Genomic DNA, 72,089 nt, shown 5'->3' with positions numbered 1-72,089 from the left:
ATAAAGACACAGACCTACTAGAGAATGGACTTGAGGACATGGGGAGGGGGAGGGGTTAGCTGGGACGAAGTGAGAGAGAGGCACGGACATATATGCACTACCAAACATAAAAGAAATAGCTAGTGGGAAGCAGCCGCATAGCACAGGGAGATCAGCTCGTGCTTTGTGACCACCTAGAGGGGTGGGATGGGGAGGGTGGGAGGGAGGCTCAAGAGGGAGGGGATATGGGGATATAAGTATACATATAGCTGATTTACTTTGTTATAAAGCAGAAACTAACACACCATTGTAAAGCAATTATACTCCAATAAAGATGTTAAAAAAAAAAAGAATGAGACAAAGAAAATCAGAGCGAGCAGATGTAGACAACTCTTTAAGGAGCTTTGCTTGGCAGGGGAGCAAAGACATAGGACAGTAGTAAGCAGGGCAAACATGGTCCGGAGGACTTTTTGTTTTTCTTTTAAACGAGAGCAAGAATCGCGTGTGTTTGCACGTGGTTGAGGCCCATAAAGTAGAGGGAGAAATTGATGATGTAGAGGAGGGAAGGGGGTCTAGCTGAAACAGTGTCCTCGAGTGGGCAAGGGGGCTGGAGCTGGTATCCTGGTGAAGGGGTGGCGTCAGACAGGAGCAGGGAAATCTTGAAGGGTGATAACAGACAAGCCGGCAAAGTGTGTGGGTGTAGAGGCCTGTGGGAGAGTGCTGGGGTTACTAGGTGTCTGTTAATTTCATTTCCTGTTGCTTCCATTTTTCCTATTAGGGAGAAAGCAGGCAGAGTGAGGAGGGAGCGGGTAAGGAGTGTAGGAGGTTAAAGGCGAGGAAAGGTGTCACAGTGGCAAAGTGCGAGGACAGCGAGGTTCCCTGAGATCGACTGCCAGCAGGAAGAGCTCACCTGAGGCTCCTGACATAGCCCTTAATGGGAAGAAGAGCCTCGGCTTGGGGTTGGCAGGGGTTGAGTCAGGTAGGGTTTGGTAAAGCTGGGTAGAGAGTTTAGAGTTTACTCCAAATGAATCCTTAGGAAAGTTATTTCAACTCTGCACCTTTGTATTCCACTTCTGACAAAATGAAGTAAGAATACATAACCTTTCACTTCTAAAATTCTTGACTCCGTGTAAAAGAGAGAATTAATGCTTAAGTGTTCATTAAGCTAACAACTCAAATCTCCTGATAATTAAGCGTTTGTTGAAAAGGAAAATTTCTCATCCATGTATTTTCCCTTTTTATTCTTTGAATAACTTGCAACTTTGCTTCAAAATCTTGATCTTCACGTTCCTTCTGGAATCCCTATTGTGTTATGGATTCAACTCTAAAATTTTTCATGAAGAAAACAAAGAAGGGTTATTCATTCAGTGTGTATTTCTTTTTTTTTAAATATTTTTCTAATTTTAATTATGCTTTATTATTTGACCTACATGCTATTTATGATTGTATTGATTAATTTTAAGTTCTTTTCTTTTTTTTTTAAACCCCACATTTGTTTATTTATTTATTTTTCTGGCTGTGTTGGGTCTTCATTTCTGTGCGAGGGCTGTCTCTAGTTGTGGCAAGCAGGGGCCACTCTTCATCGCGGTGCGCGGGCCTCTCACTATCGCGGCCTCTCTTGTTGCGGAGCACAGCCTCCAGACGCGCAGGCTCAGTAGTTGTGGCTCACGGGCACAGTTGCTCCGCGGCATGTGGGATCTTCCCAGACCAGGGCTCGAACCCGTGTCCCCTGCATTAGCAGGCAGATTCTCAACCACTGCGCCACCAGGGAAGCCCCAGTATGTATTTCTTGAGCAGAGATGGTGATCCTGGCACTGTGAACTTATTTTCAGCATATTTTTAATACTTTGCAGGCATATGAAGGTTAAAAGATTAGATGTGAACTTACTAAAATTTGATGGGCAAGTCTGAAAACAGAAATAAATATTCCTTGGGCTTCTAGGTTGGTATCAAGGCAGGAACTTCTCTTGTGTGGGCATTTTTTTTTCCTTCCTGTTTCTTCATGTTTTCAGGTAAAGCCCATTTTGCCTTCTTGTGAGGATACTGACCACAGTCATTTGTAATAGAAAAAAGCATCGTCTATTTCCAAAATTCTTGGAAGCATAAAATAAATGACCCATGTGATGGAAAATCCACACCCATTTAAAAGTTCTCTTTTTTTTTTGCCTGCGGTACACGGGCCTCTCACTGCCGTGGCCTCTCCCGTTGCGGAGCACAGGCTCCGGACGCGCAGGCTCAGCGGCCATGGCTCACGGGCCCAGCCGCTCCGCGGCATGTGGGATCTTCCCGGACCGGGGCACGAACCCGTGTCCCCGGCATCGGCAGGCGGACTCTCAACCACTGCGCCACCAGGGAAGCCCTAAAAATTCTCATTTTGAAGACTATTGAATAACACGAAGGAATGTTCATGATGTAAATGAAGAACATGGTAGAATAAAATATTTACTATAGGCTCAATTTCTAAGTGAATACATTTTAAATTTATAACCTGGGATGTAATATATCATAATGTTTTTACAAAATAGCGATTCTCTCAGTGTAGTATGATTAAGGGTGTTTTATTTCCCAAGAACAGTTTTATTTTAAAATATTTTTATAATGAATGTGTATTCTTTTTATGATGAAGCTAAAATTAAATTTACTAAGACAATAATTTTTCTTGTTTCTGGAGAGAATTGGTGATTGAAAAAACAAAACAAACAAACAAACAAAAAACAGTGTTCTTCTCTTTTGCTAGAGATGCTCCCCGTCCCCCATCCAGAGGAGGCATAGAACAGACAAACTAAGGTCCACCCGTATCAGAGCTCATAGCTTCTTGAGCCCCTTTGGAGGTGAAAAAACAAATGCCCTAGATTTAAACGTATGTAAAAGTAATATGCAGGAAGCAAAGAATGGATTGAGGTTTGGGGACAACATGTAAAACTCTATACCAGGACTCTGATCTTGTAAAATGGTCAGTGCCTTTCTCATTCTCTTCTCTGTGTAAATTGTTGAACAATGGCTTAATAAATCTTTGAGGGTCTGTTATGTAACAAACACTTATAAGCACTTACTGTGTGCCAGCACAGTTTCGAAGTGCTTCTTATGTAACTCATTTCAGTCCTCCTAGCATCTTTATGACACAGGCAGTATCTCTGTTATTCGGATGAGATACTTAAACACAGGGAGGTTACATAGTTGGTCCAAGGTCCCACAGCTGGCACCTGGCAAGGCTGAGATTTAAACCCTTGGCCTCCGCAGTTCCTACCCCGAAACTAAGTTGCCAGGCCCTACACTAGCCTCTTGGTTTTACTTGCTCCTCAACAGCAGGATGTATGAAGTCCCTGTCCTCGGGCAACATACAGTCTTGTGGGAAGACAGACATCAATCCAATAATCACGTAAAACAAATGCATAAGTACCCAAATCTAAAAACCTACGAAGGGAAATGCAGAAAGTGTGTGCGTGCGTGTGCGTGGGTGTAAAATGAGACCCTTGGATGTTAGTAAATCACAGGATGTCTCTCCAGGTGCATTTCTCTGCCTCATCACGGCCGTTACATAGAATCAAGGTGTAACTCACTGAATAATGTGCAAGAGAAGAGCCAAAAGGAAAATCTCACCGCCCTCAATGATCGTTACAGACCAAAGCCAATGATCTTTCAGTGGAAGATCAGCCTATGTATAGGCGTAGGAATTCATTTCTTTCTTCGAAAAGAGTCAAGAAGAAATCAAGTATTTGGGCAAAAGTGTCTGTCACTCTTGTTGCTCTTTAGTAAACTGCCAATATCTCCCACCAGTATATACCCTCATTAAGCTCCTCATGTCCCCTTTGGGTGAGGAAAGGATGAAATCACAACATAAGGAAGAAATGTAATTTAAATTTTTGATTCATTTTTATTGGTACAGGTGTATGAATTTTGATAACGTAGTCTAGAGAGTTTTATTTTTTTTTAAATTTGCTCTTCTTTTCTAGCAGAGAAAGGAAAGATGTCTAATTGGGAACCCAGCCTTGTATGGGTGGGCCAATGTGAACTGTAAATCCAAATCTTTTTTTTTTTTTTTTGCGGTACGCGGGCCTCTCACTGTCGTGGCCTCTCCCGTTGCGGAGCACAGGCTCCGGACGCGCAGGCTCTGCAGCCATGGCTCACGGGCCCAGCCGCTCCGCGGCATGTGGGATCTTCCCGGACCGGGGCACGAACCCGTGTCCCCTGCATCGGCAGGCGGACTCTCAACCACTGCGCCACCAGGGAAGCCCTTTTTTTTTTTTAAGTTTCTATTTGTATATGATTTTTTGGACACACTGACGTGTGAAATTTTTCATTATGAACTCTCCTTTGAGGTATCAGATGCAACTCCAGTTTCTGGAGTAAATCGAGTGTCCTGAGTACAGTATCTCCTCAGCTGGAGGAATACCAAGTTGGCATCTTAGATCTGGGCAGAATTTAATCCCAATACAACAGAGCATCGAAACCAGGGATATACTGACCAGATACCGCCTTCTGAGAAGAACTAGGAAGTATTTCAGGCACCAGCAATTGTTTGGCTAAACATCTCATGATGGCAGCTGAGTTATTCTTGAAGCTCACAAGACTCTGTGCCCTCAGGTGCCAGTGGGAGTGTCACTCACCTCCACCTTACTACTCTGTCATGTGAATAATTTGTTCTGTCCTCATCGTAGTGACAGGGAAACGTTTTAGAGTAACTACCAAACTCTCAGCAAACGCTCTTAACTGCCACCTTAACCCACCCCTCTGGGCCTCTTATGCTGCGTCCCTAATCTCTCAGCCACAGTGGTCTAGACAACTAGGCTGTAAGGAATGGGAATGCGTACCAACTTTGCCTCCCATCAGATGCCTTTCCTAGGAATTTGGAAGTGGGAAGAAGAACAAGTTCATTTCTCCATGAGAAAGTAACTGTTACCTGTAAAATTGGGAGCTGTTGGGGATCGTCTTCTGTCTGCGACATAGAGCGGATAAAGCTCTTCTGACAGAGGGAAGAAAGTGAAATAGAAAGAGCCAGTCATACATGAGAGTGGGAGACAGCGCTCCATGGGTTCCAGGCTGCCTTTGGGGCCCTGGGTCCAGTGCTTCCTGCAGTCCAACAGATTTCCTACCCAGGAGTCCATGGGACATCTCTGTATCATTACCATGCATTGTCCTTTCATTGCTTTTCATTTGGTTTGTTGGTTGGTTGGTTTTGCTTAAACCAAGCTTGATTGCTGTTACCTGGAATGGAAGAGTCTTAACTAATGGAGTGGCTTTAATAGTTCTAGGAATATACTTAGCATATTGACATAACTCACCAACCTCCTTAGAATTAGCTGCATCAAGTCTCGGGCTCAAATGCCTAGTTACAGACGTGCGCGTGGATCACCCATTCTCATGTTAAAGTAACAAAGACATCAAGCCGGAAAAAGAAAAATGCAGAGAAGTTTTAGTTTGAGAAAAAGTAGCAGGCATTTCCTAGAAATAGCTCTGACCCAAACCCAGCCAGAGCAGATTCAACCGGAGGGATATAAACAGAAATCACACCCAGACTGCTATAATTAAACTAAACTAGATTTTAGAGGAAATTCTCCTTTGTGAAAAGCAAAGAATGTCTATAGTGGTTCAGTCCTAAGCACTTAGGAAAGCAATTATCAAATTTTTGGTTTGCAGGCAGGAATCTTTTTCAAAACAAGTTGATCAAAATGTCAAAATAAAATTTCCAAAATCCTTTTTATGCATGCTGAAATCATACTCATGCAGAGGTCTTGGGGGTTTAGTAGTATATTAGATGTTTCCTGTAGACTGGAATCTCTCTACCCAACACATCTTAGATAATCATCAAGTTGCGTACAGCTTTTGTCATTATGTTTTTGTCTCACCTTTATATGTGAATAATCCCTTTATCCATGTTTTATCTTCCTACTTTATGGCTGACTGTACTATTCATATGTATGGGTGTGAGTCCCTGATAACTCTGAGGATTAATATAAAGAAAAATGGCTTTATTAGTTTGGCTTTGTTTTATTAGCATTCTACAGTTTGATTAGAATGAGAAAGTCGAGAGAGCGTTATTTGCCAAGCAGAGTAAAAACAACATAAAATGAAATAAACTGAACCTCAGTGTATTATTGATAGAACACGGAGACATTTTTCACAGCATTATCCTAAGTACAAAGGTCCTTGTGTGAGACAGAAAAGAACAAAGACTTTTTTCCCTCCAGACTGTTTTTTCGTTTTTTTTTGCAGATACCTTTAGTTAAGTGAAGGGCATACTTTTTCTTTAAAAGGAATTTAGAGGAGAAGATACCAAAATATACCAGACAACTATATTGAAATATTTACCATTTGTTGATTTGGGACATAGAGTGAATGACAGATCTCAGCACAATTTTTTGCAGAGGGAAAAGCAGAATTTTCCATGAGCGTCTAGAATGTTGTTTTGCTTGGGTTTATGCAGAAAATATATCTGAGAAAAATTAAAATTAATCTTGGGGAGGGGATGAATTCCTCTGAGAATATAACCATATAATGTCAACAGAACTTTTCAAGTGATTAGCAGTAAAGTAATAAGAGTTGTTGATGGATTTTGTTTTTTCCATCTCACTTTTACAAAAATAAGTTGAGTTCCTTTGTAGAATGGCCACATGATACATGGGTATGGTCCTAGATAAGCCATTAAAATATATATGTTCCTGGGTGCATGTTTGCATATGTTTTTCTTCTACTTTCATCTTCTCCACCACCCCTCTATGGTTTGATAAATTCAGTAGCTGGTTATAGATTTGGAGATTTTCCCTGTAAAAGCCATTTTGAGTAAAGACATATGATTAGCTAAAATTGTTGGCTGGCCAAAGAACAATAAGTGGAAAGAAACTGATTGGAAGTTTTCACTTTTTTTTTCTTTTCTTTCTTTCTTCCTTTCTTTTTGTTCTTTTTTTTTTTTTTTTTTTTTTTAATTTAGAGTTTGAGAGTTCTAGCCTATGGAACAAGGAACTGATTCATTGTTTAAATGGCAAATGTAAAAACAGAGAGTCAACCAGTACAGAAGCTATTCTCCTTGCTTAGTAAGAGAAGCTCTCCCATACAAGAGAACTATCTTAAGAATGGAGGAAAGTGAAATAATACCCCAAGTGCCTTAAAAGTCTATTTCTTTGATAGAAGGAGTTCAGATAATATGAAACCCAGAAATACCTCTTCTAAGGAGACCAGGACTAGGTACTCTGGACATGAAAACACACCTATTACTCACAAGGTTTCTGCGATCTTGTGGAATAATGAAAGAACAGCCATTTGTAAATGAATGCAGGCTCTGCTGCTCAACAGCTGGGTAATCATGGACAGATGGGTCTCAGTTTTCTCATCTGCATAATGGACATTAAAATATTATCTGTGAATTAAAAATGCAAGTCACCTAGCCTCCTGCCTGGCACAGAAATGTTCTCTGAAAGGAAGTTGGCATTTCCAAACTTTGTATCATAAGAGCCTCTTCATCTGTGCCAGAACTTCAGCTTTTATCATGCATCATTCTCAAATGTCCTGGCTTCATTCTTGGGGATAATGCAAAATTGGATTTTATATTCTGGGTAATTTCGAGGAGTCAGATCATATTTTGTCACCCTCAAGTCTCAGTTTACCTGCCATTTGCTCCTCCTTTCATTACTTACACTGTACGTACAAAACTCTGGGTCAAACTATTAAATTCAGTTTGGGAATATATACAAATTGTCAGCCTAGCCTAATCTCCAAACGCAAGAACAATTTCTATCAATTAACTCTTCCTGAAATACCTGTGAGATAGGATAGGTAAAAAAACTTTCCTTTTTAATGTTAAATTCCTAGTTTCAATTTTTTAAAAAATTTCTAAAATAGTAATAATTTATTTGCAAAATATTTCAAATGTTCAGAAAGGTATGCTCGGGAATTCCTGGGCGGTCTAGTGGTTAGGACTCGGCACTTCCACTGCAGAGGGCATGGGTTCAATCCCTGGTCGGGGAACTAAGATCCCGCGTTGTGCATGGTGAGGCGAAAAAAAAAATTTAAAAAAGGTATGCTCATATAGGTAGTACTGTCTTTTATCAAGTCATAATATTTTGCCATATGTATTTCAATTTTTTGAGGAAATATAACTATTCAGACTTATTTGGAGCCTAATCCCAACATCTTCCAGAATAACCACTCTTTGGAATTTTATAGTTATCATTCTCAAGCAGATATTTATTCCATAATCACATGCATAAGTGTCCATAAATTTAATGTATGGTTCTTAAGTTTGGAAGTTCTATAGAAGTAATATTTTACTTTCTATACTATTATACAAATTGCTATTTTTCAACATTTTTGAGATTTAGCCATTTTGATACATGTAATATCATTCATTTTCACCACTGTGTAAATTTCTTTAATATGAATCTAGTGAAATTTATTGGCCCATTCTTCTGTCAATGGTATTTAACTTACTGCAGTTTTTTACTGTACCAGTGATATGAACACTCTTGTAGCTATCTCCTTGGGCACATACACAACAATCTCTCTAATATATATTCCTAGAAGCAGAATTGATGGGATGGAGGGAAAACAGAATGCACAGTTTCAACTGTATTATGTTGGAAAGTTGTTCTGCAGAATGGCTATGACAATTTACACTCCCACCAGTGACGAATGGAAATTCTTAATCCTCTTCATCTGTCTTAAAACTTGATACTGTCAGATTTCTGAATTGTTTGGAAATCTGGAGATCATAAAATGGAAATTTAATTTGTGTAATCCTGACCACCAGTAAGATCAGCCCTCTTTAATACATTTATTGGCCTTTCACGTTTTCTTTTCTCAGAACTGTATATTCCTTTCTGTGCCCTTCTTCCTATATACTTTTCTTACTGTTGATTTTAGGAGTTCTTCATATATTCTGAATGATAATCATTTGCTATATGTGTTAAAGATATCTTTTCTGGCCAGTATGTATGTTAACACTGTTCATGAAGTTTTTTGTTGTTTTTTTTTAATTTTTAATCTGAGGGGTTTTTTTTGTTTTTTTTAATTTAATTTAATTTATTTTTTTATACAGAAGGTTCTTATTAGTTATCCATTTTATACACATCATTGTATACATTCAATCCCAATCTCCCAATTCATCACACCCCCACCCCCACCCCCACCGCTTTCCCCCCTTGCTGTCCATACGTTTGTTCTCTACATCTGTGTCTCATTTCTACCCTGCAGCCCAGTTCATCTGTACCATTTTTCTAGCTTCCACATATATGCGTTAATATACGATATTTGTTTTTCACTTTCTGACTTACTTCACTCTGTATGACATTCTGTAGATTCATCCACGTCTCTACAAATGACTCAGTTTCGTTCCTTTTTATGGCTGAGTAATATTCCATTGTATATATGTACCACATCTTCTTTAAACATTCTTCTGTTGATGGGCATTTAGGTTGCTTCCATGACCTGGCTATTGTAAATAGTGCTGCACTGAACACTGGGGTGCATGTGTCTTTTTGAATTATGGTTTTCTCTGGGTATATGCCCAGTAGTGGGATTCCTGGGTCATATGGTAACTCTATTCTTAGTTTTTTAAGGAACCTCCATACTGTTCTCCATAGTGGCTGTATCAATTTACATTCCCACCAACAGTGCAAGAGGATTCCCCTTTCTCCACACCCTCTCCAGCATTTGTAGTTTGTAGATTTTCTGATGATACAGATTCTAACTGGTGTGAGGTGATACCTCATTGCAGTTTTGATTTGCATTTCTCTAATGATTAGTGATGTTGAGCAGCTTTTCATGTGCTTCTTGGCCACCTGTATGTCTTCTCTGGAGAAATGTCTATTTAGGTCTTCTGCCCATTTTTGATTGGGTTCTTTGTTTTTTTAATATTGAGCTGCATGAACTGTTTATATATTTTGGAGATTAATCCTTTGTCCGTTGATTCGTTTGCAAATATTTTCTCCCATTCTGAGGGTTCTCTTTTCGTCTTGTTTATGGTTTCCTTTGCTGTGCAAAAGCTTTTAAGTTTCATTAGGTCCCACTTGTTTATTTTTGTTTTTATTTCCATTACTCTAGGAGGTGGATCAAAAAAGATCTTGCTGTGATTAATGTCAAAGAGTGTTCTTCCTGTGTTTTCCTCTAAGAGTTTTATAGTGTCCGGTCTTACATTTAGGTCTCTAATCCATTTTGAGTTTCTTTTTGTGTATGGTGTTAAGGAGTGTTCTAATTTCATTCTTTTACATGTAGCTGTCCAGTTTTCCCAGCACCACTTATTGAAGAGACTGTTTTTTCTCCATTGTATATCCTTGCCTCCTTTGTCATAGATTAGTTGACCGTAAGTGCGTGGGTTTATCTCTGGGCTTTCTATCCCATTCCATTGATCTATGTTTCTGTTTTTGTGCCAGTACCATATTGTCTTGATTTCTGTAGCTTTGTAGTATATTCTGAAGTCAGGGAGTCTGATTCCTCCAGTTCCATTTTTTTCTCTCAAGACGGCTTTGGCTATTCGGGGTATTTTGTGTCTCCATATAAATTTTAAGATTTTTTGTTCTAGTTCTGTAAAAAATGCCATTGGTAATTTGATAGGGATTGCATTGAATCTGTAGATTGCTTTGGGTAATATAGTCATTTTCACAATATTGATTCTTCCAATCCAAGAACATGGTATATCTCTCCATTTCTTTGTATCATCTTTAATTTCTTTCCTCAGTCTCTTATAGTTTTCTGCATACAGACCTTTTGTCTCCCTCGGTAGGTTTATTCCTAGGTATTTTATTCTTTTTGTTGCAGTGATAAATGGGAGTGTTTCCTTAATTTCTCTTTCAGATTTTTCATCATTAGTGTATAGGAATGCAAGAGATTTCTGTGCATTAATTTTGTATCCTGAAACTTTACCACATTCATAGATTAGCTCTAGTAGTTTTCTGGTGACATTGTTAGGATTCTCTATGTATAGTGTCATGTCACCTGCAAACAGTGACAGTTTTACTTCTTCTTTTCCAATTTGTATTCCTTTTATTTCTTTTTCTTCTCTGCTGTGGCTAGGACTTCCAAAACTATCTTGAATATAGTGGCGAGAGTAGACATCCTTGTCTTCCTGATCTTAGAGGAAATGCTTTCAGTTTTTCACTATTGAGAACGATGTTGGCTGTGGGTTTGTCATATATGGCCTTTATTATGTTGAGGTAAGTTCCTTCTATGCCTACTTTCTGGAGAGTTTTTATCATAAATGGGTGTTGAATTTTGTCACAAGCTTTCTCTGCATCTATTGAGATGATCATATGGTTTTTATTCTTCAGTTTGTTAATATGGTGTATCACATGATTGATTTGCATATATTGAAGAATCCTTGCATCCCTGGGATAAATCCCACTTGATCATGGTGTATGATCCTTTTACTGTGTTGTTGGATTCTGTTTACTAGTATTTTGCTGAGGATTTTTGCATCTATATTCATCAGTGATATTGCTCTGTAATTTTCTTTTTTTGTAGTATCTTTGTCTGGTTTTGGTATCTGGTTTTGGTATCTGGTTTTGGTATCTGGTTTTGGCCTCGTAGAATGAGTTTGAGAGTGTTCCTTCCTCTGCAAGTTTTGGAAGAGTTTGAGAAGGATGGGTGTTAGCTCTTCTCTAAATGTTTGATAGAATTCATCTGTGAAGGCATCTGGTCCTGAGCTTTTGTTTGTTGGAAGATTTTTCATCACAGTTTCAATTTCATTACTTGTGATTGGTCTGTTCATATTTTCTATTTCTTCCTGGTTCAGTCTTGGAAGTTTAAAGTTTTCTAAGAATTTATCCATTTCTTCCACGTTGTCCATTTTATTGGCATAGAGTTGCTTGTAGTAGTCTCTTAGGATGCTTTGTATTTCTGTGGTGTCTGTTGTAACTTCTCCTTTTTCATTTCTAATTTTAATGATTTGAGTCCTCTCCCTCTTTTTCTTGATGAGTCTGGCTAATAGTTTATCAATTTTGTTTATCTTCTCAGAGAACCAGCTTTTAGTTTAATTGATCTTTGCTATTGTTTTCTTTGTTTCTATTTCATTTATTTTCTCTGATCTTTATGATTTCTTTCCTTCTGCTAACTTTGGGTTTTGTTTGCTCTTCTTTCTCTAGTTCCTTTAGGTGTAAGGTTAAAATGTTTATTTGAGATTTTTCTTGTTTCTTGATGTAGGCTTGTATTGCTATAAAATTCCCCCTTAGAACTGCTTTTGCTGCATCCCATAGGTTTTGGATTGGCGTGTTTTCATTGTCATTTGTCTCTAAGTATTTTTTGATTTCCTCTTTAATTTATTCAGTGATCTCTTGGTTATTTATTTAGTAGTGTATTGTTTAGCCTCCATGTGTTTGTGTTTTTTACATTTTTTTCCCCTGTAACTGATTTCTAATCTCATAGTGTTGTGCTCAGAAAAGATGCTTAATATGATTTCAATTTTCTTAAATTTCCTGAGTCTTGATTTGTGACCCAATATGTGATCTATCCTGGGGAATGTTCCATGTGCACTTGAGAAGAAAGTGCTGTTTTTGGATGGAATGTCCTATAAATATCAGTTAAATCTATCTGGTTTATTGTGTCATTTAAAGCTTGTGTTTCCTTATTAATTTTCTGTTTAGATGATCTGTCCATTGGTGTAAGTGAGGTTTTAAATTCCCCCACTATTCTTGTGTTACTGTCGATTTTCTCTCTTATAGCTGTTAGCAGTTGCCTTATGTATTGAGGTGCTCCTATGTTGGGTGCATATATATTTATAATTGTTATATCTTCTTCTTGGATTGATCCCTTGATCATTATGTAATGTCCTTCCTTGTCTTTTGTAACTTTCTTTACTTTAAAGTCTATTTTATCTGATATGAGTATTCCTACTCCAACTTTCTTTTGATTTCCATTTACATGGAATATCTTTTCCCATCCCCTCACTTGCAGTCTGTATGTGTCCCTAGCTCTGAAGTTGGTCTCTTGTAGACAGCATGTAGATGGGTCTTGTTTTTGTATCCATTCAGCGAGCCTGTTTCTTTTGGTTGGAGCATTTAATCCATTCATGTTTAAGGTAATGATTGATATGTATGTTCCTATGACCATTTTCTTAATTGTTTTGTGTTTGTTTTTGTAGGTCGTTTTCTTCTCTTGTGTTTCCCACTTAGAGAAGTTCCTTTAGCATTTGTTGTAGGGCTGGTTTGGTGGTGCTGAATTCTCTTAGCTTTTGCTTGTCTGTAAAGCTTTTGATTTCTCTATCGAATCTGAATGAGATCCTTACCGGGTAGAGTAATCTTGGTTGTAGGTTCTTCTGTTTCATCACTTTAAATATTTCATGGCACTCCCTTCTGGATTGTAGAGTTTCTGCTGAGAAATCAGCTGTTAACCTTAGGAGAGTTCCCCTGTATGTTATTTGTCGTTTTTCCTTTGCTGCTTTCAATAATTTTTCTTTGTCTTTAATTTTTGCCAATTTGATTACCATGTGTCTCGGCATGTTTCTCCTTGGGTTTATCCTGTATGGGACTCTCTGCACTTCCTGGACTTAGGTGGCTGTTTCCTTTCCCATGTTAGGGAAGTTTTCGACTATAATCTCTTCAAATATTTTCTCAGGTCCTTTCTCTCTCTCTTCTCCTTCTGGGACCCCTATAATGCGAATATTGTTGCGTTTAATGTTGTTCCATAGGTCTCTTAGGCTGTCTTCATTTCCTTTCCTTCTTTTTTCTGTATTCTGTTCCTCAGCAGTGAATTCCACCATTGTATCTTCCAGGTCACTTATCCATTCTTCTGCCTCAGTTATTCTGCTATAGATTCCTTCTAGTGTAGTTTTCATTTCAGTTATTGTATTGTTCATCTCTGTTTGTTTGTTCTTTAATTCTTCTAGGTCTTTGTTAAACATTTCTTGCATCTTCTCGATCTTTGCCTCCATTCTTGTTCTGAGGTCTTGGATCATCTTCACTATCATTATTCTGAATTCTTTTTCTGGAAGGTTGCCTAGCTCCACTTCATTTAGTTGTTTTTCTGGGGTTCTGTCTTGTCCCTTCATCTGGTACATAGCTCTCTGCCTTTTCATCTTGTCTATCTTTCTGTGAACATGGTTTTTGTTTCACAGGCTGCAAGATTGTAGTTCTTCTTGCTTCTGCTGTCTGCTCTCTGGTGGATGAGGCTATCTAAGAGGCTTGTGCAAGCTTCCTGATGGGAGGGACTGGTGTTGGGTAGAGCTGGGTGTTGCTCTGGTGGGCAGAGCTCAGTAAAACTTTAATCTGCTTGTCTGCTGATGGGTGGGGCTGGCTTCCCTCCCTGTTGGTTGTTTGGCCTGAGGTGGCCCAACACTGGAGCCTTTGGTGGGGCTAATGGCAGACTCTGGGAGGGCTCACACCAAGCTGTACTTCCCAGAATTTCTGCTGCCCGTGTCCTTGTCCTCACAGTGAGACACAGCCACCCCCCGCCTCTGCAGGAGACCCTCCAACACTAGCAGGTAGCTCTGGTTCAGTCTTGTATGAGGTCACTGTTCCTTCCCCTGGGTCCCGATGCACACAGTACTCTTTGTGTGCCCTCCAAGGGTGGAGTCTCTGTTTCCCCCAGTCCTGTTGAAGTCCTGTAATCAAATCCCGCTAGCCTTCAAACTCTGATTCTCGAGGAACTTCTCCTCCCGTTGCCAGACCCCCAGGTTGGGAAGCCTGACGTGGAGCTCAGAACCTTCACTCCAGTGGTGGACTTCTGTGGTATAAGTGTTCTTCAGTTTGTGAGTCACCCACCCAGCAGTTATGGGATTTGATTTTATTGTGATTGTGCCCCTCCTACCGTCTCACTGTGGCTTCTCCTTTGTCTTTGGTTGTGGGGTATCTTTTTTTGTTGAGTTCCAGTGTCTTCCTGTTGATGATTGTTCAGCAGTTAGTTTCGATTCCGGTGTTCTCACAAGAGGGAGTGAGAGCATGTCCTTCTACTCCGCCATCTTGAACCAGTCTCCTAATCTGAGGTTTTTGATTATTGTGTTTTATTTTTTAAATTCTTCTCTACTCTGAGGTCATAAAAATCATTCTTTCCATATTTAAGTATTTGATCCAACTGGAATTTGTGTGTGATGCTGTGATGTGAGGTAGGGATTTGATCTTCATTATTTACTTATGAGTAACCATTTCCCCCAGGATAGTTTGAGTAGCCCATCTTTCCCCTCATATTAATAAAGACACCCTCTATTTATTTCCATTGTTTTATGCCATAGCCCTGCACTAAAAACTTATTTACAAGACTATATTATTATAGCTTTACAATCATTCTACATACCCTGTATGGTATTCTCCTCCACCATCAATATTGTCTTCAAAATTACTTAGATATCCATGCTGATTTGTTCATCCAAATTAATTATAGGTTCATATTGTTCAATTCCATGAATAGCTGTGGAGATTTTGCTTGAAGTTCAAAGATTTCATGATTTGGGGAGAATTGACAACATTATATCATTGAAACTATCCATGTTATTGAATATCTCTCATTTTGTTCAAGTCTTTTTTTACATCCTTTATAATTGTATTAGTTGAGATTAGTTCAACTATGTAAAACAGAAAACCTAAAATAACAGAAGCTTGAACAAGAGAGTTTATTTCTCTCTCACATAAATTAAGCATGGAGGTAGGTACTTCGGGGTTAATAGGGCAGCTCCATTGTCACCAGGAACCCAGGCATCTTCTAGTTTTCTACTTGATAATTTAGCCCATGGCTTTGTCTTCAAAGTTACCTAATCATCCCTGTGGGTCCCATGGCATCCACTCAGTCAGAAAGGAGGGAAGGCAACAAGGGTTTGGTCTATCCATCACCCTTTTAAGAAACCTTTCCAGAGGCACACCCAGTAACTTACCTTACGTCTTACTAAGCCAGAACATAATCTTATGTCCCTACTTACGTGCAAGGGAGACTGGCAGATGTGATCTTTCATTAGACCCATTGCTGCCCCCAATAATATAGGGGGCTTTGTTAGTAAGTAAAACAGAACAAACAGATATTAATGGTCTCTGTCACATAATGCTCTGGATTCAGACTGCCAGGGTTTGCTGCTTTCTAGCTGTGTCCTTCTGGTGGTTACTTAACCTCTCTAAGCTCCAGTTTCCCCACCAGGCAAATGGAGATAACTATGACACTTCAGAGACGATAGTGTGAGATAATGTGGAGTGCCTTGAGCTTGCTAAGCAATCATAGATCATAACTGCCATTATAGTGCTCACACTGTTTAAACTCAAGCAGGGAAATGACTTGACCAGTGCCACACGGTTCTGGAATCTAGTGCCCCACTGATCTTTCCACTATCATGCTTTAAGTGTTGTGAAACTTGTTGCATATGTAGTTTAAGCAAAATTAAAGATGAAAAGATTGACTCTAAAATAAGTAGTTATTATTATTTGTTGCATTTTGTACATGCTGATGATAAACTTTTTTTATTGTTGCTAGATTGCCACATTGGTTACTGTTTGTTCACAGTTGATTTGAGTGTTGGTCAGAAATATTTATTTATTATGTCTGCCTATAGTTTTCTTTGATTCAGATTTTCAGTAATCCGGCATCATCATTCATTGAACTGGTCTATGTTTAGATGGTCCGTTATATATTAAGAAACTTTAAACAGATGAGTTTGTTTTCTTCCAAGTGCACCTCTGATTCTGCCTGCAAGTTGGCTTTAATTTTAAGTGCTGTTTTACTTTACACGAGCTCTTGCCAAAAAGGTTGGTGTGAGCCACTTATCTTTTAAAAATTGTTTGGCTTCATTGCATAGGAAGTGATCTCTTTTGTCTCATCTGGGATGTGATTTATGTACTAAATACAACTGTGTTGGGTTGTATACTGTTGTCCTATCACATAACGAAGTAGAACTCTACAGCCTGAGAGCTCACTTTGTATTTTTTTAATTTATTTTATTGAAATAGAGTTGATTTACAATGTTGTGTTAATTTCTACTGTACCGTGAATTAGTGATTCAGTTATGCATATATATATATACACACACATTCTTTTTCATATTCTTTTCCATTGTGGTTTATCACAGGATATTGAATATAGTTCCCTGTGCTGTACAGCGGGCCCTTGTTGTTTATCCATTCTCTATATACTAGTTCGCATCTGCTAATCCCACACTCCCAATCCATCCCTCCCCCACCACCCCTCTCCCTTGGCAACCAGAAGTCTGTTCTCCATGTCTGTGAGTCTGTTTCTGTTTCGTAGCTAAGTTCATTTGCGTCATATTTTAGATTCCACATATGTGATATCATATGGTATTTGTCTTTCTCTTTATGAGTAACTTCACTTAGTATGATAATCTCTAGGTCCATCCATGTTGCTGCAAGTGGCATTATGTCATTCTTTTTTATGACTGAGTAACATTCCATTGTATACATGTACTACATCTTCTTTATCCATTCATCTGTCAATGTATATTAAGTTGCTACCATGTCTTAGCTATTGTAGATAGTGCTGCAACGAACATTGGGGTGCATGTATCTTTTCACATTATGGTTTTCCCTGGAACTATGCCCAGCAGTGGGATTGCTGGATCATATGGTAGCTTTGTTTTTAGTTTTCTAAGGAACCTCCATACTGTTCACCATAGTGGTTGTACCAATTTACATTCCCACCAACAGTGTAGGGGGGGTTCCCTTTTCCCCACACCCTCTCTGGCATTTTTTGTGGACTTTTTAACAATGGTCATTCTGACCAGTGTGAGGTGTAACTCTGTATTTATTGTTGTGTTGTTTGACATTTTGTCATCGTAGGCCATAAGTAGTGAAGCACGTGGCAGAAAGTAGCAATATTGAGCTAAATGAGCTAATGCGTGAAAACCATGCTTTGTGCCTCTCCTGCAGTTCCCCACTATCTCTTTCACATTTGCAGATGTTGACAAAGCTGCAATCTACAGGTGCAGTAACTGATCTCCCAGGAATTTATACTTATTGAGAAGAATATGTGCCAGTCACTGATATGACTCTTTGATACAGCCCTGTGAGCAAAACTGATCCGTGAAAACACGCTACTCTACAGTTTCATATATATTTGACAGAGTCCCTTTAGGTTAAGGGACTAGAGCTCAGAAGATAACCCACAGTGAGAAATTTATCACTTCTTTGTGTTCCACAGTTTGGTGAATGGACAATATTACCTTAAAGAGATCATCTTTAAAAAAGAATTGATTTAATATATGTTAAGATTAAAGGGCACATATAGACCATTTTTTCTTCCCCATTTGAATTTTACCTTCATCCTTGAAGTTCCTATATTCACTCATGCAGTCAATCATACATTTAAGAAAAACATTTTAGATTCTGCCCTGTGCCAAACACAGTGTTATGTGTTATTGATGCGACAGTGCACAAAACAGACATGGCATGGACTGTATTCATGAAATTTATAATCCAGTTTTTAAAAGGGTTGCAAAGTCTGCACAGAAAGAGACCATGTAATGCTGTGCTGTCCAATGCAGAGACGTGGGATTATTTAAGTTAAAAGTAATTAAAATTAAATAAATTCAAATTTTTAGTTCTCCAGTGCACTAGCATTTTAAGTGCTTGAGAGCCTCCTGTAGCTGGTGGCTACCATATTGGACAACGGAGATGTGGAACATTTGCATCATCATGAAGGCTTTATTAGAAGGTGCTGCTCTAGAGTTTGAGATGCAGAATTAGCCAAGCAGATGGGTGAGAAGGGTCAATCCTGGAGGCCTCTCTGGAAAGCTGCTCAAGCAGGCAAAAATCAAGAGTAGAAGGAAAAACTAAGGAGCTTCTCCTGAGGTAAAAGATAAAGGCTTAGCTAAAAACTAAAGGGAGCCACTAATGTCTTGCTCATTTGTTGGATGAGAAATGTTCAGTGCTATTCTGTGGCAGACGAGGGAGCTCCAGGAAATTTCCAAAAATGAAGGATTTGGCCGGGAACATCTCCAACAGAGAAAAGTTCAATAATTGTGTGAAATCACTTGATGCTGACTTGGCCAAATTTCTGTGGCAATTTTGATCCTCACAAAATGTCAGTTATTTCACACACACACACAAATATTTATAATGCATAATTTCAGCTACTCTGAACAATTTGCCAGCATTTCCCGTATTTTACCTTTGAATTTTGTAAAATTTCAAGATATTTTGTGGTTACATCCAAGAGAAATTTTAGGTTATTTTCTTCTTCTTTTTTTGTTTAAACCATAAGCTCTCATGAATTTGTAGTCTTCCATCCATTTTTCAAAATAAAAATGCCAAATCCATCAACTTTTCTATCAAACAAGTATTTGTCCCAAATGTAATTACATGATTAATAAAAATAAGAATTGCTCATTTCTGTTCACGGTTAATAACAGTTGAAATGGTACGTACATTATTGGGAAGAAGTAGATGACTGGTAAGTGAAATACACTTTAAAATGAATCAGCAGAGAGAGTCAAAATAAAAGTCCTGAAATACATAAATCTCCCAGACGTTAGTAATATGAGTTTTCCTTCTGACAGATTTGGTCATGATGGGCAACAAATAATAAATATTACAGTTTTCCCAAAAATATGTCCAATATTCTCGTCATTTAAGAATACTTTAAATTGGGAATTGGGGACGAACAGATACACACTACTATGTATAAAATAGCTTAACAATGAGGATTTACTGTATAGCACAAGAAAATATATTCAATATCTTGTCATAACCTATAATGGAAAAGATTCTGAAAAAGAATACACACACACACACACACACATATAACTGGGTCACCTTGCTGTATACATGAAACATTAGATATCAGCTATACTTCAATAAATAAAATAAAAATTTAAAAAATTTAAAAGTATACTTTATATACAGAAAAACAAAATCCTGAACAGCTATAACTATGGTCCCTCAATAGAAACATTAGCAAACCTGGTTTTGCCCTAAGAGATCTAAAATTTGGGCTTCCTTTTGAATAAAAAAAATCAATTCTATCTTTCTTCCATCAGAAGTGTCCAATCCAAAAATGAAAACAAAAGAAGCAAACTCTCCCTCATCTATCTGGGCCATGAGAAATCAATACCAGGAGGTATGAGATTTAAAAGTAAATTTAAAGATTTACTTAATGTTATGAAGAGAAATAGAAATTTAACTTGAGTTTCCTGATCCCTGATCCTCATTACTTGGCTCATTCACTAGACTAGATGAACTTGTCATAGCAAGAATTTATTCACGGTTCTATTTGGAAATGAGGACTTCGCAATAGTAATTGGAGGCAGCAATGATACAGAAATGAGCAAAAGACTTATCTTTACTACTTTTATTAAAATTAGAGTGATGGGTTTGGTTTCCACTAACAAGGCAAGTCACACTCATAGAAATATATGACTATATATATTCATAGTTATCTAGAGAAATATTTATATATTCCTAGTTATGAATGAGAAAATAATCAAACTCATGACAAGCATTTGTTGAAATTCCAAAGCAGAGTTCAAAGGGAACAATTCAGTGCAGATCAGGTAGGGAATTTTCCCTGGGTCGCAAGTTTGCATCCATTCCCATAATATAGTTGGAGCTTCCGCAAAACAAAAAGTCAGTGTGGCTTTGTTGATCACATTCTCATTTGAATACCTTAGACAATCCATTGAATATTGCCAGTGTGAACTAGGGAATTCTGAATTGCAACATATCTTGAGAAGAAATAGTTTACTCTGGACACTTTCTCTAAAGGCTTACACTGTAAATATGGTGGAGTTGAACTAGAATATCTACTAGACGTTCTTCGGAAACTTACTTTGTTTGTTGTGATGGTTGTAGTTCACCAGCATTTTTCTCACTGTGTCTGACACTGAGTTATTCATTTTAGTAAGTGGTGGAGTTCTAACTTATGACCTCCAGTACGGCTCTTTGTCAAGAAATTTTGAAGCCAGGAGTTGGAGTACCACGTGAATAAGAGGCTTTGCTTTTGGCAGTGAGGACCACCTGGCTGTAAGTTTGAGAATAAATAACCTAAGCATAGAAGCATCTGTTTACACATGAAAAGAGATCTTACCTTTGTCTCTTCTAGTAAACTACACGTAAAGAATCCTCTTTACCTAAGCAGGATCTCTTTGGTTTGAAAACATGTTTTTCCCTACTCTTGACTGTTTATTAGGTGAATTTTTGTTTTTCTCTCTTCAGGTCCAGCTGTTTTTTGGTACCCGCCCCTGTAAAATGAATACAAACACTAGAATGATTTGTAACTTTGTTACTGATTTTTCAACACTAAATTATATGCGGTTTGAATGCGTTTAAACACGGATTGGCAAACTTTTTTGGTAAAGGACCAGAGAGTTAATATTTTAGGCTTGGCAGGACATACGGTGTCTGTCACAATTCAGCTCTGCTTCTGTAACACAAAAGCAGCCATAGACAACATCCAAATGAATTAACATGGTAGTTTTCCAATAAAACTTTATGTATGGACACTGAAACTTGAATTCCCTGCAATTCTCACATCATGAAATATCCTTCTTTTGATTCTTGTCAAACATTTATTAATGTAAAAGCCATTCTTAGTTTGCATGTTGTCCAACAACAAGCAGGCTAGATTCAGCCCACAGGCTGCAGTATGCCTGCCTCTTCTTTAAAAGTTTCCCCTGAAGAATTTAATGATTTTTCTTGAAATTTCTTTTACTGTGTCATTAATTACTCTGGCAAATAGTTTTCGGTGGGAAACGAAAAACTTCTACTTACTGTCTCAAGTTACATAGAGGGATCAGGTTGAAGCGTCTTACTATAGGATGATTCCTACAGGAGACAGGACAATATGGTCCCTGTTAGTGTGACAGTATTCTCACTGATCCTCTTCTTCTTGGGAACACACTTCCAAACCTCCTTTGTAGTTGGTTTAGGGCTGCTTAACTAATTTTGGCCAATAGATTGTGATGGAATTACGTACACTACTGCTGTCTTCTGTGAGATTCTTAGCGCTTTCTCTCTTCCCTTGTCAACTGGCTGGATGTAAGAGTTCCAGTAGAGGACTCAAAGCCCTTGGAGGGTGTCAGAGCCAACAGATGGAATAAGCCTGGATCCCTGCACCATCTCAGAAAGAACTGCCCACTCAGTGCCCAGTTTGGGTGTGAAATGATCATGAGATAAATCTTCATGTTGTTAAACCACTGAAATGTGGAGATTGGTTGCCGCAGCAGAGCCTAGCCTAGCCTGACTAAGGCAATCTGTTTTCTCGGCCTGAATGCTTAATAGAGTGTGTAGCACGTAGCGAGCGCTGCATAGGCATTTGTCGATGGCTGATAGCTATCCAAATAATTATAAGTTTTACAATGTCATGTTGTATATTACTAAAATGTAACAGTATGTTATTAAAATATGTGTTTTAGGTGACAAGGTTTCACTTACTGTACGCATGAATTCAGAAGAAAGATAAGGTAGAAATCCTGTTCTAGTGCGTTGAACGCAACCACACGTACTACAGTATTGTGTTCATTCTGGTACAATGGCAAACATTTGTTGTGGTGATACTATGTGCCAGGAACTGAGGCTAGAGATACAGATATGAATCATTTATGACAGATCCTAAGCTCAGTTTTCTGAGCTTCAAACCTCACAATTAAGCTGGGCAAACCTGGGGGCTTCCCTGGTGGCGCAGTGGTTGGGAGTCCGCCTGCCGATGCAGGGGACACGGGTTCGTGCCCTGGTCCGGGAAGATCCCACATGCCGCGGAGCGGCTGGGCCTGTGAGCCATGGCCGCTGAGCTTGCGCGTCCGGAGCCTGTGCTCCACAACAGTGAGAGGCCCGCGTACCGCAAAAAAAAAAAAAAAAAAAAAAAAAAGATGGGCAAACCAGAACTAACCAAAGAAGAGAAACCAGAGTATTCAGGAAAGGGACATATATTAAAAGTACCTGTCACCTATTTAAAAACAAAACAAAACAAAACTTATTTTGTGCATGAATCAGTGTGAGTGGTGAGAATACTCAGATGAATAAATCATTTTCCCATGCATTAGGGATAGGAAATTTGTGGGAGATGGAGGAGGGTCTGTATATACCAAAGACATATACTTCCAGCTCTGTGCGTACAGGATCTAGGAAATGTGGGAGAGCATATTCGTATTTGCTGAGGAGTAAAATCTCCTGTCAACCTTATTAGTCAAGATTTAGTCAGGAAAACAGAAACCGCTCTAGGTATTTCAAGTAGGAAGGGATTTAATACAGGATTTTAAAAGGCATATATAACCATGTGAAGGACACAGAATGTGAAGGTTAGGCAAGACACTGCTAGAGTTTAAGAAATCATTTTGCTCACTTATTGACGTCTATTTGCTCCAGCGCCACTTATTGAGAAGCCTCTCTTTCCTCCATTGGATTGTTCTTGTACGTTTGTCAAAAATCAGAACATAATTACCGTGACTAGAAGCTCCAGTACAATGCTGAACAGAAGTAACAAGAGCAGTCATCCTTGTCTTCTTTCTGGTCTTAGTCTTAGGGCAAAGAGGTCAGCCTTTCACTGTTAAGTGTGGTGTTAGCTTAAGGCTTTTTGTAAGTGCTGTTTATCAAGTTAGGGAAGATCTCTATCCCAATTTTTCTGAGAGTTTGTATCATGAATGGGTGTTGAAATTGTCAAATGCTTTTTCTGTATCAGTTGATGTAATCATGTGAATTTTCTTCTTTAGCCTGTGAATATGGTGGAGTACATTGATTTTTTCCAAACAGTGAATCACTCTCATATTCCTGGAATAAACCCTACTTCACATTCTGTAATTCTTTTTACATACTGCTGAATACTATTGATGTTTGTTATTAATATGATAAGGATTTTTGCATCTATATTCATGAGAATATTGTTCTCTAGTTTTTGCTTTGTTTTGTTTAACACTGACTTTGGTTTCATTATCAGAATAATATTAGCTTTATAAAGTGAATTGGGAAGTTTTCCTGATGAGATTGTTTAAAATTGATATTAATTCTTCTTTAAACATTTGGTAAATTCTCCAGTGAAACCATCTGGGACCAGAAATTTCTTTTGGAGGAGCTTCGCAATTACGAATTCAACTTTGTTAATAGTTATAGGGGTATTCAAATGATCTGTTTCATATTGGTTCATTGTGGTAGTTGGTGTTTTTCAAGGAATTAGTCATTTTCTTCTAGGTTGTCAAATTTATGTGTGTAGAGTTGTTTGTAGTATTCTCTTTCACTTTTGATGTCTGCAATGTCTGTAGTAGTATCCTCTGTTTTATTTCTGATATTGATAGTGTCTTTCAGTTTTTTCTTTCTTTCTTGTTGTAAGTTTGTCAACAATTGATTCCATGAAGCAGATATTATTCTTATTTTCTGTTCCAAATTCATTGATTTCTGTTCTTTATTATTTCGTTTCTTCTCCTTGCCTTGGGCTTATTTTGTTCTTCTTTTTCTAAGCTCTTGAGGTGAGAGCTTATGTTATTGATTTGAGTTTTTCCTCTTTTCTAATGTTAAACATTTAGGGCTATAAATTTCCCTCTCCATACTGCTTTAGCTGCTTTCTACAAATTTTGGTATGTTGTATTTTCATTTTCATTCAAGCTAATGTGTTTTTTTTTAATCTCCCTTGATGTTTCCTCTTCGACTCCTGAGTTATTTAGAAAGTGTGTTGTTTAGTTTCCAAGTGTTTGGAGCTTTTCTTGCTATCTTTCTGTTAATTGATTTCTAGTTTGATTTCATTATGGCCAGAAGACACACTCTGTATGATTTCACTTCTTTTCAGTTTGTTGAGGTGTTTTATGGCCTAGGATATGGTCATTTTGGTATTTGAAAGGAGTATGCATTGTGCTATGATTTGATGCAGAGTTCTACAACATCAATCAGACCTTGGAGGATGTTGTCGAGACCTTATTTATTTTTGCTGATTTTCTTCTAGTTGTTCTAGCAATTGTGAAAATAAGGATATATATATATAGATAGATATATATATAAACATGTATAATTGGGATTTATATATCTATAAAATTTTGGATTTTCCTTTCAGTTCTTTCAGTTTTTGCTTCACATATTTTATAGCTCCATTGTTTGGTTTTTACAGCTTCTTGGTGAATTGGCCCTTATATCATTAAAATATAATGCCTCTTTCTGTTCTTGGTAATATTTTTGGATCTGAAGTCTATTTTGTCTGTTTATATTACTATGGCCATTTCTGTTTTCCTTTGATTAATGTTTGCATGATGTATCTATTTCCACCCTTTTACTTGCAATCTGATTCTATCACTGTATTTGAAGTAAGTTTTTTTAAGTTATTCTATCTAACTCTGTCTTTGAATTCATATAGCTAAACCATTTACATTTAAGTAATTATTTACCTGTTAGGACTTAAGTCTGTCATTTTATTGTTTGTTTTCTATTTGTTCTGTTTTTCATTTCTCTGTTTTCTTTTTCCTGCCTTCTTGTGGGTTACATGAACGTTTTTCAGCTCCCATATTGTTTATCTGTAGTGTTTTTAAGTGTATCTCTTTGTTTACCTTTTTAAGTGGTTCCTCTAGATACTATATTATGCATATATAAATCATCACAGTCTACTGATGTTCACATTTTACCAGTTTGAGTAATGTATAGAAACTTTACCTCTCTTTATATCTCTTTAACCTACTCTGTTTATAATATAATTGTATTAAATATTTCTTCTACATGCATTTAGAGCCAAATAATTGGTTTTAAAAATAATGTAATTTTTGCTTCAACCATCAAACATAACTTAGAAAATTCAAGAGCACAAGGAAAGTCTCTTGTATTTACAAGTAGTTCATGTTCTTTTTCCTTCCTAATGTTCCAAGTTTTCTTGTTTCATCATTTATTTTTTCTGTTAAGAGAATTTCCTTTAATCAGTCTTTTAAAGAAAATCTGCTGACAACACACTGTAGTTTTCCTTCATCTATAGTTGTCTTGATTTTTTCCTTTATTCATAAAGAATGTTTTCATTGGGCATAGGATTCTACATTTCATTTCTTTTCTTTCAGCACCTGCAAAATACTGTGTCACTTCTTTTGGGCCTCCATGATTTCTGATGAGAGATCCTCTGTCATTTGAATTGTTTTTCCCCTATAGGTAAGGTGTTGTTTTTTTCAGTTGCTTTCAAGATTACTTCTTTGTCTTTAGTTTTTAGAAGCTTAATTAGGGTGTGTCTCAGTACAGATTTATTTATGTTTATTCTATTTGAGTTCACTCAGCTTCTTGATTCTCTAGTTTTATGTACCTTGGCAAATTTAGGAGGTTTCATTGGTTGTTTTTTTAGGTGCTTTTAACTCACTCTCTTTTTCCTCTCCTTCTGGGACTCCAATAACACAGATGTTACATCTTTTGTTATGTCCCAGCAGGTCCCTGAGACTCTCAAATTTTTTCAGTATATTTTATTTCTGTTGTTCAGATGTGATAATTTCTGTTGCTCTGTGTTACCATTCATTGATTTTTTCTCTGTCCTTTCTATTCTGCTCTTGTCCCCATTCACTGATATTTTGTTGTTAGTTGTATATTTTAGTTCTAAAATTTCCACTTTGTTCTTTTTTACAACCTTCTATATCTTCACTGATACTTTCTATTTATTTTCTAACACATTATATGTTTTTCATTTGTTTCATGCATATTTTAATTGCCCATTGAAGCATTTTTATCATGGCTCCTTTAAAATCTTTGATAATTCTAACATCTCTACCATCTTGGTGTTAGAATCTATTGTCTTCTTTCATTCTGACTTAGATCTTCCTGGTTTGTGGTATTATCAGTGATTTTTCACTTGAAATCTAGATATTTTCGTATTGCGTTATGACATTCTGAATATTATTTCAACTTCTGTTTTTGCTTACTTTTCCTTGTATGGCTCCAACAAGAGAAGGGAGGAAGCATTGACTCCTTACTGTCAACTGGTTATAGAAATACAGGCTCCCCACTCAGCTTTTGTTGACACCAGAGGTGGTGATGGGGTCCACATTATTGCTGGGTAGGGATGGAAGTCCAGGCTCCACTTGTGGTCTCCACTGACACCACTGGAGATAAGGGTGGGGAGGGATGTCTCATTACCAGTTGGTGGGGATGAAAGTCTCAGCTCCCTACTTGAGCTTCTCTAATACCATCCAAGTAATGGTGCTGGGGAGCGTTGTTACAATCCAACAAGGGTGTACATCTGTGCTCCCCTCTTGTCTTTTGCTGGTGTGGATGGAGTGCAACCACATTTTTTTCTGTTGTGTTTGACCTGAGTAGAGTCGTTATTTTCTAAAAACTTTCTATCTGTTAGGCTGCCCCTTTCCAGATTGATTGGTCGAATCATCAATTGGCTGCGTCGGGTCTTAGTTGCAGCACACGAGATCTTCGTTAAGGCATGTGGGATCTTTCTTTGCAAAATGTGGGCTTCTCTCTAGGCATGCGGGTTTTCTCTTCTCTAGTTGTGACGTGCAAACTCCAGGGCATGTGGACTCTGTAGTTGTGGCGTGTGGGGTCCAGAGCACATGGGCTCTGTAGTTTGCAGCACACAGGCTCTAGTTGAGGCGTGCGAGCTCAGTAGTTGTGGCACGTGGGCTTAGTTGCCCCACGGCATGTGGGATCTTAGTTCCCTGACCAGGGATTGAACCTGGGTCCTCTGCATTGTAAGACAGATTCTTTACCACTGGACCACCAGGGAAGTCCCTTTCCTGATTCTTTGATTAGAGAGAGTAGGCTTTTGTTCAGTGCTGCTGTTTTTTCATTTGTTTTGTTGTTGTTGTCTTTTTTTCTTTTTTCCTTTGGTCTGTACAGATTAGTGTTTCTGGGTTGCTGGCTTCTTCAGCTCCAGGTCTGAGATATATGAGGCAAAGAGAAAACCCAGAAAACTGACCTCTACCTTGTTCCTTGAGTACTGTGATCCCCTAGCTGGTCTGCCTTCTTTTCTCTGTCTTTTAGAGGTGTAACTTACACATTACATATACTATTCCAGGGCTTTTAGGTGTACTTAAGTGAGAAAATTGGGGAAAACCATGTCTTTTCAGAAGTGGAAGTCCATAATTCTTTTTTGTAAAGGTAATATAAAGCTCTAAAATAAAGATCTTATTTTTGAGGGTCAGGCTTCCACAGTTCATATCATTTAGTAAGTAACCAATCCTACTCACCATACTCAAAATCATTGGTAACTAATAAGTAAATAATTCATGTCTACTTACGCATGGCACCTTCTGCAATCTTCTACTTACCACAAGCTCCCAACGGGGAATCTATATTTTTGATACTACCTATTTAACTAAGACATCCGTCTCTAATAAAGGAGGACATGTCTTTGGTCATGGAACTGTATATCCCTGATGGACACCTCTAATATTCTTAGAGGGTATTGTTTAGCCCTGATGATGTGTGTACTGTTAATTTGCCTGTCAGGATTAGCACATTCTTATTTACCACTTCAGTTAAATACCTCCAAACTCTGCTTTGGAAGTTCATTTGGAAGAAACACTCAAAATAGCTTCATGCATTCTCAAGTCTTTGACTAATTGACCTTCACAAATATCACCCAAATGATGGCTCCAGCTTAAAGTTATTTTCTGAGCTCCAGAGCTTTGGATACAACTAGCCACCTGACCATGTAGTCTATGTGTCCCTTTTTAAAAAAATTTTTTTTAATTGAAATATAGTTGATTTACAATGTTGTGTTGGTTTCTGGTGTACAGTAAAGTGATTCAGTGGTATAATATATACATATATATATTATTTTCAGGTTCTTTTCCATTATAGTTTATTACAAGATATTGGATATAGTTCCCTGTGCTATACAGTGGGACCTTGTTGTTTATTTTATATATTGTAGTTTGTATCTGTTAATCCCAACCTCCTAATTTATCCCTCCCCCACACCTTTCCCCTTTGGTAACCATAAGTTTGTTTTCTATATCTATGAATCTGTTTCTGTTTTATAAATAAGTTCATTCATAGCTTTTATTAGATTCCACATAGAAGTGATATCATATGATATTTGTTTTTTTCTGTCTGACTTGCTTCACTTAGTATGATCATCTCGAGGTCTATCCATGTTGCTGATATCTATCTCTTCAAACTCAGTATCACCCCACCTAATCCATAACACTGCCTTCCCTATCCCAGTCCATCAAACTTAGTCCTTTTCTAATGTTCCCTGTGTAAAGGTATGGGTATCATCATTTAGGCAGTTGAACAAGATAGAAACTTGCAGCATTTTTGATGATTCTTTCTCTCTGGGTATATAAGGGTGTCTTTGACCCATAAGTATCCAGCAGTATGCTATTTAACAACCTAGTTCTCCAGAAAGAAAATGTAGACGTATATATTTAAATTTATCATAGATATTATTAGCGTAAAGAATGTGTTGGGACTTCCCTGGAGGTCCAGTGGTTGGAACTCCATGCTTCCACTGCAGGGGGAACGGGTTCGATGGGGGAACTAGGATCCCATGTGTGCTGTGTGGCACGACCAAAAAAAAAAAAAAGTTAAAAAAGAATGTGTTACACAGTTTACAATGGTGATAAAATATACGATACTCTTTGTAAATTTCATATAGACAATTGATTCTCATAAAATATTTTGTTTTCTGAAAAACTCTTGGGTCCATAGCCAACTTATGGCTGCAACTAACAAGCGACTATATCTGATATGTGTGTTGATTGATAGTTTGCTTTATACATTAAAGAGTAAGACAAGAGTGAAACAACATAGATGTATGTCAGAATTTCATCCTTTTATCAATGATGTGAGTGACTTCTTTGCTGAATCAGATCATTGTTTTCACATCTTGGAGAAATATTTCTTCAATTTTGTGTGATATTAACAGTGAAATCTCTGCAGACATGACATACTTTTAAAATTAATGGGTATTATTAACGTTTTCTCCATCACTTTCTTAAGTCTACAAAATCAACAAGATACTAAAGCAAGCTCTGATTTATAGCCTTTGACAATTACCAAGGAATAAATACTCCCTCTCTGACTGATTTCATGCTACCAGCGTGACCTAATTGAATGTGGAGTTGAAAAAATTTGCACAGTAACACACCATCAGACATTTCCCATAGAAACACAATAGACATAAATAACCTCAAGAGCCTAGGTAATAGTAAGATAATCAGGAATTAATTACTTTTGAATATTTATTAACTTTGTTTTAATATAATTAATTGCCAGTTTATATAATTTAATTTTTAATAACATCTGTGCCTAACAACCAACTAACAAAATTCCTTAAAGTTTAATTATCGGCTCTTTTAAACCAGTCCATGCCTATTCCAGCACACTACCGTAAGCAGGCCCTGATGATTCTGCTAAAAAATCCCCTAAGCTACTTTACTTTTCTCTACTTCTAGCATCTTCACCCTAGCCTGAATTGCCATTGTTTTTTTATTAGGCCCTCAAAATAGCCTCTTGGTTTTCTACATGTACACTTAACTCTTCCCAACTTATTCTTCAAGTTTCAACCAGAGGAATTTTCTTAACACGCTAATATGATCGTGTTATCCAGCACATTCGTTAATTTATCTATTCAGCAAATGATTATTGAGTTGTGTATCCCAGGCACTAATTTAGTTTTTAGTTGACTAGGATAAATGTGAACAAAAGACAAAAACTCCTGCTTCATGAAGAAAACCTTCTCCTGGGGGGATATAGACAATACTGGCAGACCTCAGACATATTGCAGTTTTGGTTCCAGACCACTGCAATAATGGGGATACCACAATAAAGTGAGTCATACGAATTTGTTTGTTTCCCAGTGTGTACAAAAGTTACGTTTACACTGTATTGTAGTCTATTGCACATAATGTGCAATAGCATTATGTCTTAAAAAACAATGTACATACCTTAATTTTAAAATAATGCTTTTGGAAAAATGATGGAAATAGACTTGCTTGACACAAGGTTGCCACAAACCTTCAATTTGCTTCTTTTTTTTTTTTTTTTTTTTTTTTTTTTACAATCTGTGAAGTGCAGTGAAGCAAGGCGCAGTAAAACGAGAACGAGGTAGGTCTGCATAGTCGTCCCTCAGTAGCTGGGGCGGATTGTTTCCAGGAGCCCCTGCAGATTCCAAGTCCCTTACATGAAATGGTGTAGCCTTTGCATATAACCTAGGCACATCCTTCTGTATACTTTAAGTCACCTCTAGGTTAACTTGTAATACCTAATTCTATGTAAATAGTTATAACTACAATGTAAAGTGCTGTGTAAATAGTTGTAAATACTGTGTGTAACTAGTTGCTGGCAAATTCAAGTTTTGCTTTTCAGAACTTTCTCGACTTTTTTCCCCAAATATTTTCAATCTGCAGTTGGTTGAATCCACAGATGCAGAACCCAAGGATACAAAGGGTTAACTGTATGTAAAACATAACAAATAAATAAAGTGTACTGTACATCAGAAGGCAATGAATGCTACAAGGGGGGGCGTGGGATGCAAAACAGGCTAAGAGTAAAGATGGCAGGGAAGTCACAGTATTAAGTCTGGTCCTCAGGTGATGCCCCACAGACAAGGGGAAATTTGAGCAAGGGCTTGACGAAGGTAAGGGTGCCTCCATTTGGAGTGGGCAGGGGAGGAGATAGCCAGTGGGCACAAGGAGCCCAGTGTAGCTGGAGTACAGAGTAGGGGAGGGTGGTGAAAAAACTTAAGTCAGGGGCTGACAGAGGACAGAATATAGAGGGTCTTGCAGGTCGTTGTATGGACTTCAACTTTCACTCCAGTTGAAGTAGGGGACCATTGCTGAGTTTTGAACAGAAGCGTGTCAGACTTTTTAAGTAGATCACGCTTGCTAAAAGCCTTCAGCTGCTTCCCTTGCTCTTGAGATGAAGTCTAGTGTTTTCATTTCTTAAATAATGTGATCTTTGTGTCCTTGCCGCATCTTCACCTCCTGCTTCTCTCCCCGCTTTATTCCTTTAGGTCTGTTAATAGGGTACTGTTTTCTGCCTCAGACAGGGCACTCAGAGCTGCCTGGACTTGTCCTTCATAATATCTGTCATACTAGATGATTGCTTTTGATCTTGTGATTAATTGCTTGGCGTATAGGTTGCCTACCTCCGCTGCTACTCTCTGCTGGAAAAGGAAGTTGATTCGAGCAGGGCTGTTATCTCTGCTCTTCACTGATCTATCTCAAAGGATTAGACCAGGCCTTGGCACAAGGTAGACTCTCACATATTTGTGGACTGACTGAATGAATGTTTTATGTATTAATATATTCCAAGTGTTTAGCCTAGGGTCTGTCTCATGATACACATTCTGTAATTTTTTTGGTGGAATGAATAGATAAGCAAACACATGTTGGGTGGATGAATTGATGACTGAATGAGTGAAAAGAAAGAATAAATGAATGATTGGCTTATGCCATTCTCTATTCCAGTACTGAACCCAAAGTCTGGTTCATGGTAGGCATTCTGTATTTCTTTTTTTTTTTTTTTTTTTTTGGTACGCGGGCCTCTCACTCTTGTGGCCTCTCCTGCTGCAGAGCACAGGCTCCGGATGCGCAGGCTCAGCGGCCGTGGCTCACGGGCCCAGCCGCTCCGCGGCATGTGGGATCTTCCCGGACCGGGGCACGAACCCGTGTCCCCTGCATCGGCAGGCGGACTCTCAACCACTGCGCCACCAGGGAAGCCCTGTATTTTTTTTAATAAATAGATGATCAGATGGATGGATGGATGGATAATTGAATGAGTGAATTAATGTGAAGGTATGAATGAATGAATCATCTTTAGTAAAGTCACAAGGGTTTCCATCCTTCAGGAAGAATATCTATTTTGCCCAGAGTGGGTCACTTGATCAGCCCATTAGTTCTCTACTTGGTTTTCTGCCATGGATCTATTTTGAAGAACATTTTTATTAGCTTTGGAGTCAGTTGCAAGGGACTTTTGAATTCTTTTGTGGCTCGCCTGCATTCTTGTTCACACCTGACCTGCCATAGTTTGTGGATCTCCCTGGTTTCCTTACTTGGGACACATTTCCAGTGTCCCTTTGATCTCTGGCACATACTTTTGCTATGCTTCCAGTAAGGTGTTTTGAAACAGTCTCCAGATTTCCTGTGGCTTATTGACTTTTTAAATTATTCCTTTCATTTCTTTTTCCTACCCAGTGCCTACACTTGTTCTTAGGTTCCCTTTATAAAATTGAGTAACCACGTGATATATAAATTTTCTCTCCCAGCCCAGAATGGTCGCAGTGTTGTGATCACTCAGAGACACTTTTTCTTCCACGTCTTGTCCATCACTCAGTCCAAGTCTAAAATATTCTCCTTCCTTAATAATTCTGAAAGGTATTTTTCTAAGAAGAGGTCATTTATCTTATTCAATAAGCTTATATTCCATTTCTGATCTATATGTGAACTGTGAATAAATTAGTCTCTGAGAAAGTATAGAGAATGCTGTGTCTGTGTGCTATAGAATGAATGTATCTGTGTGTGTGTGTGTGTGTACACTGTATAATGAACAGTCACTTTAAAAACCATCTCTAATCATGATCACTTTCTGGCAGAAACAAAAATCTATTGAAATAAATGTCATAAGATGCTTTGGGTTCCCATCTATGGAGATGAAATGCTAGTTTGTTTCTTTTTTGTCGTATTTTCACCTTCCAAGTCCTATTTGGAGATAGAATTCAACAACCCAGTGGAAATAGGAATCATTTAACATAACGAAAAACTAGCTTTCACTTTTTTTTGACCAAGCATTTCATCAGTCAGGATTTTTCCTACCAAAGATGTTTATTTTCAACCATTTCTTGCTTTATTTGGCTAAAAGGTACGTTCTTTGCTACATTGAATAGCCACATGTATGCTACCCAAAGTAGAGATCACGGAGTTTTCATCTGCAGATTTTTACCAGACTACAGTGAACCAAAGAATATGTTAGAAATTTGACCCTATGGTGTATATATACTTCTTGCAAATATTTTAGCAGACTGGCTGGTCTTCAAAACTTTTATACGATAAAACACTTACATAGTCAATGTTTATTCAGATTATAGGTTGTGGTGTGAATGTAATAGATTGTGTTTTAAATAGCGAAAACTGAAAGCGTGCCTTTTTTCCACTTCAAACTTTTGACTTGTTCAAGTTATATTGAAGAAGCTTTAAAAATTTGGTGATATGTTTCCCCCCCATGATACTGACATAGGCACACAGTTACCTTTTGTTTCTTTTTGATTCAATTTCATTATTTGTCGTGCTGGCCGTGGTGCACCAATAAAGCCAAAATATCATATTAGAATTCATGACAGTTTTCACATTGTATTATCAATATGTGGAAATAATTGTCTGCTCTGAGATTAAATTACATTATTGTGTATCTTTTTCATGCCTAATAAATAATGATGGATGGCTTTTATTTTCATCCCCACCTGCAACCGTTTAGTCACCCCTTGATTGTTGAAGATAAAATAATAAAAGGCAAGTGTTATGTTGCAAGCAGAAGAATGTAGTCAAAACAGTTGTATGTTCCTTGTTTCCATTTGCATTATTTTAGTCCCTAAAGAGCAATGCATGGTGGTCTATAAAAGAGATCAACCTGGGGGAAACCTAGAAAACAGTTGCCATAAATGAGGGGAGAAGGATGTGGGAAAAAATTTTTTTTTCTGGTAGAACAATAATTATTTCTTGGTGCACGATTCTTAATCTGAAAATGAGTTTTTTGTTCTGCTCTGCAAATCAGTTACATACAATTAGAATGCAAAGCAGAGGCACGTCGTACTGTTTAGCCTTTTTAAAATAGAAATGAAAACAGCCCAGAAATTTTAGCAAAGGTGAACATGCATGCTAGGTAATTTTGAAATCTGAAGACATAAAACCATGCATAATAAAAAGGCTACTCTAAACTCATTACATTTTTTGAAACTGGCAATTGGGAAGCTTAATTTTAAAATTCGAACTTGCATGTTTGGGAACTTATTAACTATATTTTGAACGGTCAGTTGCATTGCCAGTGTTTAGGTGTGTTTTCTTTGTTCTCCTGTGTATAATTCCATTGCCTCATAATTCAGTTTTATCTATGTTTGACCTGTTCAGGTTTTTCTTTTAATTGTCCGGTATTCTGCTTAAGCAAAATTGATTCATCCTTTTTGGTGAAACTTTGGAATTGAAATTAAAATCAGCAAATGTTCTGAGTCTTCAGGGGAAAAGAATTGCCTCTGAGTTTTATGATGCTCTTATATTTCATCTCTGAAGAATGTCAGACTTTTTTTTTATAAAATGAATAGATGCTGTTTATAATGGAAACTAGTCATTTGATCATTTCAGTTACAACAGTGAGGTAAGAAAGCAAACTGTAGACAAAATCTTTCTTGATATTTGGTTATGAGTCACAGGCTGAGTCTACAGAACCTTTTCACGTGATCGGCTCTGTTATCTTTAAATCAAAAGATGACAGTCTTCTCAGGCACAGCAGAGACTCAGACCAAAATCCAGAGGTAATCCTATCAAATGTCAAGTTACTGCAGAGAAATGGCTTGAAAAATAGGCCAGTGGTCCATTATTTGACGAACCCCAAGTGAACACTTAGGATTGTGGAGTCTGTCTTTCGCCGGGCATTCTATTAACGCTCTTCCCAATTGTTTGAGAGTATCGATTTAAAAAGAGCAAAGGGGCCTTTCCCTTGTTTATGGCTGTTGTGTTGTCTGACTAGCCATCTCCCTCTATAATTAAATGCCATGAATAAAGTAATAATAAACATAATTTTATTTGTACCATCACTCACTGCAGAAATTACATCTTTACATCTCCTACGAGAATCGAAAAGCAGCCGAGAGCTTGTTTCCTTCACATTTGAGAGAGCCGTGCTGAAGTCGCAGGCTTTTCTAGATTCTCTGCGCCTGCAAGGAATTTTGTGTGTTAGCAGCCTGTGAGACAAATTCACATGCAGTGGGTACATATGTATTTATCTTCTTTTGACGCTCAGGATTTTCCTTGGCCCAGGAAAACACCTTAGAAGACTAGTCCTGCAAAGCAGACTTGCATAAAAATCACCCAGAAGTTATAACTGGGACATCCGTCTGCAGGCACAGAGCTACACACTGTAAAGAAAGTAAGATTCAGTACATGCCGTGTAAGTCTTCTAATGAGAAGCCCCTGCTGGTCTTTTGCCCCTACTGTGTTCTGCGGAAGTCCTGAGAACCCAAGGCTTTATCCAAATGTACCTAGCCCCAAACATTATGGTCTCACTCCCTGGCATACAGAAAGTTCTAGAATGACAACTCCATGGGATAGTTTTATTTTTCTTTTGCATCATCTCTTGTCTGTTCTAAGTTTCTTCAGCCAAAGTCTTCCTGACGTGACCTATCAAAAAACAAGAAAGAAAACATGTGGGAGGAACTGTACCATAAATATCGAAAATGGAAATGCTGAACTAGCTCCATCAAAATAAACCATTCTTAGTGCTGTAATCATTCTTCTTTTTTCTTTTTTTTTTACTTTTACACTTTTTATCCTCCTAGTGGCTTGCTAGTTCTAGTAATGCTTCCTGCGTCTGTGCTATATATATGAAGGCATTCAGAAGTTTTTAATTCACATCAAAATTATTAACTTTCTTGGCTTACATATTTGCAAGAGGGAGAGGTATGAGCAACATACTTACATCTAAACATGCACTAAAATATTGGAACCTGAAAACTCCCCCGCTGTTAACAGTTAATAGTTCAATGCTCTGGGCTTACAGCAGTGATTCTACGCTTCTCACAAGAACATTTGGGGAAAAAATACTTCCAACTAATAAAATTAGTGTTAAAATGACACCAAACGTCAGCATCTTTGAAGCTCTTTTGACATTTAGAAAAGTGTGTACACAATTTTAGATTTTTTAGGCAGTGTACCTATTTACAACTGTAATTTTTAACATCGGGGGGAAAATCAGTTTGTCTGAAATATAGGCAGTGTTCACAGCATTACCACCAGCAGTCATTTTGGATTAAGATTCTTAAAATAAACTTACTCACCGAGCAGTAAATCCTTGTCCAAGTGGATATTCTGAATGTTGAAATTTGTTAGTCATTTTGGTTGAACTCATGCAACACAATGAGATTGCTTTCACTTTTCCAGCAGCCATCATAAGTCACATTAGGGTTTAACAACTAGTCCTGGGTTCCAGAAGATATTGTGAGAGAAGGAAAAACAGCCTCTTTGGCTGGAGTTGTGGAAGGAGGGTGGGACCTTATGAATTAGATGACTACATAAGATGTAGGCAGTTTTTTTGTTTTGTTTTGTTTTTTTAGGCAGTTTTATTTTGGCAACAAATCCAGGCTTTTGCATTGGGTTTGGGTTTTTTTTTTTTTTTCGTCCTCTTAATTCAAGTACACGTCTACAAGTCACCTAGAAAAAGAAAGCTTCTTACCCATCTGCAGAGCACAGGTTAACTAATAAGTAATATTACCATTTTATCTTTCAGGTTACAGTATCGTGAGTTTAGGAACTCTGCGAGCTGTAAGATGATCTGCCCTAAGGTAAGTGACTAGGATCACAGAGTAATAACTCAAAGGTGAGCTCAGATCATGTCCAAATTCATCTGAAAAGAGGCACATGTTTGATGAATAGTTGAGATGGTGTCATAGATCAGCTTTCATCCTTTGGTGGAATGTCTGGTGTTCTCAGTCGTCCTCAAAATATTATATAAAACACCTAGAAAATAGCACCTTGAGGGTGATGATTTCTAGGTGAAATAGTGCCCTGAAGTTATCAAAAAGTTTTATTAGCTAGGCGTTTATTTGGAAACTGTGGAACAACAGGAATGGCTGGTGAAATTTATGTCATCTTCCATTGGACCAGTTGACTTCCCTTAGCAACAACAGGCATCCTAATAACAGGCTCTAATCCGCCTGTCCAGACCAAGGACAATTTGATATAGCTCCATGGTAGCATATTTTAAGCTTTTCTTGAAGTTCAGGAATACATCTTTCAGAATCCGCCAGTACTTTAGAAGCATGGCTCGCCAAACCAATCAATCTAGTACAAAGTTTGTTTTTAGATTCCGAGTTCCTTGTTACTGCTTTGTAAGCAGATGTCTTCAAAGATATAATATGATGAAGAGATTATGTGATTTTTGGGTGTAGCGATTCTGCCAGTTATAATTAAAAGGGCCAACATCCAAGTTTTGTTTTCTTTATAAACACTGCGGAGTGTGTCAGTGGCCAATCTAAAATTACCCACAGAAGAGTGTGTGCTCTCTTCTTTAGCACAAGATAATGAAGATGGTGTGTGAAATGCGCCATGGTTATAATAAGCTGGTGGACTTGCGGTCCTACGCGCAAACTTGTCCAAATGTAATTATAAGAGTTTTAAGAGAATTGTTGCTTCCTAAACTGACTACTCAAGTGACTCAAAAGTTAATATCACCAAATTAACACCCTGACTTTGAAGGTCTACAGTTGTACCTTAGAAAATAGCTACTTGGAATTAATCATCCTTTCTTACAGGGAAACAACATCTTTTAGATGCATATCAATGCAGGGGGGCCTATTTAGCATTCCTTGTAGACATTGCTTCTGGAAAGGTGTAGTGTATCTAAAAATGAAGAGCAACAAGGAGCTGGGCACCCAGATCTTTTTCCCATGTATGGAGGAGAGAGGGCCAGTATGAACCTGCTCTGATGTTTATGTGTTTGGGAAGGTGTGATTGCCAGGCTCGACTGCCTGAATCACAAGGGCAAGAAATCAGATTGAGGCCCAGAATCTGACAGGGAACATCTCAAGATGATTATCTAATTGTAATCCTCTATAGTGGTGGTTTTCATATACAGAGAGGAAAAAAAATCAGGATAAAAGATTGGAGACATCAGCATATAATTCTCTCAATGATTGGGAGATAATCTAAGAAAGATGGCTGTCCATGCTAGAGATCTGTGTAAATCAGGGAGGCTGAAGACATCTTTCTCCTTCCTGTTTGGAGCATAAACCTTCATAAATTCTGTGGAGAAACTGAAATGCCATAATGTCGTCCCAGTAATGAGAGTTGGGGAACACCAGTGCCTCTTACAGGGAGTCCCTCTTGGTGTCTGGTATGGCTGAGTGACTTGTAGGTGTCACAAGGGCATCGGGTGCTAGAGTCACTGAAGACAAAATTGTCACTCAAACCAGCCTCATACTTTGCTGCAATTTGGTTTGCCTTGGATGTTCTCAGTGGCCTAAGGCAAGCGTCTCCTGTTTCAGACCTAGCAGATTGAACTACTAGGTGATCTATAATTGCTTTAAAGGTCGGGGGCAGGGGGGGCATAAAATTAAAAGTAACTAAAATTTACCAGAACAACCACCCAGTCTCAAAAGCATTTCCAGTGCTGAACTGTTTTTATATATCTTTTTATTTCTGGGGTATCCATATATGGATATGTGATGTGTATACTGTCACATACGCTCTTCATGTAAATATAGGTACTTGTTCATGTTCAATCCATTTTTCTACAGTGTAGCCAGAGCGGCCTTTATCAAAGAACAGAAGGCAAATCTGATCATTTAGTATCTGAGCAAAGAGGAAAATACTTACTCTAGTCCGGTTTGGCCCTGCATTCTCATCCAGGCTTGGTTTATACTAATGCTGTTCATTCTCCCTCCCATACCTAATCTGGTCCTCTTTCACGTTGCCCCATACTGTCTGAATTCCACATAGTAATTGCATATCTGTCCCCCTAACATGGAATCCTTCCTCATGGGCACCTCCCAGATTAAGGCAAATACCTCTATTTTTGTGTCTGATAAGATCATGATTCTCGTGTCATGGAAATGATCATGGTTGTAATTGTGCATTTGTATGTATGATCCATTGCCTAATGTCTACCTCCTGGTCTATAAGCTTCGTGAGGAAAAGCGCCATGTCTATTTAGTTCATTATTACATCCCCGCACTTATCCCAATAAGCACAGGTACCCCAAAATATTTCTGAAGTGAGGGAATGAATGTCTAGAACTGTTACTGAACATTTTGATTATGTTCTCCCATGTCACGAAGGCCATATAGCTGTATTATAATATATCTGATGGAACTCCTAAGGGATATAGTTGGGGACTTCTCTATTATATTATTTTTTCTAGTCAGGTTAAGTAATCGCAGCTGCTGTAACAAACAGGCCCAGCATTTCAGCGGTTTGACACAGCAAGGGTTGATGTTTTACTCTTGGCATAGTCATATGTGAATTGGGAATGGGGCCTTGCTGTGCCCCCAGAGACACACATGGACCCAGGCTACTTCCTCCTACTGCTCATCCTTTCATTAAATCTCAGAGTCCTCCCTGGATTTTTAGTATCTATCATCCAACAGGCAAAGAAATAGAAGGCTGAGGCTTACAAGTGGATGTATGAGTTCTGTCCACATTCTATTGGCCAGAATATAGTCACCTGATCCCACTGGATTGCAAGGCAGGCTGGGAAATGTGGCCTTCTTTGTGCCTCGCATGGTTTTGTTCCTGCTACAATTAGGTATAACTAAAATTTGCCAGCAGTTCCTGGATACTCCAAAAATTCTATTATCAGTGAGAAAAGGAGAACAGTGCTCAAAACCAAACTCTCAAGGAAGGCAACTGCCAACATTGAATGGACTGATTTAGTGGTATTGTGTCTGTCTAGGAATGTGCTACATGGTTTGGTAAATACAGTTTTCCTACTGCAGAGATTCTCCAAACAAGTACATTTTGAAAATGAACTTTGAAGAATCAGCTGGAGGGTATAAAGATTTTCATATTCACTTTCGGATTTTTCATTTTCATATTGTACTAGTTAATGTGCCAAAATGAAAATAGCTTTCCACAAAATGGAAGTTACACTATAAAGTTGGAGTTGGTCTTATCTATTGCTGAATTTCAATGGACTCTCAAACAGAGTGATGTAACTATGGAAGCAGGACCCTCTCCTTCAATGTTTCCCTCAGATTCTGTCAAATAGATCAGGAAAACGAAAAGTATGTGGGGTTGACTTTTTAATCAACAGACACGTAAAGACCCTGATAGATAAATCAGTTGAAAGAGAACATGTACAATAAGTGACTGGCAGTATTGTAAAGACAACTTTTTAGGCTTGACATTGAAGATATTCTTGAAGAATAATTTATCTGGGAGAAAATCAACTTGCTCTATGGAACTGCCAAATTTAGTGATACTCTACCGAATGCATCTACATCAACCTTACTATTTGGGCAAGTTTTTCTCTTTTAATTTAAATTTTTCCTTTGAGAAAATATGTAGCATGGACCTGTGTTGCTCTTTGATGTACAAAGCAGACATGAAATTGGATTTCAGATTAAGTGACAGAGGCAAACTAAGATTAAACACCAAGTTCATCTATGAAATCGATGTAATCATTTGTTTAATTGTGACATGCTTTGCCATAGAGAAATGCTCACCAACTTTGTGCTTTTGTCTTTACTAATCAGCAATTCAGTGAAAACCTCTTATTATCTTTGCTTTTTTCCATTTGTTGGGGAGGAGAAGAGAGGTGGGTAGTATCCTTCTTGGTCAGTATTTTCGTCTCAGTTCCTCTCACTCTTTTTGTGCTTCACTTCTTAGACAATGAAGGGTGTGGTCCAAACTTAGTCCCATATTTCATTGAATCTAAGATACTGTCAATTGTAAGATGCGCCATTTTTGATTTACCACTAAGAAAGAAAAAACAGTGCTGCTTAAACTATAACGCAATGCTTTCTTATCACCTAGAATTTTTATTCTGTACTTACCAAAAGAACAGTTTTAGACTTAGACACATTTTTTATCATATTTCACACTGTGCAAACAGAAAAAGTAAAACATAAGTAAAATAAATTGGTTAAAGTCTTTCTAAAATTTCTGCATATTTATAGTCAAACTCTTCTGAATTCATGTTTGACGCAGTTGTTGATGTTTGTGTTTTTCCATATACTTTCATCTTCTGTGCCGTCATGAACATTAGCATCCCTAAAAGAATGTTCCACTATTATTCCCCAAAACTTTCTTCCAAGCTTCTGACACTCCCTCATGCAAAGAGTTTTCATGAGCAAGCACAGGTGATGATCACCCTGTCAAGATCACTGCTTGGTCAACAGCATGTTAAAATGCTTCCCATGAAGGTGTGGAAAAGGACATCAAGAATCTGTTAGTTTCTGTCTGGGGCCATACCACCCTGAATGCGCCCAATCTCATCTGATCTCAGAAGCTAAGCAGGGTCAGGTCGGCCTGGTTAGTACTTAAATGGGAGACTGCTTGGGAATACTGAGTGCTGTAGACTGTTTAAAAAAAAAAAAAAGAATTTGTTAAATACATTTATTGTCTATTGTACATGTGAAAACATAACCCAACAGCTTATCTCAATTCCCTAATATTGTCTGATGTTTTCAGAATATAAACTACAGCGAACGTTACGTGTCTCTTCTTCCTTTCTTTAGTCTTTTATGTTAATATACATGTTTAATTGTAATGGACACTCCAATGGAATTTATACCCATCCTTCATGGTATAAACTCTTCAAATTAAGTTTTCAATGAAGCTCTTATTCACCATGTTAATTATAATTCACAGATTATTTTCATAGAAACAGTAAACTTTCTGCAAAATTCATATAGGTAATGTATTGTTTCTATTCTTAAACTTTTGGGGGGTGGGATTTATTTCCTTAAATTTATGTATTTTTAAAAAAGATTTTTTGCAGTATAGTTGATTTACAATGTTGTGTTAGTTTCAGGTGTACAGCAAAGTGAATCAGTTATACATATGCATATATTCACTCTTTTTTAGATTTTTTCCCATATAGGCCATTACAGAGTACTGAGTAGAGTTTCCTGTGTTATACAATAGGTCCTTTTTAGTTATCTGTTTCATATATGGTAGTGTGTATATTGTCAATCCCAATCTCCCAATTTATCCCCCGCCCCTTACCCCCTGGTACCCATAAGTTTGTTTTCTACATTTGTAACCCTATTTCTGTTTTGCAGGTAAGTTCATTTGTAACCTTTTTTTAGATTCCCCATATAAATGATATCATATGACATTTGTCTTTCTCTGTCTGACTTACTTCACTCAATATGACAACCTCTAGATCCATCTATGTTGCTGCAAATGGCATTATTTCATTCTTTTTTATGGCTGAGTGATATTCCATTGTATATATGTAACACATTGTCTTTATCCATTCATCTGTTGATGGGCATTTAGGTTGCTTCCATGTCTTGGCTAATTGTAAGTAGTGCTTCAGTGAACATAGGGGTGCGTGTGTCTTTTTGAATTATGGTTTTCTTCAGATATATGCCCAGGAGTGGGATTGCTGGATCATATGGTAGCTCTATTTTTAGTTTTTTAAGGAACCTCTATTTTTAGTTTTTTTTTTTTTTAATGTGGACCATTTTTTTTAAGTCTTTTATTGAATTTGTTACAATATTGCTTCTGTTTTATGTTTTTTGGTTTTATAGCCCTGAGGCATGTGGGGTCTTAGCTCCCCAACCAGGGATGGAACCTGCACCCCCCGCACTGGAAGGCAAAGTCTTAACTACTGGACTGCCAGGGAAGTCCCCTATTTTTAGTTTTTTAAGTGCAAAATTTCACCCTCTCTAACCTCTCAAAGCCAATGGCAGCTCTGTGTAGGCATTCTTCACATATTGCATTATTGTATTCCTGAAGATCTGTGAATAAATCAAGTGTTTTTAAATGGAACCGTATTTTCTACCATCTTAGATTTTTAATTCAGAATTGATTTTCTTAATTTTTGCTAGATCTTAACATTCTACCCTCTCCCCAAATGAGTCTTTGACTTTATCTCCCTCTTTCTTGCCCACATCTCTCTTTAAGACAGAGTTATATAAACTTTAGTTTAACTGTCCTTGGGAGTGCTCAGTGTTTCAAGTAAGCTCCCTACAAACACTTCTGTGAAGCCTTAAACCCGTGTGTGTTGTGACTAATAAACCCAATGATTATCTGGTTTAGATCTGTTTTGTTTTATGAGCTAGCTTAGATTGGGGACATTTTGTTTTCCATTTATGAGTTAACACCCCTAAATGTGTTCTGCTGAACACCACCATCACTCCATCCAAAGTACTTTGCCATAAAAGCAAAGAATTCCTTATCAGCTCCGTAATTTTTTATTTGTTTTTTTCATATGTGTTTGTGTTTTAAAACATATTTTCCATGGTAGGGACTATGTAAGTCTTAGAAATGCAGCTAGACAGATGTACTGACCACAGTTGCCAAGGGAGCAGTTTCCCTGGCAATGGCCAACCGTCATCCAAGCAGTCAACATTCTGTGTCCTTCCCATGTGACTTGTTCTCACATGCTGCAAAACTTGGGTAGGGGAAGCAGCTCTTTGTAAATCATCTGTCCCCAGCTACCCGCAACCGCCCAACACACCACCAGTTTTCATGAAGCAGGCAAGTGAGAACAGGTGGTAAATTGTTTGTGATGCCTTTTGAGAAGTTTTACAAGGGCTCAAGGTCACAGTTCACCATGAAGGATTTCTGGTTTCTCCAACTTTCTGTTTCAGCCAAGAATTTATTCCAGTCATTTGAAGAAGATCCAAATATATACCGGTCAATGCCCAAAGGTCAAAGCTGCAAGAGATCCTATAACGAGGAAGAAGTCTTTTGCAGAGTAAATATTTCCTAGTGGTTAAAAGGAGAGAGAGGAAGAATCAGGCATTTTCTAACCATGACTTGCAATCAAACTACATTGCCTGTCTGCCTATATTTCTACAAGTTGTGGATGAGAATATTAATCCTTGTTGGTAGAGTATTGGATCCTCTCATAAAATTCTATGACTAAGATCGATTTCTTTCATGTTAAGAAAGGTTAGAAAAAATATTTCAAATATCCTTCAGCCTTAAAAAATGTAAGGTGGCATGCAAAAACTACAGTGGACAGTTGTTTTCCCAAAGTATGTATACAACATAGATAGCATGTGAGTATCTGCTGAAGTGAGGTTTCCATGTTAAATGTCTTATGTGTGCTGTGTCATTTTCTCCTCACAATAACTCCAACTGGCAGACGCTATTAATATTCTCATTTTACATGCGAAAAGCAGGTTTTGCGCGATAAACTAGTTTACCAAAGGTCTACCACTAGTGTGACGATTTGAACTCCAGGCAGACTGACTATAGATCTCACATTGAACCCCACCACTCTACAGTACTCCCCCTGTATGTGCAGACCTCTTTTTGTGTGTGTCAGATTAACACCCCATAGGTTGCTTTCTCTTCTTTATTCTCCTTTCTACATATATTAGCATGGTTGCAACCATGTATAAAATCCTAGAATTTGATGTATTAGCTTAGAGTTTGAAAAACATAGAAAAAATGTTTCATAAACTTCCGAAAGCTTTCGCCTAATCACAAATTTGAGAAACAAAGAAATACCAATGGAGAGATTTATGTCCCCAAAGGTATTAAGAAATATATTTGCAAATATAAAGACGAGGCCACTCATGTTAAACTTAATCAGATCGTTCATCCACGGAATTCATTTTCTTGCACCATTATTTCAGTATGATTTTTTTCAAGAGTTCAGTTTTAAGCTCCACATATGAAAATGTAGGTGTGGGGACAGAAAAGAGTAACAAAAACTACTAATATTAGGAATTGGTTCTGAGATTGCAAAGGTAGATGAAACAATAGTTGTCCTACTACATATTACATATTCTTTGTAGACTTGACTGGGTCAATTGAATATTTCCTGTAAGAAGGATTTGAGGACCACCTATACTCCCTTCAACCTGAGCAGTTTTGCTCTGTTTTTTTGTTTTTTGTTTTGCGGTACGCGGGCCTCTCACTGTTGTGGCCTCTCCCGCTGCGGAGGACAGGCTCCGGATGTGCAGGCTCAGCGGCCATGGCTCACGGGCCCAGCAGCTCCGCAGCATGTGGGATCTTCCCGGAGCGGGGCACGAACCCGTGTCCCCTGCATCGGCAGGCGGACTCTCAACCACTGTGCCACCAGGGAAGCCCTTTGCTCTGTTTTATATTAAAATTTTATTAGGATTAAATTATTATTAAATTTTATCTTAGGATAAGGCAGTTTGAAAATAATAGTTTTAATGAAGAAAAAAAGATGCAAGTTTTGCATCTCCAAAAAATATGTATAATATAGTAGATGCCATTCTGTTTCTATAAGGGACAGAAACTCTATTTCAAGGAAAGAGAGTTAAATAACAATTGAAGGCAAGACTTAGAAGGAAACACTTCTTGATTCTGAGAAATTGACATCCTACAGAAATATCACTTAAAGTGAGTTAAACAGAGACCTTCCCTGGGAACTTTATGGGTGATATAGAACCTTTCAGGATAATTTCATCTTCCCCATCCTACCTGTATCCTACCTCCAAGTGATGATCCTTTGGTGCCTGCTATCTGCTACATGGGAATGTTTCTACGGGCTCCAACTGGTTGGTAAGCTAAGAATTGTGTTCATGTTGGAGAGAATCGAACCATCTTTTGAGAATGGTTCCAGTCAATCTGAATTTGTGAATTGGTAGTACATATGATTTAAAATATTTGTTTTTAGATGATCCTTTTTTCCTTAGTATGCATCTCATCTTTAAAAATCAAATATGAAATTGTCCTCTGTCTGCTTTTCAGAGAGAATTTTAAAGCCTTTCTTAATTTGGTAATCGGGCACTACACATTGAGTATTTACTGTGTTTTTTTCTTTCTAAAAATGGATTCCTCCTAACTATGGCCTATTACAACTCCATCTTTACCAGACACATCATGGTTTGGGTTGTTGTGTTTTTTTTTAAGTGACATGACATGATTGATGTAATCTGGCATGATTCATTACGATGTCAGGCATCAGCAGAACATTCTGAAAAACTATTCATCAAAATGTATTACTGTAGAAGTTGCCACTTGGAGATTCTATTTCTGGTTAATTTCCTGCGTGGTAAAACAGAACACCTTACTGACGTCAGAGTGCGTGTTTTGGGGAAGTGTGGTTATTAAAAGAGGTGTTCCTGAAATCCCAGTGTTGGCTTAAGGTTTTAAGGTTTATCACTAAGCAGCTGGGGACTATCAAGTGAAATATCAAAGATGTTTCTTCCATTTACCCACTATCTTTGACTAAAAGAAACATAGTGTGAAGACTGGTGCTTTTGCCTTGATCCTACCTTCTGACCCTCAGGGACGGTTGTAGCTTAATCAGATGATGATAAACAGAAGCAAAGGGCCAGCTCGTGGGCTCACAACACTGTCGATTGCTTATACGGGAGGTATTTGTTATTGTACCTAAAGGTCAAGATCATAAGGCAAAAGCCTCCCTTTTTCCTCTCTAGCAGACAGACGTTTGTAGACTAGCTGCATGGTTCTTGATGTGACTGATTGTGACCCTGGTAGAGGTCAGCCAAAGCTCAGTTTACAAATACTCTAAAACTAGATCATTCTGACAGTCACAAACTACTAGCTTATGGTTTGGTACCCTTCCTACTAGCGAGATGGAGAAAGGCTGTAAGTCAAGAAATATACTAAGCAAAATACATATTACAAGTACATTATTAGATCAAAACAGTTCTCTACTTTCAATGTGATTGTGTCATTTTGCATTTAAACCCTTTTTTAGAAGTCTTCTTTCCAAACCTAATATTCACTATAGCTGCTTAAGTATATTCAGTAATTACTATATGAAGCCTCATGTTAGCCAGCATTCACATGTCTTTTCAACTGGTTTTTAAAATATTTAGTCTTCAGCTAACCTCTTAGATTATAATCCTATCAATCAGAAATTGTTTCTTTCTTTATCCTTGCCATAGAATGTATTATTAAAATTGTAACAATTTTTAAAAGATTTGAGCAAAGGTGACCCTTGAAAGATACATGTTGAAATGTAAGGAATTTTTCTTTTTTAATAAAGAAAGGTCCTTTGGAGTAGCTTTAAAATTCGTTTTCAAAATCTATTTTAGCATAAAAATTCTCTTCTGCCTCAATTTTATCTGCACTATCAAAATATACATCCCATGTTTGCCATGACACTATCTTTTTAGCTATCCCACCACCACTATGTTCTGAATGTGGCATACAGCAAACCACTCATTCAAAAAAATGTTTACTGAGCACATACTAGGTGCTAGGCACTCTTCTAGGGCCTGGGGACACACAGTGAACAAAACAGAGCCCTCTTCCCCTGTCTTCATAGGGTTTGCATTCTCTGGGAAGGTAAGCAGTTGCCAAGTGCTTAGATAAGCGTATGATGTGGCAGATATGATCAGTGTTAGGGATAAAAATAAAGTGAAGAGAGGGTATAGGGAGAAGTAGGGACACTCTGCGTCGTTTGTTCATTTATTCAAGATGTATTTTTGGAACACACTGAGTGTGCAAGGCATTGCAGTAGGCAACAGGCAAGACAGGCACAAGCCCTGGCTTATAGCTCATCATAGGAGAGAGAACCTTAAATATAACTAGTTGATTAAGCAGTCTGAACCCTGATGGGGTACTATAGTCATGAAATAATCCTACTTTCTAGTGTGCCCTGTACTGGTTTCCTGTCCTGTCCCTTAAGGATCAGTGGTACCCATGTATGAGTTCTCCAGAAAGCTCTACAGGAGTCCTCCTCACTGAGAGTTCCCCAATGTGGCCTAAGCTCTTCTGATGCCTCAGTCTCCTCCCACCTCAGTCTCCACCCTAAGTCCCCACTCCCAGCCTCTTGGCGGGCAACCCTCTGGGGGCATGAGATGACAAGACAGTGCAAACCTGGTTGGTCCATCTGACCTACACAAAACTCACATGTTCTTTTTGCATTGCACATAGCAGTATAGGCTGGTTCGTTGCTGTCCTCTCTTTGTTGTCTCTCTCCTGTTCATTTTGTGACACTCAAAAGGGCAGCAAGTCAGATCAGCCAAGGGAACGTACAAGCAAATGTTCAACCAGAGAGTGGACTCCCAGTCTTCCTTCCTGAAGATACACACCATCTCTACAAGCAAGTCTCTTGACGTCCCCACACTTGGTTAGGAGAGTGGAACATTCCACTTTGATTCTCTACAAGGAGAGAAGGACAACAGCAGCAATTTTGTTCTCAGTACCTTTCGTCTTTCATACTCCTTACATTTTATATAATCAAGTAAGAAATTTTAAATTATGAGATATGAAAAGTAAGAAAATGTGATATATAATCAAAGGAAAACATAGTCAATAGAAGCAGGTCAATAGATGACCCAATTATTGAAACTAGCAAAGGCTTTAAATAACTCTTGTAAATACATGAAATGATTTATAGGAGAAGGTAGATATATAATGAGGGTATTTCTGGCGAGAAAATGGAAACCTTCCAGAGAATCAAATGAAAATTCTAGCACCAAAAATCTACAATATCTCTTATTTTTTAAAGTTCATTGGAGAGGCTTGGTAGCAGATTAGACACCAAGGAAGAAGGAAAGAAAGACTGGTCAGTAAAAAGTATTCAGACTGAAGCCAGGGGCAGGCAGAGGTTGAGAAAATTACCTAGACATAGCATCAATGAACTATGGGAAAATACCAAGTGGTTTAATTGAAGTTCTAAAAGGATAAGAGAGATTAAAGCAGAAAAACATTTGAAACAATGATATTGAATTTTTTCCAAATGAAGTGAAAATTTTTATCCCACAGATCCAAGAAGCTCAATAAACCCCCAGCCAGTATAAATGCAAAATAAATCACATTAGGATAAAATAATCAAATATTAAATTAGACTAAGTTAAATAGTCTTCTGACGAATTTCTTAGAATCTCTAGAATATACATTACAAAATTCCTACAAGGGAATATAATATATACATTTTTCAGTTTTTTAATAGGAAATCCTTTTTTTCAGGGGGTACCATTGTCAGGTACATATTTTGGGAAATGATGGGCTAGTGGTAGGGAGAGATATACAAACGGACTAAAAGTTGGAAGTTTCATTATAATTATATGAAAAACATGTTTTATAAACACAGCAAATAGAACAAGTAGTTGAGGACAGATGTGCAGGTAAGCAAGAGAAATAAGACTATTCTAGGTGAATGGAAAGATGACTTTGAGAGTAAAGTACCAGAAGGGCTTCTAAGGAAAAATTTAATGAATTCAATACCACAGGAGGGCAGGATGAATGGACAGTATGGCTAAAAAAAAGTATAGTGGGCTAATTTGGGGATGGATCTGTATGTCAAACTAAGAATTTTGAATTTTTTTTATTGTGAGGAGTAGAGTGAAGTAGACAGGAAAGAGGTGGGATTTGGTCAGCTTTTAAAGAAAGTTTACTCTGCCAGTTATATGGAGAAAGAACTGGTAAAAAGCAATTGGAAATGGGGAACAAAGTAGAAAACTGTTAAGATAATGTAAGGAAAGTGACAAGAAGCAATAAATGTAAGAGCTGTCTGTAGAAGTTCTCTCAGAGGAGAGAACCGTCTTAGTGGTGATTAATTTTATGTGTCAACATGACTGAACCACAAGGTACCCAGATATTGGGTCAAACATTATTCTGGGTATATCTGTGAGGGTGTTTCTGGATGAAACTAACATTTAAATCAGTAAAAGGCTGAGTAAAGTAGATTGCCCTGCTTCACTTGAGTGGCCCTCATAAAATCAGTTGAAAGCCTAATTAGAAAAAAAGGCTGACCTCACACAAGTAAGAACGAATTCCTCCGTGAGCTGACCTGCCTTGAGCTGGAACATCAGTCTTTTCCTGCTTTCAGACTCATCTGAAACATCTGCTCTTCTTGGTTCTTGAGCCTGCTGCTGGCTTTAGGACTGGAACTTCCATCGGCTCTCCTGGTCCTCAGGCCTTTGGATTCAGATTGGAATCTGGGGTCCCCAGCTTGCCAACCACAGATCAGGGTTTCTCAGCCTCCATAATTACTTGAGCCAATTCCTTATGATGAATCTCTTTCTATGAATATACTCATCCTACTGGTTTTGTTTCTCTGGAAATCCCTGATTAATACACATCAGTGTTTAGCTTGTGACCACTTGTGTTTGGAGAAGATATCCCTGAGCACGTGGCCAGCAAAAGGAAGAGGGAGACAAAGCTATAACTCAACTTGTCTAACTTAGCAGTGAACAGGAATTTGGGGGTAAGAATGAGGATGAGTATGAGAAGAAAGATGAGAACAAAACAGAGAGGGAGGAAAGCCCTTAGAACATGGTGGGTCTTTCTGAATGAGTTGACAGGTAAGAATGTGTAATAAACAGTGAGTCCTAATGGCAGCTTAAACCTGCCGTGGATACGAGGTCCTCAGGATCCTGGAAAACGAGCTTCCTACCCAAGAGAATCCTACGGTAAAAGTCGTATCCCCTTGGGGAAACCCAGATTTCATTTAGAAGAGAAGGGTGGAAGGATTCTTTAAAGAGAGTTGACAACATTTGGCTTGTCCTCACAGGACTGTTCCAACTCAGCCCTGGTAATTATCCCTCCTCCCCAGAGATTCCCACAGGAGATGTATATACAAGGAACAATACCCAAATGAGAAAGACTTTGCCATCATTATGTTAGCTGGGCTTCTTCCTAAGTGCCTGCTATGGCTTGAACGTTTGTCTCCACAGATTCGATATGTTGAAATCCTAATGCCCATTGAGATGGTATTAGGAGCTGGGGCCTTTGGGAGATGCTTAGGTCACGAGGGTGGAGCCCTTATGAATGGGATTAGTGTTCATATAAAAGAGATCCCACAGAGCTCTTTCCCCTCTTCCACCATGTGAGGGCACAGCAAGAAGGTGCCAGGTAGGAACCAAGAGGAGGGCTTTCACCAGAACATGACCACGTTGGCACCTTGATCTTAGACTTCTCAGCCTCTAGAACTATGAGAAATAAATTTCTGTTGTTTACAAGCTCCCAGCCTGTGGTATTACGTTATAGCAGCCCGAACGGACTAAGACAGTGCCCTACCTGCAGACTTTTGATAAAGGGGCACAAAAGCATATAACCTGGCCCCGAGGTATGAGCAAGGTTACCTCTCTCTGCACAGCTGTTTCTAGATCTTGGAAATCTTTCTCTTGTGTATGATCATTGCTAGGGAAATCCCAAGAGAAGTCCAGTGCATAAAAGCACAGGCTTGTGCGATAAACATGGTCTTGTTAGAGAACCAGTAGTATGAGTAACACTAACGAATATGGCACAATCAATATCCTAGATTCCACCCACAGTGACAACCTTTGCTTCCTTGGCCAGGTTGGGGCATAGTAGCTGGGGGAGAGTAGGGGGGTGGATGGAGAGGAGGGATGCCGAAACGGAGTGGGGGAAGAGTCCAAAGACCACCTCTTCCCACGTGCTTGGGATGAACTTGTTTATGACTGAAGAGTAGTTTTCTGACTCTTGTATATTCCAAAGAAGCATCTCAGGGGCCACTGGGGGATGGGTGTAGAGCAACAGGGATGAGGGAGTTAAAAAATATCAATTTGTGAGTTCCCGCCTTCTTCTCAAAGAGCGATTCCCCTTTCACCTGGTTTGAGAATTGGTCTTCCAATACGTTTCCTTTGAAGAAAGAATTCTGTGGCTAAATCGTTTTAAAATCTTTACAATGAGAGATTATACAGTTGGGTCAGTACGGGTACTTAAGGAATTACCTTGAGAAGATAGGAAAGAAAAGCAGCTCGTTTGATCTTAGGATAGCTGGGGAGGTATCCAGGATCTAAGAGAGGCAGAGCTTTATCAAATGATAGGATGAAATAATTAAAACAACAATAGTTGGGCTTTACTGAGTACTTACTATGTGCCAGGCACTACTCAAAACACTTTACATGGATTAGTTTATTTAATCCTCATAATAACCCTATGATAGTGTGGTGGGTTCAGTTATATCCCCCAAAAAGATATGTTTAAGTCCTAAACCCCAGTACTTGTGAATGTGACCCTATTTGGAAATAGGGTCTTTGCAGATGTTATCAAGATGAGGTCATACTGGATTAGGGTGGCTGCCTTATAAGGAGAAACACAGAGACTCAGACACAGATACACACACAGCCACGTGGAGATAGAGGCAGAGATTGAAATGATGCAGCTACAAGACAAGGAGTGCCAAGCGTTGCCAGCAACCGCCAGAAGCCAGGAAGAGGCAGGGAAGGGTTCTTCCCTAGGGCCTTCAGAGGGCTCATGGCTCTGCAGACACCTTGATTTTGGACTTCAAACTTCCAGAACTGTGAGAGAATAAATTCCCGCTATTTTAAGCGACCCAGTTTTTGGTACTTCGTTACAGCAGCCCTGGGAAATTAATACAGTAGTGATATGGGTCTAAAGCATACAAAAGTACTCATTTTCTAAATACAGATGAATGTCAAGCCATTTCATGTCATTGAGCCTATTATTACTTTCCAGATGATGAGGAAAGTTACAGACATGTAAATTCCCGTGTTCAAAATCTCATAGGTAGAAATTGGTAGAGTCAGAATGTGAATTCACAGTCTGGCTCCGGACCCCATGCTTTCGATCACTTCGGCACATAATTAGGCAGAATTCCAAAGTGTATGTGATGGGAAGTTTAGCAGGATTGGTTTTATTTTGTTTTTATGTTTAGTTTAGTTTTGCTTTGCTTTTCTTCTACTATCATCACTGAGTAGCAGGGACCTACTTTCACTTAGATCAGATGAAACAGATGTTGATGAGCGTCTGAAAGAGGATAGAAGGATGATATAGTAGACTTATCCTCCAGGTCTGTGGTATAGCAACCATTTCAAATCTTGTTCTAGTTTAATTCTCTGAGTGCAGAGCCTAGGGGTTCTGTACTCCTTTCCTAAGTGCATTTGAAGTTGAGACTATACATTCTTTCAAGTGCGACATGTACTATAAATACCTGTTTCTTGCTGTAGACTTTTTGGTGTGGCCTTATGTAGGAAATATATATGTAATGTATTCTATACACATCATACATATGTAGATGCAGCAAAGTCTGAAACAAGCTAATCATTAAGGCTTTTGCAAAAAAAAATGACTTCATTCACGTGCAATCCCAATTTGAGTCGTTTATCCTCCAGGACAACTAATTCCAGTTTCTAAAAAGCTCTAGCTTTCAGCTATGTAGGTTTCGTCAGAGAACCCCTATGCATTCTCTTGAATTTTCGAGGTCAGAAAAAATTGACACTTTGATACAAAATCTTCCTTCATGTTAATTGTGCCTCTCTTTGCTGACCTTCCAGGACTTTTGCTACCAGGAAGAGGAATTCTTAAACTTTCTTGAGATGCGAACATTTTGACAATAATTTTGACTCCTCAGAAAAATATACATAGCATAAAACATTGCTTATGATTTCAGGGAATTGATTAATCTTCTGAAATCCATCCTGGACCCCTAAAAGAATCTGCTCTTAGGGATTCTTCTCTTGAGATTCATGACCTGACTGGGTAAAAGAGCCTGATGGTGTGATGAGAAAAGTTGGGTTGTATCAGTTAGGAATTTTTCTACGCGCAAGTGAAAAAATCCACCCATCACTGGCTTAGATGCTAAAACAAAACAAGAACAATGGTGGTGAAGGGAGTAGAGGAGATAATGGTCCACATAAATGTAGGGGTAGCCCTGACTTCAGACATGACTTGATATAAGTCACATGATTTGATCCAGTTATATTTATTGCCTCTGTTTCTTATGGGTTGGCCCTCTGCTCAAAAGATGTAGTCAGAGATTTCAGCCAGCAATTATTGGGGCTACTTGCCTCCAGGCCCCCATCCAACAGAAAAGTAAATATTTCTTTCTTCAACTATTAAATAAACATCCTTGCTTTCGGGGATTGGACCATCCTGGTTAAGATGCTCATCTGTGAACCAATCCCTGTAGCCAAGAGGGGTGGGCTCAACCTGGCCTTCTCACTCCAGAACTGGCAGTGGAGTCAGCTTCCCTCAGTGTAAATGGGCAAAGAGAAAAACCCAAAGAGAAAATTAGGCCAAGGGGAATAGACCCTGGGAGGCCAAAAACAGCAAATGTCCACCGTGAGGATACTAATTAGGGCTTACATTTTAAACGTATGCATGAGACATGGTTGAAAAATAACTGATTGCTTCCTGGATCTGGGCTGCCGTGATCAAATCATGTCCCTTGCATGCCAACAGTGTGGGGTACCTTAATGGGCCAATGTTACTGGTCACCGGTGGGGAGCCTATGCCCCTCCCTTGCACCAGTATTTTTTAAAAGGTCCCAGTGAAGTCATTTATATATTTTAGAGTAGGTAATGTGCCCCCGTGGGCCTGCAGCAAAAGATGCATTTTGAAATCTCTAATGAGTAAATGGAGCGTTTAGTAAGACACAGTCTAATTACTTTAGGTCTTTGTGAAATATTAATTTAAGGCAACTGCAGCATTAAGGAGTAAGTTTGCCAAGCAGTGCTCAGTGATTTAGCTCTGCGACTGCCATTAATACCAATAGAAGTCTTGCCGCCCATTGCTTTGGAAATGTACCCCTAAGATATAAAAATCAGCTAATGTGAATTTTTTTTCAATTAAAGTTCCTGGAGGAAGTGCGGCATGTAGTTTTTGTACACAAGCACATCGCCTTCATTGATGGGGCCGGGGTCTTGGGGGCTGATGTTCACAAATTCAGGTTTGCGTTCCATGTTGTAGTATTGCTGTTGTTGAATCTCTGGTGTAAACGATATTTCAAATTCTAGAATACACCTGTAAGAACAAAACCAATTCTCTCAGCAGGAGAACATGATTTGCCTTGGAACTAAAATACCTTTCCAGGAAAATACATTGTGAATACGCCATTCTAGATTTGCTTGTGTGTGTTCCTGAAGATGACAGATGTTAACTCTAAAATGCATAGACATGAACCCTGAATAACCCTGAATTGCAACATGCAAAAGAGTACATTGGAGCAAAACTAAAGTTATCTTGCTTTCAGCTATCTTCTATAGGACAACCCCCTAGCGACTGACTTAGCTGGTTGCTGCCAGTGGCAGGGGCCAAACTGGTGGTTTTATACGCCTTTCCAAAAATGCCTGATCTGTTCAGTGTAGCTTCTCAAACAGTGGTTTACTTGCCTGACATCGCTTTATTGGTGTCGTTAATGAGTTCTGCAGATTGGATGAGGAAGGTGTTCTGGGAAATAAGTGGTCATCCTTTGCTCCCGTCGCATCCTTGTCCCATCGCAATTGTCAACTCCGGACAGGAGTAGTCGTCATGATGTCATGGTATGCAGTGAGAAGCTGCTGGGATGGGAAGGGCTGTGGAAATGTTGGAAAGATGAAATGTGCTCTGGTGGTTCCATGGGAGGAGCGCTGATGTGGAGGTGGCTGTGGAATAAGAGGCTTAGTTAATAGGACGAGCCCTAACATCCTAGAAAATGCAGAGTTGGCTTTCCTGATAGGGTTTGCCGTAAACGTTTTAAGACACAGTTCCGCTGATTGTTTAGCATGGAAACAGTGCATATCGTGTAAGAGAACATGCAGCAAACACGTAGTCCTGGAAAACATCCAGGGTGATCCAGTATCATTCATGGATTTATGTATAGCCGTGCCACCTACCTTCTTGTCTAACTTCATTCAGTTCCTTCTCTTCTGCGGTCCCTAGTATCTTTAGTTTCTGGATATCCCTTTGTAAATTGCAAGAGCTAATTTATTTTGGGGGTGGGGAGGCTAAGTCTCTCTGCTCCCTTTCAACTCCAGCAGATATTTCATTGTTTGTAATGCCTCTTAATACGCTAAACAGTATTTATGCCGCACTCTACAACACTTTATAACTTTCTTCTAATTGCCTTAGCAGTCTTTAAAACCAGAGCTCAGCACTTCGATAATAAGCGTATGAATTTGTCTAACGTTTAAGTTCTTACAAAGGAAGAGACAAGCATTAATTTTGTTTAGTTAAAACAAGCATTGCTTTTGAACAGCAGGTGGTAATTGAAACAAAACAAGGACTCATTAGAGGAGCGTCTGGTGGCTCATGATACAAACAGCGCACACTAGAAAACCCAAACACAAGAGCCCTGGAATAAAGTGGTCATCATCTAATTAACAGAACATGTTTTAATTACCGAGTAAACCATGCAGCGCCGTGTGTCAATTTAACTGATGTGCTAAGTGCCAGTTTACAATATCAGAAACAGACAAATAATTGGAATCTAATTACATGCAGGTCTATTGCACACCAGCGCCTCCAGCCCATCTTAATAAACAAGTTTTTACATCAAACCATGAATAGCAAATACAGCCGTGCTGTTAATTGCTACATTGTGATATTGGGACTTTGCCAGCTCTGACTATTAAAATAAGCTCTTGTGTGGATTGCAGTTTCTCTGCTATGCTTTAATTAGAATCAAATGAGAGGCAGAGATCGGGCTGTATTACTGCAATTCAATATATGTAAATAAGATAACTGGCTAATCTTTTTATTTTATTTCTGAGCCTCCATGCAATAGGCGGTTTAGTTATGGTAATAGGTTATCACTTTGCAAATGAAGTAGACTTGCGCTGTGAGATGAATCAAGAAACATGTAATCTTTGCTAGAGAGTCTAAATATTCCCCATCATCACATGTGGGATCTGGAGAACTTTCTTGCCCAAGATATATGGTGCTATATTTTTAATGCCCATATTGGCCTAGTTTTTCAGCGATAGCTTTTGATGCTGTATTTCACTTGTCTAAATAAACGCGTGATCCATAACATGCTATTTACAATGCTCAGACAGATATTTCAAGATAAACTCTTTTAATGGAGAATCATTTGTTTGAGTACTTGAAAGGTTGCAGAGAAGGTCTACATAAATACTGTATAATGCAAATTTTAAATTAAGACCCAGGCACAGATAAGGCTCATGTTTCATACTGTATATAAATGTGCTGCTTGTCAGAGAACTAATCAGGAATTCAGAAATACCGAGCATAAAACTGAAATCTATGGTAGGGACTCTGATGGGCCATTTTTCTGTATTTTCCAAATAGGGAAGAAGATGGTATAGCTATTGTTGAAAAATTACTAAGTAGTGATCTCCTGGGAAGATCTCCTTATGTTTCATTAGAATTGTAATTAGAAGTAGCCGTGACCTTGGGAAACCTGCTTCAGGAGCAAGCTCTCCTCTCTTTTGTTTAAGAAAAACCTCCAAGTTTCCCCTACTCATGGGCCTGAGGCCGTGTTAACTGAACTCCATAGAAAGAACATAATAAAGCATTTAAAATGCACTTCTCAGTTGCAATAAACGGAAATAAGCAAACACAGAATGGATTACCCTCCCCTGAAGTTTGATTGTAGTTTGTCATTGCGAATTAAAACCATTCAGGGCCATTGAAAACCATTCTTGGGGGTATTTTGTGCCATTTCCTAGCTAGTCCTTAGAAGTATCTTCTGATGAAGATGGGGGCAGCTCTATTAAATATCTGGAAACTCCGAGAATTTTCAAAACAACCATAAGCCATTTTCAACTTCTGCCTTGAAGTACACAAGCCAAGCCACTCGTTGGCTGGAGCTAAAGTCAGCCTAAAACAATACTCCCCAAACCTGGCGCAGGTCCTTGCCTATTTAAATTTCCATCATACCATTGTTGAAGGCTCATGCCTTTCGCATGGTTCGCTCGGTGGACATGTTCCAACTCCCAGAAGGGAGCAAGTGCACCACACAAAATCCTGGAAGAGCCTGCATGTTTCCAACACCTCATCCGATACTTTAGTGCAGGGGTAAAAACATTCCTGGTACTCGTGTTGTGGGCCACGTCACAAAGAATTTCAGGCTGGTACCTCATCCATCTCGGTTTGTAAATGAAATGGAGCCTCCTGGTGAATTGTCAAAAAAAACCAACAAACAACTCCAAGTATCCCCTGCTTTTCTCCCGTCCTCTGTGCCTCCTTCTAAACCGTGCCAACTGCACTAACAATATCTAATCAAAATGTTTAAAATGCAAAGTAAAATGTGTGTAAAAAATGCACAGGGGCTGGAAAAGGAACGTAATAAGGTTAAATTTTACAAGCATAATTCCATATGTTGAAAGCATCTTGTAGTTATGTCAAATACAGATGAAGCTATAAATTACCCCAGAATCAAAAGTGTCAAGTTTCAGGCTAATGCTGAATATATATATACACAGCTTCAGAATTCTTATTAAAATATGAAAACATGCTAAACATAGAAAAGCTAACAACTGTACCAAAAGTAAGACAAAGTGTTACTAATGTCTGCCAACTGGTATTACTCACCAGGGCAATCAATCACATATGAGCAAACTTCTATGGCAGGCAACCAGGAAAGCTGAAACCCACCTCTCCCCCATGGTTGTCTTATTTGTGGTTACTTTTGCAAGGATTCTACATTATTCCATTTGCTTGCTGTTAACCCTGAGAGGGCACGGTTAGCAAGGGGAAAACGTTTATTCAATTAGAATGTCTTTATTTCTACTTAAAACACATACAAAACTGTCAGCAATGGACAAATTAGTACTTTGGGCCGAAGCGTGTGCTCAGTTCATTCTGTATTTGAGTTCCAATAAATTATATCCACGTTATTACAAAAATGATAACTGACATGCTGTCAGAGCTATCCATGTAGATGCCTAGAAATATACACAATGCTTTGAAAGCTGTCACATTCAGTCCTGTTGTAAACATCACGCTCGTTTGCTAAACAATGTCGTTATGGCTTTGGTTGGCTGTAGTTTTTCCTCACTTATAGGCCCATGATTCTGAATACGTCTTAACTCTAGAGAAAAATAATGTCTCCCTTAAGAGTTTTAATGATCTATCATGAGATTCAGCAAAGCATATGGAAGTGGTTTCTGTCTAAAATATCCTAGGCCAAGTAATAATATGGGCCTAGCTGGCGAAATCAAAACTGGTAAACAACTTCCCAATGTACATGACGGCAACGTTTCTGGCACCTTTAAAGGGACCTTCTTCAATATTTGGTGAAATAGTATCTGCTTTTGCTAATTTGAAGTTGGACACATATGTTGGCTCTTCACCAGAAATTAAAATAGGATTTCTCGTGAATAGTGGTAAAGGGTGTCTGTTTACTAGGAGAGATGTTTTTCGTAACCATGCATGTCCGATACAGTGCTAGATGCTGGTGGCCAAGGCCCTGCTTGCATGGAGAGCGTCACCTAGGACGGGAATCAGACGGCAAAAAGTAAGTGTGATGAATATGACTAAATGGGGAGTACTGGGTTCCAGGCTTACAAACATTCAGAGTTTTAAGCAAAGGAAGGATTGGATAAGAAAGTGTGCAGGCGCCTCTCAAAGCATTCTAATCATGTGAGGAATTAGTAATGCTTAGAGAGGATATCTTATACGTTTTACCTAGAGCACGTGGTTGCAAGCAACAGAAAACAATTCTGTCCATCTAAGTAAAAGGGAATCGATTGGAAGGAAGGTTGAGGTGGAGACTCACAGAATTAATGGGCAACTAAAGAATTTGGCTTGGAAATGCGTAAGAAGAGAGGACTGGGCAGCAGGAACCAGAGTTTAATAGTAGAAATAGTATCGTGAGCTGGCTGTTGGCTTCTGGCTGGCCTTTTCATCCTTATATTATCTGCTGAAGATCCAAAGTTCTGGGAAACAGTTTGCAGCTGGTTGAGCTTAGGCCTTATAGGTACTGCTGGTCTCTTGCCAGGTACAAGGGAGGTGAAGGTGATCCTTCACCCTCTGCAGTGTGAAACCATCACAAGGAATTGCCCTTCCACACCTATCTTTGCACAGAGGAAGAGGTAATACCCCCCGACACACACGCAAAAATTGAGGTACATCAAAAAGCGGGAATAGATGTTGGGCTACGAATGACCACAAGATCTGCTTAACCACTTCTTGTTTGTTCAGAATCTTGGAAAATAAATGCCTACCTTTTGAATGAATCAAACACTAGTAGTTTTCTTACAGTACTGTATTGATGTTCTTGACTGTCTAGTTTTGGATCAATACAGGTTGTGAAACTGGCTATATCATACTCTTTAAAGGAGAAATTTCTGAATGTATGAATGTAAAATTCTTTAATTGGTAAAGATATTTGGGCAAAAATATTCCTAATAGCATTCCTAAATTTATTGATTTATAAACAAAGTGGGAAGTTTAGGGATAAGAAAATTACAGGAGTTGATATCATAGATCCTGCCACCAAGAATCTTAAGCTCTGTTATTTAGTTTGTATGGAAGTCAGGCAGAGTCGAGGACAGATATGCAAGTATTTAGAAGAATTGTACTAAAATGCAGTGTGGAATCCTTGACTGCATCCAGGAACAGAAAAAAAAAATCAGTGAAAAAAAAGGGTGAAATTCAAATAAAGTCTGTACTTTCGTTAATAGTGTTGTTCTGAAGTTAATCTCTTAATTTTGTTAAACATTCTATGATTATGTAAAATGGTAACAGAAAGAGAGGGTGGCTAAGGAACAAACAGGAATCCTCTATACTTTCCTTCCAACTCTTTTGTAAGTCTAAAATTATTTTAAGATAAAAAGGTTTTTTTCTTGCAAAATTCCATGCACATAGTAGGTATTCAGTGTTGGTTTCATCCTATTGATATCCCTCTCTTGATCTTGAAATATTTATGTTCATCAGTTTCCTAAGACAACTTCCTATTGTTCCTCTTTAATTAATCTCTCTCTAGGCGCCAAGAACAAAAAAGGGAGAGGGAGGAAAGGGGGAAAAAAAAAAGACCACTGAAGAAAAACCTTAATCTAATTTTGCTCTGCTTTGTTGTGAGATGAACTTGTTCTTTAAACAATGTCTTGACATCTCTCATCTCAGGCATCCTGATATTGGCACTACAGAAATACAGTGCTAATGATGACAACGTATGTGTCTAATGAGTTCAATTAGGTTGCTAGTTGTTCTTCCTTTTGCTGTTACTTTACTTGTAGACAAAACTAACACTGTCACACATCTTGAGAATGCTATAGTTCATCTTTAACGGATGGAATTTTGTTCTTATTTTGTTAAATGTTACATTTACATAATTGTGTATGTCATTGGTGTTTATGAGGATACACCAAAAAGTAAAAGTTATCCTACCTCAAACACAGAGAATTATTAGCCTAAATTATAATGGGTGATGTTCTTCACGGTGATAACTCATGGAACCCAGGAACCAAATAGATTTTAGATAATGAGACCTAGTTTTCTTCTTCTCCTCTAAGATTAGTCACTTATTCTTTGCACAGAAGTTCCACTGGTGTCAGGAATGATTTTTTTTTTTTTCTTTAAATCGCAGAGTACATAGCTTTAGAAATTTCTGACAGGAGGCCAGATGACATTGCTTATGGTTGTTTTCATTTTTTGCAGTTAGGTGCCCTTAAAATTTTATGTCTTGGTGGTGTTATTCCATTCAAGTTAAAATCACAAAGTGACTCTTGTAAAATAACACCTGGTGGTTGAATAGTTAACTGTGGAGCTTACTGTTGTCGAAATATTCTTATCTCTAGACACAAAGATATTTATATGAAAACTGCATTCTTTGTGACAAACCAGAATCTTATTTTGCTGTGGCCAAATGCAATGGACATCTGTTGTTTGTTGCCTGCCCAGCGCATATTCCTCCCTTTACTATTAGCAGAGGCTGTGTTTGGGGGGAGGTCCTACCCCTATAATCCCCTTATGGTTTTGGGAGGACCTTCATCTTTGCCCACGCTTGAAGGGTGGACCTGTGACTCAGACCCGGCCAGACACTGGAGTCTTTCCTCTTGGCCACAGAGATTGGCTCAAAATGAGTGTATGATCCCAGCCAGACCAAAGAGATGCAATTCAGAGAATCATACTGGAATGCCTGGAATAAAGAAACTCTTCTTCCTGGAAATGAATCTAAGATGTCAACCTGGAGCTATTTGGGGAGGGGGGAGACTTGTAACAAGCCCAGCCTGGTAAAGGAAGGACAGAGACCAAATCTAGTGACATCCTTTGAACGGTACATGGATCCAGTCATTCTAAAGAGAATGAATCTATTCTTCCCCCTTAAACTAGTTTGAACCAGGTTTATGGGTGTATGTCTCTTGCAACTAACATAATTCTATCTAATTCACAAAATTTTCATGCATTTTCTTCTTCCTTCATGAATCTAACTCAGGTGAAGCACATATTTCCATTCGTTTCATACATATATATTGAGTACACACAATACAAACCAATGAAGTGGTTAAAAAGATTTTATTAGATGTAATCTGTGCCTGCAAACAAAAATGTGCAGAAAACCTTGGAGAAATTGGTTGACTTTTCAGGAAGAAAGAAAGAGAAAGTTTGAAATTTCTATTGTCTTTTCTGTAAATGGAATGTTATGCTTTTTTCTCACGGAGGACAGTTAGGGAATCCCTAGAACACGGTGTTTAAGAGCATGGGTTTGGGCATCCGATGGCCTGATTTGTGTCTTTTACTTACCATATGACCTATAGAGCATTTAGCCTCTCTTAGAATTGATATTCTCGTCTTTGAAGTGAGGAAAGATACACCTAGATCATACAGTTTTTCAAGGACTGAGAAAATACATATAGATTATATGTTATTATGCCTGATACGTAGCATTAAATGATAGTTTTTTAAACATAATTGCATAACATGTGATTCAGTATAGTTTGTCACCAATTTTAGAATTTTGGTTTGGTTTCCAACAAGAAAAAGATGATTTTAATTTACATCTCCAGCCCATATTTTCTTTCTTTGCATCAGATTCCATGCAGATATACAACTGCATGCTGGTCATGGCCACTAGAATTTCTGACAGACACAGAAAATTGACCACGCTCAAAACCAAACTCAGTATTTCTCCTTTGCCCTAAATCCACTTCTGTTTTTGAAATCTCAGTTTCAGTGAAGGTGCCATCGTACACCCAGAACCCTGCTCACTCCCACATCAAATCAGTGACCAGATTAGCTCAGCAGCCTTCCAACTGTCTCTCTGCCTCTTTTCTTTTACCCCGTGATCTGCTTTCTACATAATAGTCAAAGTGATCTTCTAAATTAACACACTTCCAAAAAGCCAACAATGGTTTCTCACCAGTCTTAGGATAAAGGCCAAACGCCTTAACGTGGATTCCCTTCCCTTATGACCTGGTTATCTTCACCGCTCACGTCTCAGCTCTTAACCCTCCCCAGCCATACCTGCGTCACCATTCCACAATCCTGCCCTGGAAACTTCTCTCATCCCTCCCTTGCATGCTCTGTTTTGCTGTATGGAGTTTGCATCTGTGGTTTCTTTTGTCTGAATAAGTACTTAATTCTGTCTTCTTAAACTCCCTCCATTGGTTTAATTTTACTTATCTTTTATATCCCAACATACATAGAAGTAGTAGACTTCTTCCAAATGTCCTAGCCTTCCTCCACCCACGACTCAATTAGATATTACAATAGCCTTGCACTCTCTGATCACAACACCTGTCATGCACTACATTTTATTTCTATATAGATATGTAGATACAGATATGACGTAGTAGAATTACCAAGTCCATCATCTAATCTAGTACCAGGAATTCTTAACCTGACTTGACAAACCTTCAAATGATCCATAGATAGAAATTCTGGGAGGTGGTGGCAGTTATGGACTTACCTGGGGGAAAAAATGACATCTTTTTCTCATTAACTTCAAACTGAAATTCATCATTTCCTTCCAGTGTGGATGGAGGCAGCAAAGCACAGTAGTGTTAGCAGTTGGCTATGACTTGGTCAACAAGAGAGCAGAGATGTTTCGTAACACGTTACAGTTATTGCTGATCTCGTGAAATATTTATGCTCGTCGCTATTAAGGTAGTCGCTAGACAGGCCACAGGAATTTATTTAATAGATTAATAAAGAAGCACATATATTATTACATCAATTTTTAAATTATAGAGATAATTTCATTATCATTGATTTTCTTTCTAGCCCTCTGTATTTGATCTATTTAAAAATATTATCCCAAGAAAGAGTTCATAGGCTTCACCAAACTTCAAAAGGGCTTTAGGGCACAGAAGCGGTAAGAATTCCTGCACTTGATTCAAAGCTGTGTGAGGCCAGACCACGTTTGGCTGGTTCATGGCCATATTCCCAGGGCTCACTCAAAGCCTGGCAGGTTGCAGGTGCTCAATGAATATGTACTGAACTGAACTGAGGTGAAAGCTAGACTAATTTTAATCTGCCGTTATTGAGAAGTACACACCCCGTGAATCTGGACAGTTCACTTGTCCCTGGAGGAGAAGGTGGCCCCCGTGGTGGTGGATGGCTTACATTCTGATTGGAGGTATGTCATGCTGATGTCCCAGAGTTACGTGGGATGAGGTCTTGCTGAGAATCTGGCATTAAAACTTAAAAAGACATGATGAGAAACAGTAGCTAATTCTTTCCCTCTATAAAAAGCAGCTGGCAGCCTTGACCTTGAGCAATGCAGAGACAGGTGAATAACTGTCAGTGAACAAGTGTGATCTACTTTATACAGTCCTATGTTTAACTTGACTTGGAGCCAGTTTTTCAACTGGATAACTCTCATGCCAACATCTGCTCCAAGCTGTGCTCTTTTATACCTAGTGGGCAGCTTGTGCACCAGAGGCAGTTGTCAGACGGCGGTTGTGCCCCTGGGTCCGTTGGCAGCCAGGCTCTTCTCGATTTTCCACTGCAGAAGTGCTCCCTGATAAGCTGCTGCACTCACATTCCAACTGACAGCATTGGCTTTGGAGTGGGCTCCCAAGAAGGCCATTTTTTTCCCCTGCAAAAGTATTTTAAAAGGTGATACAGATCACCGACCTCAAAAGACCCTCAACTCCATGTCAGGAGACCTTTGAGAGCCCCTTCCTGAAGTAAAATTGCATTCACGTGTCCATCCATTCAACATGGTTTTGAGAACCTACTACGTGTAATTTATTGTTTGGGGGCGGGGTGAGTCAGTGAGTAAATCAGCGGCCAGAGAAATTAGGACAGATAATTACAACTTCCATCTGTGTCCCTTTTCAGGTCTGAAACAAATGGGTAGGGGCAGGGACAGTGGCAGACATATCCACTGCACCTTGGATATGGCGTCCTTATGAGTCTGCAGAGCCACCAAAAATGGGAGTCTCACTCCAAAGAGAAATTGGGCCAATCCAAAGGTGGTGTTTTTAAAAATGTGGGCTACCTGTGCCAGAATCACCCGAGCTCTGCCTTGGACCTACCTTAATCTACGGGGGTGAAGCCCCAAATGTTTCTAATACATACTCATTTTGAGAACGATTGTTCTGAGTGATTTGAGAAAGTCATCTCATTCAGTGTGATGGATTTGGTCTCTAACATCTCAAAAACCTACCAGGCAGATGGCTGACCTTGCCGAGGGAAGGGTCACAAAGCTGAAGTATAATAAATATGTGGCTGGGAAATTCATTGTTCCCCCCTCACTCAGGGAACTGGTCTTCACCTTTCACCAGTGATGGTAACTAGGTCCAGGTCATACGTCATCTCCAACAGTTTGGTAGGGGCTGTTTGAAGCGCTGTTTTGTAGATTCTGATTCCATTCTTTGGTTCAATAGGAAAGAATTTTGTAATCAATTAGCAATGTTAGCCATGGACTCTCCACAGGGGAATAGCACACCCCTCATCACCTTGCTTCCTGTCAATGCCTTGCTTTAGCCCCCATCACTCTCAGGAAGCAAGGAGAGGCATGCACACACTATCCAACTCTGCTCCCAACCTGAAGAGGGTTTGGCATCGGATAGGACGTAAGCGGCCTTTGAAATTATACTGTTGCGAGTTTGCCTGCTCTGTGGGGATTTGTACACTTTTGCACCTCTCGCCTTAAGTGCAGATCATTGGAAGGCCTTGTCCAAGAGGGAAAAAAAATAAAAATAGAATTTGTTTTGAAATAAAACAAGATAGATCTACAGCCTCCCATGACCTGCCCTCTCTTTCATAAGGTGAGGGTCAGTGGAAAGTAATTATACCGTTAGTGCTCTGAACAAAACACTCCTTACTTTAGAGATGAGTTCTCTAATGTGGCCCGGGTTTACATTTTATTATAGAAGACTTCTTTAATCAGGAAAATTTGTGTACTAAGGTAGTGGAAAAGAAAACTGCCGAGGCTGGAAACTGGAATCATCCACTCTTAGGGAAAATTTATATAAAACCCAATTCATTGTGTCTGTTTGTTTGACTTTTGTTTGTTTCTATATTCTTTGATGAAAGAAGTTACAATATTCTTTGCCTGAATTGCTCCATATTTTTCATGAAATATTTCATACTCAGAAGCATATCTCTAATGCGTACACAAGGTATATAGGTAGCAGATATCCATGCACCTATCATCCACTTATAGAAAAAGTCCTGCCCTGAAGCCCCAGCATGTCCCTAGCTGATTGGATGCCCCCGTGTCCCTACCTTGACCCTTCCAGAGACAGTCACCATTTAGCCATCTTGAAGTTTTTTAATTACTAAGGGGTATGATAATTATAACTCCTTACTAGGCAAACTCTTGAAGCTTTCCCAATGAAAATGTTCCAGACTGGCTAGCCGTGGTTTAACTCTTGCTTGTTCTAATTTGTGTTCCTCTCAAATTGCTAAAACAGAAAAGGCTCTTGGTATTACAGTAAACTGTGTTTCATAGGTGGGGGTGAGAGGTAGGGAGTTCTTGCCCCTGAAGATCCAAATGTGACCACAAAATTAGGAAGCCCACGAATGGCAGACTTTTCTGGAAGGGACTATTGAGAGACGGATGGATGACTACATAAAGTACATGAAATTAAATCCAAGTTTCCTGACAATTGTTTGAAGAAAGGATTTCAATCTTACCTATAGAGGTTGGTTGGTTGGTTGGTTTTGTTTTGTTTTTGCTTTGTTTTATTTTGTTAAATACAGACGCCAGAAGGTCCATTTGGGACCTTCTAAAAATGAATGCTTGGAGATGGAGGTAGTTATGTTGTATATGTCTGTGTATCTATTTTTACATGCATGTATACATACATGGTGAATCTGATGCGCAATCCTGGTTAAGAATCACTGGTGTAAAAGAAGCTTTAGATTTCTTGCATCCCTTTTGCAGTCTGAAATTACTTCAGTGTTCCCTAGACCTTCGGCTCTTAGCTAGGCACCGTGGAGAACATTTAGATGAAGAAAGCTTTGTTCCTGCCCTCAGGAAACTTAGAGTGAAATGGTGGCATTGTTATGCAAATGAGGTGAAAGCTGATGGTCCACCTGAGTGTCTCAGGATAGTGTATAAGAGTTCAGCTAGCTGTGCCTTAAAAATGTAGTTGCAAGTCTGGAAGTAGGCAATCCAAGATTGTTAGCGCTGCTCAACCATCCTGGCAGGGCCCAGGCTCTTTTTAACTTCTACGCTACCCTTAGTGAGTTAGCATTCATTCTCATGCTTGATGCGTTATGTGGTCAACATGTCTGGTCCATCTCCAGACATGGCATCCATGTTTCTGGCACAAAGAAGAGAAAAACGGTACTGTGCTAAAATGTTTAAAAAGACTTGCCAGTGAAGTCAGGCCTTTTAAAATTAGGAAAACAGGAACTTCCCTGGTGGCGCAGTGGTTAAGAATCTTCCTGCCAATGTAGGGGACACGGGTTCGAGCCCTGGTCTGGGAAGATCTCACATGCCGCGGAGCAACTAAGCCCGTGCGCCACAACTACTGAGCCTGTGCTCTAGAGCCCACAAGCCACAGCTACTGAAGCCCACGTGCCACAACTACTGAAGCCTGCACGCCTGGAGCCCGTGCTCCGCAACAAGAGAAGCCACCGCGATGTGAAGCCCGTGCACTGCAACGAAGAGTAGCCCCCGCTCGCAGCACCTAGAGAAAGCCCGTACACAGCAACCAAGACCCAACCCAGCCAAAAATAAATAAAATAAATTTTAAAAACATTAAAAAAAATTTTTTTAATAAATAAAATTAGGAAAACAGTAGCTTTCCAGGAAGCCCTACCCAACAGATTTCCACTTACATCTCCTTGGCCAGAAATGTGTCACACGGCCAAACGTAGCTGCAAGGGAATCAGGGAAACTAGTCATTTTTCCAAGGCTTGTGGTCCCCCCAGTCAAATTCAGGGCTCTGTTAACAAAGAAGAAAAGGAGAATGGAAGTGGGGTAGGCAGCTGAGACAAGACTGATGTCTTCTTTGGTGGAAGGGAGCGTGGAATATGAGAGCTAGGCCCTGGGCCTAGAGAAAGATAAGGATGCTTCCCTCTTTGGGGAGTTCACAACTTATCACTCAGTTAGAGGAAACTCTTCTTCTGCCCATTTGACTTAAGATTTGGGTTAATGCTCTTGGTAATGGCCATCTTTCAACTATACATATATTGATTTCCTGACTCGGAGAGCACTCTTTTCAGGTTCTTACTGTGCACTTCACTGACTCACACAAATGCCAACAGCAATAACTATGTCCCCAATAAGTGCCCAGTCCAAGTTAAAGGATATTTTTTACCCTGATTAACATAGGCATTAACCAGTATTTCTGCGTACAGTTGCCTCATTTAAGCCATAGTATTTGGTTTACAGACTTCAATTTAAAAAACAAAAAAACTATTAAGTGATGGAGCTCACAACTAACTGTATGCAATTTATGCCTGGTACAATCTGATTTTGGAGAAGGAGGGCCTGGGGGTGGGCTGGGGGTGAGGCAATTAGAATGGTCTTGGGCAATATATTAGCTCTGATTTTGTTCCCATCCAAACTATGAAAAATATATTACTGTGTGTTCTTACTACATTTATTATGTTTTGTTTAATTTAGTCATAAACCTATTCTAAAACTGCCTTCCTCCTATAACCAAATTTCCTGGATTTAATTACTTCTTAAGGACCAGTTAATTTGGGTTTTTTTCTTTTGCCCTGTCAACATGCTGGCCCTCACTTCCTTAAGAGATTAATTTTAAATTCTGGAGAGAATTTTGGTTTTGCCCACTGTGCAAAGGTCTCATTCAGAATGCACTGGGTTGGAATCACTCAAGATGCCAAACCCCCTTAGAGCTGGGAAGAAAAAGAGAACATTGGGTATCAGAAACACGATCACTGGGTATCCCTACCCATGCCCCATAACTAAGCTGCCTGCTGAAAGTTAGATGAAATTAGATTTTGTTACTGGTATTCAACATGCGCTATTATGCTTTTCTAATAATAACTTCAATAATAATATAACCTTTGTTTAACTTGGGCACCTGGTTCGCTAAATGAGACCCCAGCTGTCAGTGAAATACCTACCTCAGTAAAGGAGTGAAAAGTTAATAAATTCATAATATGAGTAAAGAAAATAATAATAATGCTTTGCTTCCCTCCAAGGAATTCAAAGCGCCGTGTGGGTACTATTTCATTATTCTCCATATAAATCTTAGGTTCACGGTAGGAAAAAAGAAAAATTTTAACCTTAGAAGAAACTGACTATGGAATTACAGTCTGTTTTGACTCCAAAATAAATCCCCAGTCCATCTACTTCCCTCCATCTGCATGGCGTCCGTATGATCCAAGCTGCAGTCAACTCGCCTGAATTACTAAATAGTCTTCACAAATTTCTCTGCACTCGTTCTTCCCTCTCCATAAGCAGTCCCTGACAGAGCAATCAGAATGTTTCTCTTTTTTTTCGTTGAATCAGATGCTATCACTCCTAAGCTTAAACCACTTCAATGGTTCTTCTTCATTCTTTGCCTTTACTTTACCTACTCTCTCATCCTCAGCTTCCTTTCTTTTCCTCCAACAAGCCAAGAGTTTGCCTATTTCAACTCACTGGCCTCACTCTAGCACATCAGGTTTTGGCACGGCCGTTCCATTCTCTCCCTTCAGGTCTTAGTTAGTCATCCTCTCATCAAGTCTTTCTTAAGCTTCCTACCTACCCAGAGTAGCTCCCCTCTCCACGTTACTCTATCCCACAAGTACTTCTTTTCTTTACAGCATCTATCTCACACTGCATTTGTCTTGGTATGCTCCTATGTGTTCCCTGTTGAGGCTTCTTCCCCTCACCCCACCCACAAGTCGAACGTAAGCTCCTGAGAGCAGGCATGTTGTTGGCAATATTCTACTGGTGAATCTCCAGGGCTTCGCGTGGGGTCGGGAGCCCAGGAAGTGTTCATAAATATTTTTTGAATGAATGAATGAATGTTGAGATCATTACTGTCTGTATCCCACATAACTCCTCTTGTTTTTCTCTTTTCCACAGTCACAACTAAATTCAGAAGGTATGTCTGTGTCTGTGCACACCTTCTCACGGAGGGAAACGGGTTGAATGCTTGTTTTCCACCCAAGCTATCTGCTCAGCCTTATAGGGACCTCTTCCTCAGTAACACCATGTCCTCCCTCTCTGTGATAATACCCAATATCTAATCTCTGATCTTTGAGAAGCTCACTGTCGTCATTCCAGGCTCTCGTATCCTTCTGGCAAAGCTCGAGTGCATGCTGAGTTGTCCTCTAATAAAGAAATCCCTTCTTTTAATCCAGGGAGTAAGTTATTATAGATTGGATTCTCCTAACACAAGAGGTATGAGTTGGTAACAAATTCTGGGGGTGATCTCCAAAAAACAAGCAGCTGGAAATAAAATTCCACCTTCAAAGGTCCCTCTTATTTTTTTTGTTGTTTTGTTTTTGTTGTTTTTGTTTTTATTTTTGCGGTACGCGGGCCTCTCACTGTTGTGGCCTCTCCCGTTGCGGAGCACAGGCTCTGGACGCGCAGGCTTAGTGGCCATGGCTCACGGGCCCAGCCACTCTGCGGCACATGGGATCTTCCCGGACCGGGGCACGAACCCGTGTCCCCTGCATCGGCAGGCGGACTCTCAATGCTGCGCCACCAGGGAAGCCCCAAAGGTCCCTCTTATTAACGCTGTGGATCCTGTTCCATTAACGAATCTCATTGAAGGTCGGTCCCTTTTGACCATTGTGAGTTTATCAAATTCCTGATGATAGATCATAAATCTAATCGTCTCTTGACAGACTTTTTTTTTCTAAAGCAGGTTTCTTCCAGGTGTTTGGGTATGAATCAAGCCCTGACTTTAATGCACTGATAGGAATTAGCCTCCGTAACAAACTTAATCAGAAGCCGAGGCCACTGCGGTATCACAACACTCAGATTCTTAGCTGCTAATCAAATTCTCCTCACTTCCTTTGCAGAGGGCCACAAATCCTTTGAGGCCTAAGGAATCAGCCTCATTTCTCGGTGTGGGAAGTCTCCATGGGAGTCCATTCTTTATTAAACTTTCATATCAGGCATTTCCACTCTTATTCATTGGTGAGAGGGGTCCTCTGAGCCTAACATTGTTTGGCCCTGCTGAAATGGGCAGTGGGCAGTGGGCAGTGGTGGCGCCAGGGCAGCAAAAGCCCCCGCCCAGAGCCATGCCAGCCCACGTCTCCAGCTTGTCACGATTCGCGACTTCATCCATTTTTTTGAATCGGGAAATAGAATTGGACATATCTGTTGTATATGTCAAGGCCCCTCATTTGTCAAAGTATTAGTGGTCCAGTGTCAACATAAATACATCTGTCCATAAATCTTGACAGGTAGAAAGATTTGTTGCATCTGAAAGGCATGACTCAAACATTAGACCCCTTTTTGATTCCTAACATGATTATCTTTAAAGGCAGGCATTTCAGATGCCTTC

This window comes from Leucopleurus acutus (assembly GCF_964270905.1).
Source record: "Leucopleurus acutus genome assembly, chromosome: 10".
NCBI lineage: Eukaryota > Metazoa > Chordata > Mammalia > Artiodactyla > Delphinidae > Leucopleurus > Leucopleurus acutus.
This window is presented reverse-complemented; position numbering follows the sequence as displayed.